Consider the following 72,089-nt stretch of genomic DNA (forward strand, 5'->3'; position numbering starts at 1 on the left):
ATGGAAGACTTGTACCAGGACACTTGTCAGCGACGCCTAAAGTTAGAACAGCAAGGATACCAAGTGGTGGAAATGTGGGAACACGAGTACGATCACCGTATGAAAACCGATCCCGAGTTTAAACGCCTCGTGGAAAGTTACCAGTTCATGGACCCGCTGAACCCGAGGGATAGCTTGTACGGAGGAAGGACCAATGCCACCTGTTTGCTGTACCAAGCCGACGAAGAGAAAGGAGAAGAAATCAAATACTTGGACGTGTGTTCGCTGTATCCCTACGTGTGCAAATATTGTCGCTTTCCCGTAGGGCACCCGCAATTGTTCACGGAACACATCGACCTGAAAAACATTCGACAATACGAAGGCTTGATCAAGTGTAAAGTTTTGCCTCCCACGAACCTATACCATCCCGTTTTACCTCACCATTGTCAAGGCAAACTGATGTTTCCCTTGTGCCGTACTTGTGCCGAAACGTGCAACCAAGACCAACCTTGTCAGCACACCCAGGAAGAATGTGCCTTGACGGGAACCTGGGTCAGCGTAGAATTGTTCAAAGCTCTGGACATGGGATACCAACTGTTAGAAGTGTACGAAATTTGCCACTTTCCCAAGACACAACAATACCACAAGGGTGATCCCAGTCAGAAAGGCATTTTCGCAGACTACGTGGATGCCTTTTTGAAACTGAAGCAAGAAGCCAGCGGCTATCCTTCCTGGTGTCACACTCCCGAAGACCAAATACAATTCAAAGAGAAATACTACGAACAAGAAGGCATCACTTTAGACCACATCGAGAAAAACGAAGGCAGGCGATCGTTTGCCAAAGTGATGTTAAATTGCTTGTGGGGTAAAATGGCACAACGCCCGTGTTTACCCAAGACGGAATATTTGACAGAACCTTCCCGCTACTTTCAGATGATTCACGACAAAACCAAATTCATGAAACACGTGGACGTCGTTCGCGAGGATTTGATCTTAGTCAATTACGAAGAAGATCTGGACTTTGTACAAGACGACCCCTTTGGAAATGTCATCATTGCGGCTTACGTGACAGCCCATGCTCGCTTAAAATTGTACGAAGCTTTAGAACTGTTAGAAGAACGCGTCCTGTACTTTGACACGGACAGTTGCATTTACATCCATCACCCGATTCAACATCACCCTGACATCGAAGGAGACCGTTTAGGAGCCTGGACAGACGAGCATCCCGACGACAAGATTCTAAGTTTCGTCAGTGGCGGTCCCAAAAATTACGGCTACGAATACCGGGACAAACAAGGAGAAGTGCACACGACGTGCAAAGTGAAAGGACTGACTCTGAATCATCGTACCAGTCGAGTGGTCAACTTTGGGGTATTGAAAGAAGCCTTGCAATCGGAAGAGGATGGAAACTTTCAAGTGACCACTTACCAACCGAACAAGATTGTACGTTTACCCACTCACCACATCGTCAGTCGACCTTTGGAAAAAGTTTATCAAATCGTGTACCAGAAGCGAGTGCGACTTCCCAATCATTTCACCTTACCGTATGGACACGTTGGTATAAAACATTGGTTGTAAGAGAATAGCCACCCACCAGAAAGATGACTGCCATTTTCCAGTCTTCTTACCTGACTATTGTGATTGTGCCCGTCGATTGGACACGTTTCAGAAATGGCCTACGGATAGGGAAGGATTACCTTCTTCGCATGTTTTAGCTAGAACAGGATTTGTCTACTTGGGACCTGAGTCAGGATTGGGATACGAGGTACAGTGTTTCGCTTGCGGACTGAAGTTACGAATGGATCTATGTATCTATAAAGATTCAGCTATTCTGGAACATACTCGATGGTCTCCGCACTGCCCTTACCTTTCTATGGCCTTTCCACCCATCACACTACGGTACAATGTTGACGGTACCTTAGAGACGGTACCTTCCGAAACAAGACATAAAAAACGTAAAAAAGGAAAGATGTACAAGCTGGAGACTGCATTGCGACTAGTATAAAAAGGGGCCTATGGTCAAAATCAATAGTTCATTGTGACTACCAAGACCGAGCGAACAAGATGAATACTTTGAAAGAGACATCGTTCCAGTTTGGGGATTGTAAAAAAGTTGTATCTTCCTCTAGTGTGACTAATATTGGATGGATAAGACCCAGGCATTGCGACGGAAAATGTCCGGAAGGAAACTGCGATTGTCCATGTGGTTACCATTGTAATTGCGTAACGGAGTTTGCAGACGAGTGCGATTGTGAGCTTTGCGATGGATACGATGCTGTACCTTGTGACCTGAGCGATGCCGTAAAGCATCATGGGAACTTTGTTCTCACTGCCCCTATCATGGAAAGTGATGCTGTGCGTGTCAAACCTGAGGGATTCGAAAGCGATGCCGCTCGTCCTCTTAGACATTTTACCGGGTTTCGTTTTAAAGGGGAATGTCGACCTTCACGTTTACCTCCCTACGGATGTCATCCAGCCCTGAGCAAACTCCTGCCCATTTCACTCAACCCTCATCGAAACGAACCTGTGAAAGACGAATATTCGTTTCCTGTGCGTTTGTCGGAATACTGCGACTTTGAAAATCGTCTTCAATCGTTCAAAGGAAAATGGCCAAAGTATCTGGGAGGACCGACCCCCGAAGAATTAGCCAGAGCCGGATTTTTCTACTTGGGCGAAGGAGATAAAGTCAAGTGCTTCAGTTGCGGTGTGTCACTTCACCACTGGGAACCGCAAGATTCGGCCTACGTAGAACATGCTCGATGGTCACCGAATTGTCATTACTTACACTTAGTGGGACCGAGACATTGAAGTAACTTCTTACCATAATAATCTGTTCATGGATACTTTACAAGAGAACATTCGTGCTTTGCCTGTGGAGTTGAGAGAACGTATTTATCGAGAACTGGTCAAAATACAAGTGAAACGTAAAGAACAATTGCATCCGTTACGTCACCGGTGTTTGAACCACTGGTACCTGAAGGCTATACAAGGATTGATTCAATTGAAAGTGTTCCATCGGACAGACATTGATGAACGATCCTCTAGTTTTAAAAAGGATTGGTTTGGTATGGACGATTGTAGTTACATCATTGTAAACGTACTGCATCGAATTCCAGAGGAAGAGTTAACGAATTACCAACATCTTGAACACAATGTCAACTTAGTGAAAGAGGAAACTTCTGAACGAATTGTAATGTGTAGATTAGTGACTCAACGATTTAAATTCGACACTGAAGTGAAACCATGTTTGTGCAAAGAGTACATTTCTTGTGTCAGACCAAAGAGGATTTAGTATGACCTATTCATGGATACTTTGCTAGAGAACATTCGTGCTTTGCCTGTGGAGTTGAGAGAACGCATTTACCGAGAGCTGGTGAAAATACAAGTGAAACGTAAAGAACAACTGCATCCGTTACGTCACCAGATCTTTAACCACTGGTACCTGAATGGTATAAGAGAACTGATTCGTCAGAAATTGTTTCAGTGGTCAGACCTTGTTCAATACTTCCAGGCCCCCGATGATTCACGTGTTGATCATTTTGGTTACTTCGAGATTTACCTAGAGCAACCCATTGAGGAAGACGAGGTAAAGGATTACCAACATTTGTTACGTGGAATCTACTTAGCGGAAGAGGAAACTTCTAATCGAACTCTGACGTTTCGGTTACAGTATGCAAGATTTACATTCCCAACTGGAGAACGAAGATCACTGGCTAGAAAGTACGTGTATTCTTTTCGAAACAAAGAGACTATAAAAACAGGGTGCTATGCCACGACTTATGTCGTATGTCATCCAACAGATTCCGTGGAAGGAACTCAATGACCATATTCAAACTGTAGATCATTACCATCGATTATTACAAGAATTGTATCCATTCAATTTGGGACGACAAGTGGTGTGTGTCTTAGTGACTTGTTTTCTGGGATTTCGTTTACCAGCCGATTCTTTGTGGACTCTTTACGATCAGTACTTACCACCTCCATGGCCTTAAATGGTCACGAAAAACTCCTTTTGCTCAAAGCCTTGCGTTTTCATCTGGATACTTCTCGACCTCAACAGGAAAAAAAGATTCGTCAACTTTTAGCTCCCCAAGACGTGTATGACGATGTGTGTGTAGCCTGTGACTTACATCCCCATTGGACAGATGTCCGTGCCTGGAAAGAATGGGGTTTTGAGGCTTGGACCCAACAAGTGGCCCAGTATGCACGAGAGTTGTTCAAGGAAAAAAGTTACTTTTCAACCCGTGTTAGTGACGGTCCCAGAAGAACCCGTCACCCAGGACAGGACTGTCGTGGACAGACCTGAAAGACCCTTTCGGGAGGACACTTGTGTGACCTTACCCCCTACTATAGAACTGGTTAGAACATTACCCAAAACATGTTGTACAGACACTTGTGTTTATTCCACGTTCATCGTTATCATGTGCCTTTTATTCTTGTACTTAAGCCTTTGGCTTTTATGCATTTTTGTCTTTCGTATTCATGTTTGAAACATTCAATAAACGTGTTCTGAAAAAAGTATATAAACTCTTGTCTTGTTTGTTTTTCGTGTCACAAGTGACATTTCTCACACCATGGCTACCTCTGCTGTCTCTGCTTCCTCTTCCTCTACTGTCAAAGTCATCGACGAACACTTAGATCGTGCCAGTTTGGAGGCTTTGTATCTTCGCCATCCCTTTAACATGCTCATTGCTGGACCTAGCGGTTCAGGCAAAACCGAATTCGTCAAACGTTTGATCGAACATAAACATCATTTGATCGATCGACCCCCTCAACGAATCGTGTGGTGTTACAAAGAGTGGCAATCGGCATACAGCCTCTTGCGAGAAAGTCAAGGCGATTCCATCGTGTTTGTGGAAGGCATTCCTAAAGAAGACGACGGCATCGTCTCTGACTCCCGTCTAACCCATTTGGTCATTTTCGACGACATGTTAGGAGAAGACGAAGAAGAAATTAAACTGTGGTTCACGCGCAAAGGGCATCACCGTAATGCCAGTGTCATTTACATCACCCAAAATTTGTTTCAACAAAGTAAAGCCCATCGCACCATCAGTCTCAATGCGCATTACGTGGTCTTGTTTAAAAGCCCTCGAGATAAATCGCAAGTGCAAGTCTTAGCCAAACAGTTAGGAACGCCTTGGCTGACTCAGGCGTACGACGATGCCACTCAAACTCCACACGCCTATTTACTCGTCGATTTGAAACCTACGACTCCCGAGGATTTGCGATTTCGTACCCACTTGTTTCACCACTGGTGCCAAGACGGAGGGCCTGTCCTGTACACGTCTCCGTCCTCGACTTCATTTCACTCCCCATCAAAAAATCTATAAAAACCTCAGACCCTTTTTCGTCTGTCTCACACAGTGTGAACATGACGTCCCTTCAGTCGCATCTTCCCGTCAAATTGATTCGTGCCTTGTATGGCATCAGTCGAGATAAAGATCCACAAACACGAGCCCGTGTCTTAGAAGCTAGTCTCAAAGAAGTCTTACGATGGTTCACGGTGACGGCACGTCAATTACTCCAAGGAATCATTCAGATTCCTCATCAAACCCAACGCTTTTTTGATCGAAACAAAGTCGCTTTGGTCCAACTGGCCGATCCCCGCATTGACACTCAAACCAAAAAACAAATCATTTTGAAACCTGGAGGGAGCGGTACTCTAGGAGGGGTCATCATTCGCTCACTCTTAAGATGGGATCCTAATGCCCCCAAAGTTATCCCCAAGACAAAAGTCCAACGAAACCCCAAGAAGAAAAAGAAAAAGACCAGGTCCCCAAGAAGAATAACTTCTCCAGTGGCAGGACCCTCCTCTTACCAGACACCACCACCCCGGAAAAAGAAAAGAAGCCCCCAGAAAAAGAAACAGAGAAAAAGTCCCCAGAAAAAGAAAAGTCCACAGAAGAAAACTAGTCGCAAGAGAGGCACTTCGGCCAGGACGCAACCTTACACTCGCAAACCACGACCTGCCACGGCAGTGACTGCGTCTCCGGCATCCTCACGTTCATCCACTTCTCCGTTGATGACACCCAGAACTGAAGAGTACTTGGAGACGTTGATCACACCAAGAACATCTCCGTTGATGACCCCCAAAAGAACTTCCCCAGTGGCAGGACCCTCCAATTTAGTGGCAGTGGCTGCTGCTCACAAAGTACCTTCTCCCAAAATCAAAGTCCAAGAAAGATCGGGCATGTTACAAAGTTTACTGGATTTGTCCAAGCAAGAACTGGCTCGATTTAGTCCGTTGCGTACCCCTGCACGACGTGTCATGCCTGTCCTCAAACTGATAAAACGTAAAGACAATCAGTGGCGACGCGTTCCAGTATAAAAAGAGCCTGTGACCTAGTCGGGGTATCAGTGAACTTGTAAAAAAGATGTCACCTCCAAGAAGCCACAAAAGAAAGAGACAAAGGCAGACGCGTCATCCGACAAAGCGCTTAGCCAAGCATCGACATTACCCTAAGAAAAGACACAGTCGTTCCAAGAAAAAGAGGCGTCAACAAAGGGGAGGATTCCTTGGTGATTTTGGGAAAAACATTGTCACCTTTATGACAAAGCGATAGTCCCAAAAAAAGATAAAAGGGTGTGCGTTAAGTCATCGACGTTAGTGTCTGTTCGGTGAATGTCCCGGAACCCACAAGCAAAAAATGTCACCCTCCAGAAAACCCCAAGGAAAGAAAAGGAAAGGACTGCCACCACGTTTAGCTAAACATGGGGACATGTTATCTGTCCTGTCCAAAGCTTCTTCACCCCTACGAAAAAAACTCATTCAAACGGCCTCCAAAGAGGTCATCGATACCGTGTGCGAATGTTGTTTGAACGTTTTGAAAGGCACGATCCCTTTGTCCAAACACCAGAAACAATGCTTAGGCAAACATCGTCACGTTCTTCGCCAAATGGTTCGAAAGAAAATTCCCATTCGTCAAAAAAAGAAGATGTTGGTCCAACGTGGAGGTATTTTACCTCTCTTGTTAGGCCCCATACTGAAAGGAGTCTTGGGAACCATGTTGGGAGGACTGGTGGGAGCAAGATAAAAAGGCCCTCGGAAGTTCCAAGATCTCAGAATCGACCCCTGACAACCCCATGGAAGGACGAAAACTAGCTTTAGTGCCTTACAAACGATGGATGGAATACCATCGGTGGCAAGAACAACGCACCCCGCATTTACCTCCCAATCCCAATTTGAGCGAGATGTCCCAGTTACAACACGAATTGCAATCCTTGATGGATCGCCAAGATTTGTCCGAAACAGAAAAATCGCAAAAGTACGGTCAACTCTTGCAACGACTGCAACTCTTTCACCAGAAAGCTTTAGACGAAACAGCTCTACCCACTTTGAAAGATTTTAAGACCTTGATGAAAAGTCCAGCACCATCACCAGTACCAGTACCAGTACCGGTACCAGTGGTCAAGACAGAAAAAGGAAAAGAAGAAGAAGAAGAAGGGTTTCAAACTCCACCAGAAAAAGTACGCAAGTTAACAACACCACCTACCTCCAGAATTGGATGGATTAAAAAGATGATGGCCACCCCTTCTTCATCACAAGAGAAAAAGAAAGTGAAGACAGAAGTGAAACAAGAACCGATATCCCCTGCTCAGACATCCTCCTCCTCTTCAACACCTATTGCCGGTCGCACACGCAAAGCCTTGCAATCCAAGAAAATACCCCAAGAGAAAAAGAGTAGCCTCTTCCAAGAGTGGGTGCCTTATTAAGACACCAATCAACACAAAAAAATGGAAAAAGTCTTAGCCAGCATTTACTACGATCCCTCGCATCCTGCAGGTTACGCAGGAGTTCAAAAATTGTATCGTGCTGCCAAAACGCGACTGAAAAGTCTCCGTTTACCTCAAGTGCAACGATGGTTACAAGAACAAGCTACCTACACTTTGCACAAACCCATTCGACGCAAGTTTGCCAGAAGTCGCACCCGAGTGGAAGGCATCGATCATCAATGGCAAGCCGATTTAGCCGATGTCTCTCATTTGGCCAGCTACAATCGTGGCTACAAATATTTGTTCTGTGTCATCGACGTCTTTTCCAAATTTGCTTGGGTCGTGCCCTTGACTTCCAAATCGAGCAGCGAGTTAGTGCGAGCCCTGCAACGGGTGTTGAAACAGAGCGGTCGTCACCCTCTTCGATGGCAAACGGACAAAGGCACCGAATTTCTGAACCAAGCTTTCCAAAAAGAATTAAAGAAACGTGACATTCATTTTTTTACCACCGAGAATCCCGAAACCAAAGCCAGCATCGTGGAACGTTTTCAACGCACTTTGAAAGAACGCATGTGGAAATATTTTACGCATCACCACACTCTGAAGTACATCGACATCTTACCGCACCTGGTTCAAGCGTACAACCAATCTCACCATCGAAGCATCGGACGTGCCCCGCAAGACGTGACTCCCGAGAACGAAGTGTTGGTGTTTGAGCGCCTGTTCGGTACGTCCCCGACGAGGGCTGTCCCCAAGAAAAGTGAAGAGTTGGCCGTAGGAGATTGGGTGCGCATTGGCAAAACCAAACGCACTTTCGACAAAGGTTACTTACCTAACTGGACGACCGAATTGTTTCGCGTCACTGGACGAGTGCATGGCCGTCATCCTACCGTCTATAAATTGGAAGACATGAACGGAGAAGTGCTCAAAGGAACGTTTTATTTGCCCGAGTTACAACGTGTCACCAAAAAAGAAGACAACGTGTACGACATCGAAAGCATTCTCGAACGCAGAACCCGTAAAGTGGGCAAACGACGTGTCAAAGAAGTCAAAGTACGTTGGAAAGGATATCCACCCAGTTTCGATTCTTGGATCGACGCTTCGCAAGTCATCGACTATAAAAAGAAGAAGTGACCATCATGCCCTTTCACACAGCAGACGCAGCTACGTCGACCACTCCTTCTTCCCCTAGTTCTTCTGTGCAAGATTTACAAAAACAACCCTTGTGGGTGTGGTATGGAGAACGTGTGCCTAAAACGCAAATCGTCTTTTTCTGCCAAATCTTCGTGGTGTATTGTGTCATCGGGGCAGCCATTGCCAATTAGAGTTTGCAACAAGGAGACAAACAATTGTGGACCATTTTATTGAGCAGTTGCATCGGTTACCTGCTTCCCAATCCCTCCCTGAAATTCTCCTCGAACGGGAACGTTGTGTCCAGTGCCAGTGCCAGTCACCACTCCAATCACAACCAGAACCCCATTTTGGACGGAGACACGCCTCTGACATCCACTAACCCCTCGGAGAGCCACAGAACTCTGGAATTATGAGTCACCAAAACCAATTTTACTTAACCTTACCCAGTGACAGTTCCATGGAGGTGTTTCCCCACAACACGTTGTGCTGTTACACGGCCAAATTACCTCAAGCCATCCCCTTAGATCACGAAGCCCATTGGGAAGTGGCTTTAGTAGAAATGATTCACCCTACACAAATCAAAAACATCACTGAAACTCAAAACTTTTTTGAGGTCGAAATCCTGAACCAACAATTACAAGAAGCCATGACTGACATCGGGTTTTCAGGGATCACAACAACATCCACCAGCAATCCAGCCTTCAAAATCTACACCTTGAAAATTCCAGCAGGGTTTTATTTTAGTGGCCAACATTTGGTGGACACTATTGTGGACAGGTTCGAGTTCGCCTTTGGCAAAGCCCTGAACAGAATCAAAAAAAGTGTCACCCTGGAGTACCATAAAGTGGCTCGTCGCTTACTGATGAAATTTCAGGATACCCAAACGTTGTCCATCAGTTTTAATCGTGACTTGTTTGATATTTTAGGTGGAGACACAAACATGGCTCCAAATTTTAATCCGAAGATCAACAGCAATACGGAATTTTACAAGTATTTTCGATTCCCTGTAGAACTGAATCAAGGACTGAATTTGATGTTCGTGTACTCCGATGTGGTGGAGTATAACGTGGTGGGACACACCTCTGTACCGTTACTGCGTGTCATTCCTTTCAAAGTGGATAATACCACGGCCAGTGACCAGGAAGGTGGAAACACTTACCACGTCCACCGGGAATTTGTACATCCTCACTATTTGCCTGTCAGCAAGTCGTATTTGGACACGGTCAACATTGCTATAAAAGGAGATTTGGGACAAAATATTCCATTCACCAAAGGAAAAGTCACGGTGAAACTCCATTTTCGAAAACGGTTCTCTCACGACTCGTAAGTAAGTCATGTATCCAGTGTACCAAGGGGTTGCTCGACAACGAGGACACGGTTTAGGAGATATGCTGAAATCGGCCTTTCGTTCTGTTGCCCCAGTGTTGAAACCGATGGTGACACGCGGATTGCACGCCTTGAAAGATGCGGCACTGACGCAAGGCAAAGAATTTCTCCAAAATGTCATCATCGACAAACAAAACCCTAAAGAAGCCTTCATGAGGGCAGGCAAAAATGTCTTGCTGCAAACGGGCAAAGACATTTTGGGCCGACGAGACACACCTATAAATGCCCTGCACGCTACCGAATCAGGCATTCAGCAAGGACAAGGCAGAAAGAGACGACGAAGAAAACACCCTTTCACCAGACTTCAAGCTAGAAAGGCCAAGAAAAGAAGAACCGTTCGAGACTTAGACGTTTTCGATTATTGAGACACAGCAACAAAAAACAAAATGATGCACCGAGAGTCTTGCGCCTGTTCCAAGACGGAACTGGATCTGTTTGCCATGCCCCCTACCATGATGACCATGCAAGAATCCCAGTGGGTGGAATTTCACCCCGTCTCCTCATTGACCGATTCCGCTCCCATCGAGTTTGAAATCAAAGGACAGCCCGAAGATTACATCGATCTGAATAGCAGTTACTTGTACTTGAAAGTCAAAGTTCAAGATAAAGGTGGAAATGATATAGACGGTACCGAGAAAGTAGCTCCCGTCAACAATTTCATGCATTCCTTGTTCAGTGGAGTGGACTTGTACTTGAACAACAAACTGGTCAGTAGCAGCATGGATACTTACCCTTACCGTGCCTACCTGGAAAATCTCTTGACGTATGGAATAGACGCCAAGAACACTCATCTCAATGCCTGCGTGCTATGGGAACCTGACGAAGCGGGCGAATTTAATGAAAAAGAGCTTGAACCTGACCCCAAATCAAAAACAACCACCAATGAGGGATTTGTAGAACGAAGAAAGAGAATCCTTGGACCCAACCAAAGTTTAGAACTGATGGATCGTTTACATCTGGACATGTGGTTGCAAGAAAAGTATTTGCTGAACGGGGTGAATGTCCGCCTGAGACTGAATCGTAGCAGTGCCGCTTTCCATTTGTTGGCTGATAGTGATGCTACTACTGGTGGCAATCCCAAAACCAAAATCGAGGAGGCCAGACTCTACGTACGCCGCGTGGAAGTGTTACCTAAAGTGGGAAACGACATCAGTCAAACGTTGAGCAGAACGACCGCCAAATATCCCATACGACGCGTGAAAGTGAAAACTTTCACCATTCCCAAGGGACAGCGATCCATGATCGAAGATCATCTGTTCCAAGGACAGTTACCCAAACGTTTAATCCTTGGTATGGTCCTGAATTCAGCCTTCAACGGAGACTTCAATGAAAATCCTTTCTACTTTCGACACTTTGGCGTGTCCAAGATCGAAGTCAGTCGCGATGGCAAGACCTTGTGTACCCGACCTTTTGAACCTAACTTTGAGAAGAAGAATTACTTGAGATCGTACTTGTCCCTGTACGAAGCCACCGGACAGTTAGGAACCAACACCAGTCATGGTATTACGTACGACGATTATGACGGAGGCTATGCTTTGTGGGCTTTTGATTTCACTCCAGACCAAGGCAGCGACGAGGGACATTTCCACCCTATAAAATCTGGCCAGATTCGTGTGGAAATTCAGTTTGCAAACCGAGTCCCTGATGAAACAGTGAACGTCATCCTGTATGCAGAATTCGACAATACCATAGAAATCAACAGTTAAGAGAAGTCATTCTAGACTATTAGAAACCATGGAAGACTGTTATCCCTCTTTACCTAGTGGAGAAACTTTAGACATGAAATGTGAGGAAACTGTAGAAGAAGAAGTGATCATGATGAAGTCAAGATGGCCAGAACAAGAAGCCCATTTAGTCTCCTGTTTTGCCAAACACTTGGTCGACAAAATGACGGAATTGATCAAGAAAAATTGCTATGGATGTCAAAACGATCATCCCAGTCAAATTCAACACGATAAATGCCTGATGTTGAGTCAAGAAGAAAAATTGGACGAGTATCTGGACGAAGCTTGGAGTCTCATCTCGAGCAAAGACGTGTTGCACCAGTGGTATAAAGACTTGCGTGAACATTCTTGTCCACCATTAACCACTCAAGAGATCCATCGTATCGAAGCTCTCCTGAATCAGAGTGAGGAAACAGAACGAATAACCGTTTATTCGTCAGACATTTTCAAGCAAAAAGTCAGGATCGAATTGACGACTTATTATTACCTGTGAAGAAGAAAACAAATCAATGGATACCTGGGAACTTTATTACCTTTTGAACCACAGTTCGTATACGGCTTCTTGGAATCCTGTCGTCTGTGCTAAAGATGAACTCCCTCATCGCAAACCTAAAGACCATCATGCTTACGTGATCAACACGGACGACAGTCATCTCCCAGGAACCCACTGGGTAGCCGTCTACTTTCCTCAAGAAGGATGTGTGGAATATTTCGATTCGTACGGATTGCCCCCTTTGGAAGACGATATCATCGACTTCATGAGAAGAAATGCTCAAACCACCCGATTCAATAACGTGAAATTACAAGGCACAGATTCCTTGGTGTGTGGACAGTACTGTGTGTATTTTCTGCATCATCGCAGCCTGGGTTATTCCTTAGAACATTTAGTGACTCATTTTGATCCTCGTTCTTCTGCTAGAAACGATGTGAAAGTAGATCGATGGTTTTGTGACCATTATGCTTATCTTTTGTCTCAAGCTAGGAAACGTAGTGTCCATCAATGGCCTAATGATTTCCAACAGTGGAAATCACAATTTCATTCACAACGTTGTCAGCCCTGTTCAAAGTAGATTGTATTTGAAGAAAAAAATGTTTGTGATTTGAAAAAAATTGTTTGATGTTATAGTGTTGGATTATTGTTAAAAAATGTTAGAGTTGTTGTTTAGTGTTAAATGATTTTTGAATAAAAAATGTTGTGTTTTGAAAAAAATGCCTTTGTGGTTTGTTTAGCTATAAGAATGTTGGATTGATGCTCTTTTTTTCTTACTATCCCTCTCATGACACTCACTAAACGTTGCGGCTCGAAAACCGTGTGGGGGATGTTTTCCTTCACGTCCGCGCTTTGACTTTAAGAACCGGGTTATTTCCAGTCTAACCATCCATTGTCGACTCATCCTCCTAAGAAGATGTGCTCCAAACTAGCTAAGCTCAACGAAGCCTACGTGAATTTGCATAGGGTCAGACACAGTCTGATACCAAAGCCAGAAGAAATAGAGAACGTGAGAATGCTAAAAATCACTGAAGACTTAATAGAAGAGCTCTTCAGAGAAGAAGTGAACAGGGAAAAAGAAGAATGGACAGAGAAGTACAGACTTCAGAGACAGCAGCAACAGCAGCAACAACAGCAACAACAGCAGCAACCTGAACCTGACAGAGGCTTTGTCGATTGCCGTATCGACACCAAAGAGTTCTTCTTCTCTTTCCGAAGAAGCAGACCTATTGCCAGAAAGTCTATCCTCAGAGGACATCGCATTCTTAGAAACTAAAAAAGAATGCCATAGCAAACAAAAAAACAGCCCTTTTCAGGGCTACCCAATACTCTAGAAAAGAAATAACTATTAATTTGCCAATGTGTGTAGGTAGAGTAGTGTGAAAATAAACACTAACTCTTTTAAAAAATGTGAGGGTATGTGTTTGTAAGAGCTGAAGTAAGTTGGTGTGGATAGTAGATTAAAATGATGTTTTTTGGTGTTTGAGGTGTATATTTGGAGTTAGATTGAATTGCTTTGCGTATGTGGATAGTCTATTGAAGTGATTTATAAAAAATTTTAAAATAGTGATGGGTAGAATAAAAAGTGAGTGAGTGTTTCTTTTAGGTCCGCGCGTTGTTGTTTTTTTTGGTCATGTTCTAGGTAAGATGAATTTTATGTTATTAGGGGGATGTTTTCCTTCACGTCCGCGCTTTCAGTATAAATTGAAACTCGTTCGGCAGTCCAGCTACCCTTGTTGATTGATCAACACCAAAAAATGAACACGAGACTTGAGAAACTGTTGGAGCTTCATGTGCATCTGGAATATGCCAGGCGCATATTAAATGAACTGGCCGCGGAAGCCATTGTCGAGGAGGGAAGGATAAGAGAGGAGGAAAGAAGAAACAAAGAAGAGGAGGAGAGAAGATATAAAGAAGAAGAAGAAAGAAGATATAAAGAGGAAAGAAGAAACAAAGAAGAGGAGGAGGAAAAGGAGAGAAGAAAAAATTTCAAAATCCCAGAGAGCGAAAATTGGGATTCTGAAGCGACATATCCTGCCTCTGCTCTCTCCCCCCAAAAGGTAAAAAGTAACTGGGGGATAAGATGCGTATGTGGCGCCAGGCCTGGAAGGTGCCACCATTAACCAGGTGTCCATGAAGTTCCAAACAAAACAGCCCTTTTCAGGGCTACCCCAATACTCTAGAAAAGAAATAACGATCGATTTGCCAATGTGTGTAGGTAGAGTAGTGTGAATATAAACACTAACTCTTTATTAATAGTGGGAGTGTATGTGATTGTGTGTTTGTGTTTGTAAATGATGAAGTAAGTTTGTGTGAATAGTAGATTATGGGTTTATTTATTGATTCTTAGCGTATGTGGAGAGTATAGTTGAGGTTTATATTATATGAAATGAGAAAGTAAGGGGATGTTTTCCTTCACGTACGCGCGTTGTTGGGTCATGATCTAGGTAAGATGAATTTTATGTTATTAGGGGGATGTTTTCCTTCACGTCCGCGCTTTCACTATAAGAACTCACAGTGTTCGTTGTTCAAACCATTCTGCAAAGAATAAAAAGAAGATGGCGTCAAACCAAATCGACAAAATTCAAACCTTGCAAGACGTTTTAGACAACTTAGGAATAATGGAACAGATGCTATTAAGACTGGTTGAAGACCATTATTTCTATAGTCCCCATCGTGTGAAGATGGAAATTAATAACTTAAGGAAAGCAAAGGACAAGATTAGTGGTGTCATGAAAGAGATCAAGGAGGAGAAGGAGGATGAAGAGGAAAGAATAAGAATACGCAAATGGAACGAAAAGATTGAAAAAGAAGAAGAAAATGAAAAGAGGAAGAAAGAAGAGGAGGAAGAGAAGAAGAAAGAAGAGGAGGAGAAGAAAAAAAAGAAAGAGAAGAAGAGTGTAGGAGATAAAATAAGAACTTGGTGGAGGAAAAGAAGAAATTAGAAGAAGAAGAAGAAAACCCAAAGGCCCTTTTCAGGGCCAGCCATATTTCTCGAAAAGAGATAGTCTTTCCATTGCCTACCCTTTTTTTATTTTATTTTTTTTCATTTTTTTAAAAAAAAAATAGAGACCCTCCCTGTTTCAATTTTACATAGACCCTATACAGTCCCAAGGGTTTTTGGTCATGTTAAATTTACATAGACCCTATAATGTCCCAGGGTTTTTGGCCATGTTAATTCCCATAGACCCTATATGTTCCCACGATTTTTCTCCATGTTAAATTTACATAGACCCTATATTGTCCCAAGGGTATTTGTAATGATAAGTCCCATTGACCCTATAAGATCCCCCTTAACTACTATCGATGAAGTTATCGCTATACATCTGAAGAAAAAACTGCTTTTGTAACTCATTAGCATCTCTTGTCTTTGCCTGTAATTAAATTCTCGATGTTGTCGGGTATTTCAGCGCATATTGGAGTTGCAAAGCATTGACTAGTATTGACTTTTGGAAGGCTTTTCTGAGTCATGGGCCTGGGTTTTTTCTTTTTTCTTCTCTTTCATTTTTTTAAAACATTTCTGGCGCTCACATTGCTGCAAAAGATATGGTGCTCTGATGTAAAGCAAATTTACGTCATATTCTGTCCATTACAGTACCTTTAAAACTTTAATTATCTTGTGGTAAAAGAAAAAAGAAAATATTTCGAGTCATGCAAACTCGCACCCCACCACCCCAGTATTTAAATGGTCAGTACCTTATTGTATAGGAATATGTTACGTGTATGTTAATTGTTCAATAAGATATGTAAAACAGGACCTTACGTCGAATAATCAAGCTCACGTTACCGCCGACACCCTGTAAAGACAAACTCCTGGCATCACAAAACATGTTGATTACAAGAAGTATTTACACTGAAGAATACAATATACTGGCTACACTGTTAATATCATAGGCAGGAAATCTGAGTGGGATGCTAACACCCCGCGGCATGACGATTATCAGAGAGAGAGAGAGAGAGATTACGTAAATGCCATACAGAAAACAACCGCTCTCCTAAAAACCTTCGTATGACGCTTACGCTTACAAAGGAACGCATGTACTTAACGCTTTAGCTTACGTTAATACAGCACGAAACTAAATCACATTTATTTCATTTTTTTTAAAAATCTAAAATATTTCCAAAACTTCAATTTGGTTCGAGTATCTTTCACAAGAAGATTATTCTGGAATTTCCGGAGTTCGTTACTAACGGAAACTCTGAAGTACCGTTCCAGCACAATACCGCAGTAAACAAGGAAATCACCGGTAATACCACATACCTCTAATCAACATTCACTGCAAGCAAAGCCCTAATTCATTTTAGTCATGTGACTATATTAAAGATACTCCCTGCCTGCAGTTGTAATGGCATAACAAATATAGATAAGAATAATGGATACATAAACGATTTTAGTTGCGCTCCATAAATTTATATTGGCTAAGGTTCCATCGTGGAGGTCTAGAGTGTTTCTAAGTGTAGTACACTTTCACGTAATGTTTATATATATATATATATATATATATATATATATATATATATATATATATATATATATATATATATATATATATATATATATATATATATATATATATATGCATTATTGTCAATAGATGAGTGGATTTGGCTAGAATACACTTGACATCACAGGAAAGCTTCATGCTTTCAATTAACAAAACTGGTGGTATTCCATCATTGTTGATCCAGTTCTCAACTTAAAGATAAAGTACCAAATTTATATATGTTAGGCTATTTTGTTTTTTTTACACGGTCTATCAAATCACTACACAGATATCACTACAGATCAAACTTGTTTTGCCCTGCCCATGAATGATGGCGTGAAAGGGGCTTATGGCATTACTATGGTCACTCCGTTTGTCCGTTCGTGTCGCGCTGGTAAAATTGTCCGCCTAGGTCCGTTTCTCACGAACGTATGCTACCTTGGTCATATAACTTTCCATGGGGATGTCTATTTGTTGACCATCTACCACATTTAGGCCACTGCAACATCTAATTAAGGTTCTGGTGACTTTGGTTTTGGTTTCTGTTTATGTCAGTTGCATTTTGATGTTTTTCGAAGAGATAATAACTTTTCGTGGAATATTTTGTCAGAACTGTATTTTCTGTTTTATTGACTTTTCTGTATTTCTGATGAACACATTTTTTTCATTATCATGCAGCAAGAGTTAGGTGTCCCATCCTTCGGTTGACGGATGCTTGGTCATTTTTGAACGTATCTGGTATTTTTTTGCCGTCGATGGTATTGTACTCGCATCTTCGTATGCATTGTATTTGCAATTTTATATACACTGCGTTGGCATATTTGTCTACATTGTATTCGCATTTTTTTCCACATTACATTTTGAAATGGGAGTGGAAAAGACCTTCCTTCTAAATTTGATAGCAACATAGAAAAATATAACCAAGTCATTTTAGTGATTAAATGTTGCCCCAATGCTCCCTACCCCCCCCCCCCATAATCATAAATCTGCCCTGAATGAAGCGGTATGACTTAGATCTATGTACTTTTGACAGATCGAAAGTGTACTCATTTAAAATCACGAAAAGATGTGTGGAAGAAAAGAAACATCGGTGAAGCGATGCCTGTGCTCTGTCATCTCTGAAATTACTTGTCAGATGAAGTATTAAGTTAGTTTTGAAGCATTGTCGACAAAGGCAAAAAGCCGAAAATTGGACGTTTCAAAAGATGAAGTGTAGGGCGGTGTAGCATGAAGCGAAACGAGAGATATTGACTGAAAATGATGAGATTTACTATGGGAACAAAAGAATGTATATTATGGAAATCTCTCTCTCTCTCTCTCTCTCTCTCTCTCTCTCTGTGTTTGTGTGTGTGTATATATGTGTATATATATATATATATATATATATATATATATATATATATATATATATATATATAAGCCACGTGTGACAATACAAATTGTTTCTACTTCACGAGTGATTTCTTTTAGTATATCATCTACTACAATGTAGATTTTCTCTTTATTATATATTTTTGAACGCAAAAACAGTCGATTTCAATGTTTTTCTCCATTCTGCGCAAAGAGGATCAACAGCTGAACTACTACATCGAAAATAGTTCATACATTTTACAGTAATTTTGAGATAGCGATGTCTTACAAACTTACCTTGTACATATCACGCTTCAAATTGTGCATTCTCACGACTGTTTTATAAGCACATTTTATGTGCGGATTGAAATTATTGGGGTTGGGGTAACTTGAAAAATAACAGCGAGTGCATCTGACCGACTTCAGAGCGTAATATCGTTATATTTTAATGACTATGTGTTTACTTGTAAAGATTTTCGCTCTTCATTTTGTCATTTCTACATTCAAACACACATTTGTGTAAGGCCTTTGCAAGCTTGTGGTCTATCTCCGTAGCAGACGCAGTATCCATTTTACGATTGTCACATAATTTCGGTTTGCAATCCACGTTAATCAACGTCTGATTTATCCATCGTTTTCAAACACGATTATGATGCGAGCTGACATTGCTACTTAAACATTGTATTACTATATTTAATCTCGAACTATGTTTCTAAAACAAACGCTTACAATGTATCGTAGAGTATTTCACATATACAATATTACTAGATGGTTTATTGTTGACACGTTTTAAAATCTGTATATCCTGATGCAGAGAGAGAGAGAGAGAGAGAGAGAGAGAGAGAGAGAGAGAGATGAATGAATGAATTAATGAATTAATGAATTAGGTCTTAATATGGAAATATGGATCTGAATAAAATACATAAGAACAGTGATACTTTCTAAATGGAAAAAGGAAAGTAGTTCTAAAAGTAATATCGCCACTGTGGCGATAAAACTGGTAACGACACTGGCGATATAATTTTTCTCACACTGACATATTCACGTGCTTTTACTCATTGCACAGATTCCTCATTTTATAATCGTGCATCATGGGATAGATTGAAGGAAGTTTCCATGGCTAGTACGTGTTTGTAAATTAGATCCCCCACCCAAAAACGCGCGAGACAAACCGAGATATAAGAAATCAGATGTAAACATACTGGTTAAGTTCTTTCAACTGAATGCCCTTGTCTCGCTTGTATGTTACGCAAAATGGTTTAAGTTTTATTATGTGGGATTTATAGACTGGGTTTGTATTGAAGAAAGCTTTGCTTAGGAGTAACATTTACTGAAACGGAACCAGAAAATCCATAATACAAATATGCCATCTACATGACCAAAATGCAGACGAATTTCATTGAATACATGATAGATACTATCTATATATCTATTTCAGACATCTTGCAAGTAGACATGTGTCGATGGTCTGATGAAAGATTGAATACAATCAGGAAACAGCCTATCGTGTAACAATCATTACTTAGTTCAACACAGGATCGAAATTCTTGCCGATTGTTGATCTGTTAGATATTAAGTTTATCACGTTTGTAATCCAAAATCATACCATCTTCGTATCCGTGGTCTCTAATAGGGTGCGATCCATCGCAAGGCCTTATCAAAGGATACAATGATACATATCGTATTCATCAACATACCAAACATTTCTGCTCTGTTGCATGCTAATACTCAGTTTATTAACGCCATGTGAAAGAAGAAACTTAGATACAATATACAAATGCTCGAGAAACATAATATACAAAGATAGATTACCGTAAATATGGTTACAAGTCAGATTTGTACAATATTGCTGCAAAATGTGCTCATTAAAGGTTTTTGACACATCTTGAGTTCAAAGATGGTATCATTTCTTAATTGTGTCGAAAGAATACAGTCTTCTTGACATGTTGGGTCAATTTATTATTGAAATATCTGTTTGTGAAATTCTGTAATTCATTCTTATTTGATACTAATAATTGTGTAGACAAATCAGAAAAGCAGTGAAATTGATGGGTGGTTGAATAATAGGTATGCATATTAGTACTTTATCTTTGCACGCAGAAAGATAAATCCGACTGAGTTCTTAGAATCTGTAGGGTAACTGTTTATTGCAAATCGTAAAACTTGATATCCACTCCTCGAAGATCTGACAAAGGGGTTCATATAGCTGAAACGTATCGGTCGCTGTGTTAAACTAGCGTTATCTTCTTTTGTGACTGATCTTCAGATTATTATTGATATGGACCGTTATCTGCTTTTCAATATTGTAAACCAGTTCTTCCACCGGGGCTTTAAACGGACGCTGTTTCTATATAACACTGACACCGGATCAGATTTTAAATCAGGAACCTTTTGATAGGAAATGAAACCCAAATATTCGGCAAAAAATATAATGTTTCTTATGAGAAAAATTTAATGTTTTTTAGGCCTCGTTAAACAAAGCTTAAATGCACAGACATTTTTTGAATTATTTGCAAATGATATTAAGTTAACCAATCTTAAATGCACACATATTCAGTTTCAGAGATTATTTGTACATTCTATTGCACCATAAATATGGGGTTAGGAATTATTTTGATTTTTAACCACGCAAACTTTCTGATAATAAAGCGATGATGGTGAGTACCTCTGACAATATGAATCACTAAAAGTAATGTTGAACATCATTTTTATGTTAGAAAATAAGAACTTTATGCATTTTTGTCATTTCATAAATTTAATATTAAATAATTGCCCATTTGATATTCTTTTTATCACATAGTTTTTATTTCAGCGGATATTGTTTAGATAGAAAGAAGGACGAATAATTTCTTTAATTCTGACAAACGTTGCACCTTTCATTTGTTGTGCATACAATATAGTCCCAAACCAAGTTCAGCTAGTAAAAGTAGATTGTACATTTTTGCAAACTATAAATCAAAGAAAAAGCTTCCATCCGAATAACCAGAACATTTATAACGACAAAATCATTTTTCAAAACAGAATGATTAATGCGATGTGATGCCACATTGATACGGTAAACAGTAGGCCTAGAGTACATGTTTACCTTAAAATGTAACTTGCAGAACTAAACGTTACACTGTTGCTATTTTTATGTGAAATAGGATTACTGGATGCAGAAATTCCCACATTTACTGCAATGTATGTGTGACCGGATATTTACAGTATTTGACTGGAACAATAGACTGTACAGAAGACGTAAGCAAATTTCTTTTTGAGTAGGATTTGCGTCCCAAAAGATGCTGTGGTTGGATAAAGTTCTGTCAGTTAGGAGACCCATTTATGTCCAAATTCTTCTGTGAGCAGAGGTGAGTTTATTTACTTCTGTAAGTTAACATTTAAACCACGCTTGTATATACGATGGATTTTATATCTATGTTACGGATATACCGCTCATATATCCCACTCCGCCATCAAATAATAATAATAATAATAATAATAATGAGGACTTTGTATAGCGCCTAATCTTTAGAAGCTCTAAGCGCTTTACAACATTAGACAACACCCATAAGATATTAAAAAAAAACAAACATATAATGATATGATTACAAAAACAAACACCATGAAATTAGAAAACATTAAAAAACATGCTGAGAATATTTAAGGTAGGAAACATTATTAGGTATTTAAGTTTGTTCTTGCAGTCGAAATAAGTGAGTTTTGAAAGCCCTCTTGAATGGGATCACTGCGTCTTTGTGTCTAAGTTCAGTGGACAATTCATTCCATGTTGCTGAGCCCTGGTATGCAAAAGAACGCTGTCCATATGACTTTGTTTTCATAGTGGGAATAATGAGTATACGATTGTCAGAAGAGGAGCGTAAGTATCTTACTGATGTATACACATGGGTGAGGCCGGATAGGTATGTTGGACTAGAGTCCGACACTGAAACGTAGCACAGAGAAAAAAAATTGTGCTTGATTCTGGATAGAATGGATAGCCAGTATAGGGTACAGAGCAGCGGGGAGGTGTGCTCTGATCGTGGTACTCTAAGTATGATCCGAGCAGCTGTGTTTTGAACGTTTTGAAGTTTCTGGAGCAGATATTGAGATGAACCAGACAGAATTGAGTGACAATAGTCCAGTCTTGAAAGTACTTATGAACACACAAGTGTTTTAGTGGCATCAACTGAAATATATTTGCGAATTGAGCTGATGCGTCTCAGCTCAAGATATGCAGCCTTGCATATGTTCATGACATGTTGGTGCAATGTGAGAATACTGTCCAGAGTAACACCTAGGTTTCGTACTGATTGTGTGAATTTAATGTTGGTGCTGATAATATTTTTTGTTTGAGGTAAAGGATGTGAATGAGAAAGTCTTTGTGTTGTGATCAGAAAGGCCTCAATTTTATCATCATTCATCTGCAGCTTGTTACGTGTCATCCATGATTTCACATCAAAAATGCACCTTTCTACACCTTGGATGGCAGTATCAACTTCAGTTGGGTGGCTAGATTTGTATATTTGGGTGTCATCAGCGTCCAGTTGGTGAGACAGTGGATGATGATCTATGACACTTGAGAGCGACTAAGTGTACAGAATGAAGAGAACAGGTCCAAGAACAGACCCCTGTGGAACACCACAACATAGATCAACTGGGCTGGAATGTATTCCATTTGCAGATAAAATTTGTGTCCTGTTGACCAAGTAGGACTTGAACCACAGTAAGGCTGTATCATGAATGCCAAATAAATGCTGGAGACGGTGAAGTAATATATCATGGTATATTGTGTCAAATGCTGCAGATAAATCAATGAGGGTGAGGACTGTAGTTAGAAGTGGTGTAGATCTGTTCCTTGACATTAGCTTGTTAGTAATCTCGAAGAGCTCTTTGCAGCTGAAACTTTCCATGATCGTAGTAGTGTAGTGTACTGATTTCGCTGCATGGACTATATTTGTGACATTCTTCTTAGCGGCTTCATAGATTTGCTTATGAATATTGAGTCTGGTGGAAAGCCAAAGCCTCTCAGCTTTACGGCGGTCTCTTTTAGCAGTGCGAAGCTGATCCCTAACACTGCAGTGCTATACCATGGAGAACACTTTTGAACTGATACTCTGCACTTGGTAGCTGGTGCATGTTTGTCAAGCAATGAACGCAGGCAGTTATCGAGTCGTTCTGCGGTAGGAGGTGAGCAAGTTAGGTTAGCTTGGATGTCGTGCATTAGTTTGGTTCTATTTATCATACGGAGGTATCTCTTAGTAGCAGATAAAAAAGTGAAAAGTTAGGGACTGATACGTCAAGATGGCATATAATGTAGAGGTGATCTGATGCAAGGTCATGGGATACCAGGGAGGACCGTAGAATGCTATCATCAGCTCTATGAAGAATCCAGTCTAAAATGTGACCATGTTTATGGGTGGGTTGGTTAAATGACTGATTGAGGTTGAAAACATTAATGGAATCTGTGAGTTTTGATGTATTTGGGTTTCCGGGACAGACAAAGTAAAAGTTGAAATCTCCAAGAATAATCAGGTTGCCACCAGTCGAATTTCCATAGTCCAGGAGATTCGGAAACTGCTCCAAAGAGAGAGAGCCAGTCAGCTTTTTTTTTCCTACTAGGATGAGGGCGGTATAGGCAGAAAAAAATGGATTGACCTTTGCTCCAGTGTGAGTGTGGTTTGGACTAGTTCAAACGATGTGTGGTCGAAACTGAATGCTGTGGTATGGTTAAGACGTTATATCATAAAGTTCTTTGTGGTGACAGCAATTCCACCTCCGCGAGAATTACGGGGGAACGACTTGATGGAGTAACCAGTGGGTGTTAGATCCGCACACTTGGACTCATCGCCTGCTGTTTTAGTCATGTTTCTGTCAGGAACAAGACGTCAATATTCTGGTCATTGATAAAATTAACTATTTATGTGCGCTTTTCCGGTGGTCCTACTGACTGGGCATTGAATAATGCAATACGCACAGGTATCTCCTGGATAGCTGACACAAAGGTTGACGAATTAATAGGGGTTTGAAATAGGTTATTTAAATTAACGGTCGATTTTATTTTTTAAATTGTTGAGCCGAAATAAGGGAGATGACTGGAATTCTTCCTGTTCTACGCCGGCAAGCTTTGAAACAACGTTTCTTTTTTTTTTTCGCTTCTGTTTACATTTAGATAATGATGAATGAAGCTCCAGTTCGTTAAGTCTAGAGTACAATGTAGTGTGGAGAGCCAAGGAGTGATCATTTAAAGCATAAACGGGTTGACTGCTGAGTATCATGTGATGGCGGTTTGTTCAAAAACAGTGGATCAAGACAGCTGAGAAAAAGTCTAATTGTTCTCATTTCCAAAACAAGGAGATGAAGTGAAGAAACACATACGAATTTAACAGCCAATACATAATGAACACAATAGCGTAGATGAAAACAAGCAACAAGCACAACTATCACGAAAACGGCAATAAAAAACGGAACAGCTGCATAGCGATAGCGGCCATCTTGTTTTTTTTTTAAAGCAATACCCTTAGTTTTACTTCTTATTGTTGTTCTTGTCTTGTAGCTTTACGCCATTTTTCTCGTTATGATATTGTTATGCATGACATAACAAACCCCTGTAGAGGGTAACATATCTATATTCAGACAGCCGTGATAATTTTTCCTCAGTTTCCTTTCGCAAGTCGAGTTCAAAAATGGCCCATAAAATGTTCATTCAAAACCGAACATTCCTGAAGGCGAGGTTAAAAACGCTTTTCCTCGATCCCATCCAATAATTTCATGGGCTTATTTGGACCAATCAGAATAACATAAAGTGATATTTTAACGTGTGGTAATATAAAAAATATGAAACTGCACATACTATAGGAAAACTATACCTACTATATGATCAATATTATTCTGCAATGTTCTTAAAAAGGTACCTTGCAAATCTTAGGTTACGTGCGTCAGAGTTGACAATTTAGTGAACAATCACTTTTTTCACCATGTCTATATATAATTTAGATACATCAGTCTAGTCATGGTCTGTCTATACATTATGCTTGAGTTCTAGCAAGTAAAGCAAGATTATAAGTAAACCAAATGTAAATTTAATACTTATGAAGAAATAAGGTCTTGCAATTTTCATTTATTTATTTATTTAGTAGTAGTAGTAGTAACAGTGGCGGTGTTGGTAATAACAGTAGCAGTTGTAGTAGCAGCAACAACAGCAATAGTAGTAGTAGCGCGGTGTGTGCTCAGTTAGGGAGGAGGGGGCGTTCAGAATAAAGTGTATAGTGCGTACATTTATGTTACGCATCTTCGCAGTGGACAAGTGGACACTAATGACTTTCTCAAAATTTAATTTCAAATCGAGGCTGCAAGACGTTTACTAATCCAGAAATATGTAGTGATAATACACTGAAATACCTATCTGGTGAAATTCACGATTAAATCATCAACTCATTTCATTATCAGAATTTTACACGAGAAACTTGAATTTCATGTTGTGAATTAAATGTACGTTTGTTTCATTTTTCATATTACACAGATTGTTATTGTTGTACTTCTTTCCCAGTGCCGGATTACCAAATAGGCAGAGTAGGCACCCGCCTATGGACGCACGCCTTTTAGGTGCCCTACGACAATAATTATTTAATAATTTTGGTTTAATAACATAAAATGTTAATTTGTTTAATAACATTAATAACTGTTAATATTTGTTTTGTGTAATAAAATTGCTTTATTAAAATTGTCGGTTGGTAAAATTAAAAACGTTTTAGGAGGTAGTTTGCGGGGGGGGGGGGGGTGGCCAAGATTTTGATTGCCTCAGGGCCTCCACAGGGTTTAATCCGCCACTATTCTTTCCTTTCATAACATTTTATTGGTATTATTCTTTTATTTCAGGTAGTACACACATTTTTCTATTGTTATACTTCGACTTTTTCAGCAAGTACACACTTACGCTTTCTATTATTATACTTAATCCCTTCAGCAACTACACACATATTTATGTCGTTATACTTGCATCCCTTTCAGCACGTACAAACGATTTTGTACTTGAAAAGTTGATTTTAAAGAATTTAGATGGATACAATTCTTGTTTTGTACATTGCTGCAAATAATACTTTATCTGTTTCTATTCCTAACATGTTAACACGCTAACGTTGGGCATTAAACTAACATTAAATATCTCTCTGCGTGCATATTGCTACTGATGTGTAGAATTCACCAAGAAATCAATATCTTTATTTAAAAAATCTCCATGTGTGGGAACATTTTGGAAAATTATGTATCAAACGCTGCAGTATGTGCGATTTTATTATTTTTGTATATGATGTACATATCAAGGACGTCAGGCACAAATCCATAGTCAATTCCGCTGAATGTTCGGAAGGACTTCAAATGCACGTACTTTCTGTGTTAACTTCACATAACATACTAGCTTCATGCAGTGATACGTAGTAATCTCATCAGTTTGGTTTGGCTGTGGTACACCATGTATATTACTTGTACATAGAACACAGTTAAGGTTCTGTCTCCAACCATGATGATGGTGTTTGGTTAAAAAGATACAGTAAAGTCACGTGACCACAAGGGGTTTTTATGTCACGGCCTATTTTTTATTAACCTCACACCACATTATAGCTAATTGTTGTAGAACAAGGTCCAAGGAATACATACATACATACATACATACATACATACATACATACATACGAGGGAGATAAAATGTTCTTTGGTTGTACTGTAAATTAGACAAAATATTATATCTACGTTTTTATATTACACAACCTCAATGTTTTATAGTACACAACCTCAAAGTTTTTATAGTAAACAACCTCAATGTTTTATATTACAAACCTCAATGTTTTTGTCTTACACAACCTCGGTGTTTTTATATTATACAACCTAAATATTTGTATCTACACGACCTCAATGTGCAATTGTGTCGAAGATCTGAAGCAAAACAAAACAAGTTCACAAATCAACAAATTCCTGTATCTATCGCATTTTTATGATTATAATCACCCTGAGTTCACCTTTATGTTCCGATGTATATTAATATCCTTCCAAATGCAACGTGTACGAACTTTTAGCAAACCAACCATATGCAGAAAGGTCACGTGATCAGGATTGTAAAAAGCTATTATTTCTTTCCATTTTTTTGTATATGGAAGCTTGAGTCAGGATTAACATTTTTATTAAAACGGATTGACAGGCTATACTGGTAGTTGTCATAACCAAGTAGACGGACACACACACAGTGTAGATGAAAAGTTAATTCCATGTAACTAAAGGAGCCTGGTTTTAATTTTGCAATTTTTTTAAGCTTGTAATCTTGACATACTAAATTCATTTAATCTGTTGCTTCCTCCATTGCAACAAATATTTCCGTCAGAAACATTGACTGGTTTGCAACACGTGACATTATACATAGTCACATAGGAAAAAACAAGTTCATTTTTCTTGGCAGCAGTACTTAGACAAGAATCCATTGTTTGTACTGGACGGTATGCTTGCACAAGTCCTAATTCAGCACGTGAGACTGACTGGTGGTTGCTCCAGGAAGTATTAATAAATTGCAAGTCTAAAGAAAATCGTGAAGTTACAGGTGCATTTGCATTTAGTAAAAGGTCAAAGATAGTGAAACTAGATGACGTTCTTTTGTCCCACGTAAACTCTCTTCCTTTCACTGTTTGTTAGAATTTAAATCAGTGGAGATCTTTCATACGGTCACCTGCTTGACACCCCGTGCTTATCTATAATTCGACGTAGCTAATCGCGCTGAAAGGTATACAGCTCCATGTGAAACATTTTCTATCTTATTTGACATTTATTATTCGATTATCTCAGTTCTACACTGTTATCTGCCATCACATAGCATTAGCGAGTTCATTTGACTTTTTATACATTAACATCGATTCCATTTTCTTAAAAGATTGACATCCAGCCGCTCTTGCTTTTTTTTCTTCAAGCAAAACTTTAATGACGTGAAATAAGAAAAAAGAAACAATGAAGGAAAATGGAGGCAAACACGTTGATTTTACGGATGAGGAAACATAAATAGACGTGTCATTTTAAAAACGTATCTACAGCAGCACAAAGAAACAAATCATTGAGCTTAAATGTTTCTTTCTAAACCGTTATCTGCATCAGACAGTGTCAAAACTGGTCTTTCAATGTTCCTTTGTACTGAGTCGATATCTCTTTCCGATGCAAACCGCATTAATATCTCCACCAAGATCTGTATATGGAGAAAAGGTGCTTATGCTTTAGTCTACGACTACTACTCTATCTGTAAAAAAAAATCCCAGAACTCTGTTTTGATTCAAGAAAAAAAAATGCGTCTATGTACGGTAACAACCCAATATATATATATATATATATATATATATATATATATATATATATATATATATATATATATATATATATATATATATATATAACGCCTTTTCCCATAATGGCCTCTTCAACGTGAGGTTATGCCAAAAGAAATAAATGAAAAGAAATAAAACTAATCACATTTGCAATAGACATCTTCGTTAGGTAAAATATTGATTTCAAATACAAACTACAGGTCTAAGAACATTGATTTCTCTACATTCATCAGCACTGTATATACTGGTTTATATGAATATGTATAAAATGACAAAGTAAACATGATTTACCAGTCAGTTATTTCATAGCGAACTCGGCTCTTCTTGGTGGTAGTTACGAAAATGTGGTTGTATGTAGATTCACAAGTATGGCGACGTTACCGACAATATTATCTTTAAAATAAAACGATAGATTGACTGGCCTTGTGTTATCCCATCGGTGTGAATGGGGGAGTAAATTAGAACGATTGAAGTAATTTCAAATCATTCGCATAGCTTCGCGTTTTATGCATACAGTTAATCAGCTTGAATATATCATGATTAATACGTTGCAGAAAAGCGGAGATAAGATCATACTGACCCCATATATATTGTGCGTTTTATATATTTGAACAGACCGTTCCGGTGGCTTAGTGGTTAGAGCGTCCACCTCGGATACGGGATGTTGTGGGTTCGATCCCTGGCTGAGTCATACCAGAGACTTACAAAAATGGTACTAACAGCTGCCTCGCTTGGCGTTCGGCATTAAGAGGTTAGTGTTTGGACTGGTCGGCCTGGTGTCCGGATAATGTGATCGGGTGGGACATCATGCTACATGTCTGCGGCATGATGCTCCAATGCTAGACATCACCATAAGCTGCTATAATGCAGACATCGTAGCGATATGACTAAAAAAAAGGGTGTTAAAGCTACGCTGAAATTCCAAACACACACACACGCGCGCGCACACACACACACACACACACACACATTTCATCGTTCAACATACGACACTTACAATAGCATATCCTACTTGCTATCAGAATCTTCGGTCATAGTTCAAGTGGCAAACTAAGCCCGTAAAATTGAAATAGCCAAGGCAATCTTTTTTGCCTTTGGCGGCCATTTTGCCCTTGCTCCTTGTACATTTTGAATCGCACACGGTAGCATTCTCATTATGACTAAAACTACGCAATGCTGAATGATTGGATTGGACTCGCAAACAGATGTCTCCTTGGGCATGGCATTTAACTGACCTCGCACGATATAACTTTCAACGTCCTTCTGTGCCGTAAAACAAAAAATGCCGGACCAATGAATATGATTTGAGGTTTATACTATCTTTTCAGTGATAAACCACTTGAGTATCTCCGACCGTTAAATTACTGAGAACCTTACAATGGTCTTTGTGTCCTAAAATATTTGAATAACCTTCAATTAAAGATACGAAACGTTTATATTTGAAATGATTCTTTGTTGCATTTTATATTTTAGGAAATGTGTTCATTTGTCCAAGGAAGCCGAGCGCTTTTACCTGACAAAATGTAAGTGAAATAAGCCATTAATAACTAAAATGCTTTCTCCTATTTTATTATAGTTTGACATGTATTCCATTAAAATTCTACATATCTCAAAGGCAATACAAGCCTACTTCCCTGTCGTATCTTCCCGAGTTTAGTGGAGTGTTAACGATAACTCTATGAAAATTTCAGATTGCATTACACTTTTCATACAGAAATGTCCTTAAAGGTTTAGAATACGGTTCTCTGCCATGACTCTCCCAAAATCACATATTTGGGGAAATAAGTTTCTTGTATGTGTTTATTTTACATTTTCAAAGCTGTATTGTCACATACTAAGGTGTTTGTTGCTCTTTTTGTTGTTGTGGATTATGAACGGCCATCAGACATTCAGTTGTATTCAATGTAAAATATATTAATGGAACTGTTGTCTATGCCCTTCATTATAATAATTGATTTCGTTTGTGGCCCCACAATGATAACATATTCAACAGCGGCACATTTAAAATATAAGTTGGAAATTTTAATAATGTTAAGGTTTTACACGACCTATATCCAGGTGAAATTCAAACAAGAGCTACGGTATAACGGTATACTTTGTTCCTGCTACGGACTGTGCCAATGACCTAACAAAACTTTTAATATAGCGAAACACTTACCAACCAAAACAACCGATACGTGTGAAGTAGAGAAACACTAACCGGCCAAAAAGTGCAACATTAAAGAAACACTTACCAACCAAAACGTTTAACATGGTATAAGACCTAAACAACTGATACGTCGATACATATCAAATCAAAAAACACTTACCTGCCAAAAGTGCAATCTTAGAGAAACACTTACCAACCAAAACGTGTAATACAGACAAATACTCGAGGTATCGTACGAGTACTCACGTGTCTACACAATTTACACTCAAACTTAATTCTCCTTTTTAATAATTTCATCTCAGAAAGACCTGTAAAAATGGTGATAACGGGTATTCAAATAACAATAGTTCAAATGACATGACATAGTACTATACGTGATTCTTTTGTAAGAAAAGAAATTTTGTCTATCGAATTTTCCCATTAAATATCTCGAAGCACATTTTCACTGGGTTTTTTATAAATAGGTCTTTCAAGTTAGTTCTTGTTAATGTCGGCCCTGCCCTTCATCTACAGTTTTTTTTTTTTATCTAAGGGTTCGAGTCGTATTAATTACCTTCAATGTCTTCTACAAACACAACGTCGTTCATTTAAATCCTCTTTAAGTATTTAAACCATGACAATATTTACATAATGCCCAGTTTCTACATAGGCAGCAAATCGACTAAATAGCAACAAAAGAGAGGTTTACGTTTCAACAACCGAAACTTATTGTCACGATTTTGTAAAATCGTTCATGACCACGCCGGTATTTATAGGGAAGAGTGTGTATTCTGTAGGTGGTACAGTCCAACTCGTTTCCGTGCTCGGTTTCGTGTTGAACGTGTGTGTGTGTGTGTGTGTGTGAGAGAGAGAGATTTGGATTTTTTGACGTAGCTTTAACAATTTTTCAGTAGCTACGATGTCTGCAGCTTACAGTGATGTCTAGCACTGGGGCATCATGCCGCAGACACGTAGTTTCATGTCCCACCCAGTCACATTATCCTGACACCAGGCCGACCAGTCCTCATACTAACCTCTTAGTGCTGAGCGCCAAGCGAGGCAACTGTTACTATCAGTTGTATAAGTCTTTGGTATGACTCGACCGGGGATCTAACCCATGACCTCCCGTATCAGAGGCGGACGCTTTAACCACTAGGCCAACGGAGCGGTCTGCTGAAAGCCATGTGAACTACACTTCTTGAAAACAGACATAGTATTATTCTTTATACGACATTTTCACCGAAGAACAGTGACACTGCTCATTGGCCTATATTATGAAAATTCAAAAGATTTTTTTTTCCGTGCTAAAAGTACAACAGGTCTTGTTGTTGTTGTAGGGTTTTAAAGCCATTTTTCAGCACACGATAAGAACCCGGGGAAAACCCCCGGGAAGAACCACCGACCCACGAGAAGCTATTGGCAAACTTTCTCACATACCCACATTGGCCGAATCCGAGACTCGAACCCACGCAGACAGAGGTGATATGGCAGTGATGTGTAACGGAAAGCGCTTTAGACCAATCGGCCACTCGGGGCCCCAAAAACAGGTCTAGGAATGTGAGACGGCATACGGCGTGAGTGCTATGATCTTAGAAGGTGTCAATCCTTAAAATATTTGATGTATGTTAGGAACACGCATGTAGAACAATACTATTAAACTAACCCGACTGGAAAATTATCGAACGTTTTTAATGGGTACATTTGCACGTTCAGGCAAGAACATGACACAACATTAAAACAACGCTCACATCTCATGATCTTCAAATGGTCCCCGACAGCGTAGTGGTATATCCCCTGCCCAAAATTATCAATTCTTTTCAAAGCTATAATTACCCTTTTCTGACTATAGCATCTTTTCATGTACACCTTTCATACCATATTCATAGGTACAGCTTTCATACGATCGGCATATAAACTACTTGCAGGTATCATCTGTTTTTGTTTGCAATATTCGGAAAATCGTTATCTTTGCACTATTAGAAACCAGTAGACTCAAGGATGTTCGTATACCACTTCCAAAAGTAAGCAATTCGACAAAAGGACAACCGTCTAGGTGTGTAATGAATAAATTCTTTATAAGAAAGATAAACGATGAATATATACATTATAAAACAAGAGATAAGATGAAAAGAATATCTGACGACATTCAGCCAACTATGAAAACCCAGCGGTTTCAGTAATCGTCTCGTTTTGTTCTTACCTGTGCTTAAAATCATAAACATTTGACACCTTCTGAAGGAAAAGTGATTTTTCGAAATGTCCAAAAAGAAGAACCGTATGTACTCAATTATAATACGAGTCAACTGAACAACAAAAGGTTCTGATCGTCCGTAGCACAATGCACATGCAGATCAGGGTCTGTGTCGTTTGTTTCACTGAGTGCTCCTAACACGCTGCACAGATCCAGATCTACCTGCGCATTATGTGACGGCAGATCTGGGTCATTGCAGTGTGGAGTTGAACTCGACTTACAAGCGAGTATATACGGTAGGTCAAAGTTCATTATGCTCAGTCAAGTTGCCACAAACACAGATATAGCTAAGCTTTATGAATATATTCAGACAAATTCAAGGCAAGGAATTATTAGACAGATGTGTGTATTTCAAGCGGGATTCGTGCTTACGTTAAAAATAATTATTTTTTTTTTACAAATAATTACTCTTAATTGGCGTAAATAATTACCCATTTTCAACTTGAAACCTTAATCTTACAAACAATCGATATTTATATTCAATTTCCAAAATAATCAAGCGACCTACATTAGAAAGTCTGTTTTTTTTTTTTTTTGTTTTTTTTTTTGTAGGCGGCCACACTATCTTGTAAAGTTAGAAAGGTACTATAAGGTCTAACACTGGAGTAATATTATCATCATATCCCACTCAGTCACATTATCCTGACAACAGGCCGACCAGTCCTATCACTAAACTCTGAATACTGACCTGTTAGTACCATTTTGTATAAGTCTTTGGTATGGCTAGGCCGGGGAATCGAACCCACGATCTCCTGCATCCGAAGCAAAAGCTATAACCACTAAGCTAGTGGAGAGGTATTAGACATAATTTCATAATCCTTGATCTCATTGTAAAACAAATGTTGCAGAATTGAACAATTGTAATGGCCTGAAATTCTAATTTGACGATTTATATAAGTACGTAACATTTCGTGATCATAACATCCATGAACTTTGTGCTGTCGCGTTGTTGAATTTAATAACGTTTTTTATTCTTCTATTTCTGGGCTCACAATCTTGGCCCTAAAAAGAAAAACCCGAAGTAAACAAATTTCACGTTATTACATAGTGTTAGACATCAGTATAAACTGCCACGCTGCAAACATCGTACCTAGCTGTCCAGTTAGTATTAAAATGTATCTACTAAGGACACTACAGGTCTAAGATATTTCTGCATTCCAAAAAGAAAACATATACATACAGAGAGAGAGAGAGAGAGAGAGAGAGAGAGAGAGAGAGAGAGAGAGAGATTTTGCAACCATCTGTTACAAATCACAATTGCTGGACATGACTAAAATGGCTAATAAAGCAAAGCCTTGCAGTGATATAAATTAAAGGGATTGTCCGGTGAAATTGGCCATAAAATGACGGGGTTAATCTTTTCAGCAATCAGTACCAGTCTTCGATCCTTTCTATTTTGATTTGCTCACAGGAGGTTGTTCATAATTAGCATCATTAACGGCTTACATCGTTCATTCTTCAGCGACTAAACACGTGAGGTCTCCACTTCACAAACTATTTTTGTAAAAGGATATCATGTGCTACAAGTAAGCCATTAATTATGGATTACGAAAAATTTACACATTAACTCTTTCTTCTCTCATGGTGTTTTCAACATGTCTGTAAAGGAAACGCAAAGTTAAATTAGGCACGAATGACTAGCATGTTTTGATGTACTTAATCACTTTAATGCCCCACTCAGGGGAGAGCTGATCCAGATTCCCCTTCCCCAACAAAAGCAATATTAGCACGCAACATTGTGGAGTAAGTTTTCTTAAAAATTAAGCCTTGTAAGTGCTTAAAATGCAAGAGCTTCCAATGATTTGGCTCCAGGACATTTACTAGGGCTCCATACCACAAACCCCTTGTTTACTTGTTGAGCCTGCAGCCCCACCAAGCCATTTCCTCCCTTCTCTCTTTCTCTCTTTCTCTCTCTCTCTCTCTCTCACACACACACACACACACACACACACACACTTTGAGAACTTTCCAATAGCATAAATTCTGTAGAAATATTTGTGGAGTACATGTTTAATAATTTCAGATGTTAATTTTAAAATGGATTGAAATAAAGAAGTCTGGTAAATGTAATGTATAAGGGAATAGAACAAAAATAATGTTCTGCAATTTCCTCTGTAGTTGCGCACGCGCAAAGAAGAGCTGGATATATATTAACCCTATACATATCAGAGTTCCTTCATTTGGCATAATAGTTCCATGTATCAGTGTAATATTTTGTGAATTTTTTAACTGATATTTTATTTGGTGATAATCTTCTTGGTGGTAGATGGTCAGTGTAATAGACTTGTTCTAATTCATTACAAACAGAATACATCATTGTTAACTCTCTTAATTGTCTTCACCTTTCGACCGGTTTCCAACCAGTTAGATCTCAAGTGAACAGTAAATGTCAATCTATTTAATTAATTAATTAATTAATTAATTGAATGAGAATCGATTCAAGTTTGATTCTACTGCCGATCAATTATCCCCTACTTCTGACACCTGTTCTAGGGTAAGACCTATACAGACATTGTAAGAATATTTCTGTTTGAAGTCATTTTGACCGCTCTAAGAACAGATATATGTTTTAACGCTATTTTAATTATGTGACCATTTGGCACTCGCAGAAAATGGAATCTTAAATATCTATGGTTGGCAACGAGTTTCGATTCGACATGATTTATTGCTGGTTATGGGATTCAGTTCGACAGGATTTTATGGAATACCTGTTTTCTGCGGGTTGAAAATTGGACTGACATGACCTATGAAAAATCATTGTGCGGTCTGAAATATAATTACTAGTGATTTGAATTTATCAGCTATGTCGTTGGCAAAAATTAGATTTAAAAGATGGAGGTTTTCAATTGGGTAATGATTTAATATTGAAGTTCCTGCTTTTGAGAGCCTTGGTTTGCAAAATCTGGAAATTATTCAGCGAGTTTCAGAAATTCAGTATTAAATCATTGCACACAATGTTTCTATTTTGGAAAGAAAAGTGTCTACATAAAAACAGATATAAGTGATTTGCGACATTTCATTTAGTTTTGGTTTTCAATTATTGCACTTGAAAAAAAAAGTTCAAGATGCGAGTTGAAGTAATATTATACAATTCAATAAACAACAGCATGCAGAAGTAGATAGGTTTACAAATTAAAATTCAAAGAGCTACTGTCCTTCCAATCAGTAATACGTTTTACACGGGCCACATCATCTTTTAGCACCGGAAATTGCATGGATTTCGATGAGACAGTTGACAACGTTTCCGGAGTAAAGAGAGCATTTCGCAAAGATGTCATGGACTTATTTAGAGAATCTGATGAACAGAAAGTAATTGACAAATCCAAAATAATAAATTGCAAAGACTTAAATTGGTCCAGCTATGTGACGTGGATCAGATAAAACAGTAATTTCATATTAATGACATATTTTTCTTCCTTCTAATTCATGCAAAGCCTTTCTTGCAGGCACTGTCAAATATTTTCGTCACGTCAAAGAATGGCATGCACATAGTTCGACTGGAGTCTAAGAATGGTATGCACTTAGTTTGATTGGAGTCTAAGAATGGTATGCAAATTGTTTGACTGGAATCTAAGAATGGTATGCATATAGTTCGACTGGAGTCTAAAACTGGTATGCACTTAGTTTGATTGGAGTCTAAGAATGGTATACAAATTGTTTGACTGGAATCTAAGAATGGTATGCATATAGTTCGACTGGAGTCTAAAAATGGCATGCACTTAGTTTGATTGGAGTCTAAGAATGGTATGCACATAGTTTGACTGGAGTAAGAATGGTATGCACATAGTAAGAATTGATTGGTATTAATATATAATCTTATTATTATGTAGAAAGTTATTCAACTATTTATATAAATACACAATTAAAGCTCTGTCTTACTGTTCTCAAGATTATGTCACCCAGACAAACGCATTTATACTCGACATTTTAAAACTACATGAAACAATGGTGGCCCACGATATCAAAATATATTGCCATTTATCTATAATTTGCTTTGTTTGTTAGTTAGTTTATTTTAATTTTTTTTTAAATTTCATTACACGCTATTGTAATGAAACATTATATGTTAGACTTGACCTTGCCCAGAATTGAGTTAATTTCTGCTGCACCTGAATTGACTTCATTCTCTAAACAACTAATCCACAGCAAAATTATTCTAAGTGTGTATGGGGTTAAAATCAGTATTATGTAATAGAAGTAAACATGTTTATGTGGATCTAGGTCTAAGTTTTGGAATTTTCTTAGTGTATTGTACATAATCCAGATCTTGGTTGAAATTTTGTAAACATCATGACCATTCTGTCAGGTTATTTTCCATTCAGTAATTTGTTTTTAGAAAATGCTAATTGTGACCTGAGTTCAAGCATAATCTTGTGTAACTGAGGATATTTTTCACTTGTGCTTTCAAGATCTAGCACTTTCAAGATGAATTATATGTTGTGTCCAGTACTTCAGTTTTGGATTGGAATATTTTATTTCTTCAAGTTATTGAATTCAAGTGATTATTATCTCTAGAAATACGAAATTGCTCTGATAAAACTCATGGACAGAGAAATTCACTTCAAGTTATAGTGTATTCAAAAGTGGAATTATATTACTGCGATTCAACAAAAGACTGTTGACACATCACCACTATACAAGCAACCATGGAAACGTCATCTTCTTTAGTTTTTGTATTTATTCTGGACTTCTACTGAATTTTATTCAGGACTTTATATTATTAGGACTTGTGTCTGTAATTCTTGGAATGTTTTGGGATTTAGCTCGTAATACCGTAAGTTCATTTTCACTTTGTATTCAAGGGAAATAAATTATTTGTTGAATTTTACAGAGCATGCTACCTTTCAATCTTTTCTGTTACTTATTTTAAAAGCATAGGCTCGTAACAATAGTATATTTCATTAAAAAAAGGACTTAATAAGACATTTTATTGCAGACAATTGTTCTTCAAAAACATATTTTAAAGAAACATATATATTCAAACCCCAGTAAAATAATAGTATGTTATAGTAACGATGCGGTTTTTTTTCTGTAGTCATTGATACTATGTCATAATTATGAAAAGAGGGTTTATATTACCAATCTAGTGATAGTCATGCCATTAACCTTACGGCATATACTCGCTAATAAGTTGAATCCAACTGCAAACTGCATAGATCCAGATCTACCGTCGCGTAATGCTCCAGCAGATCTGGGTCTGTGCAGTTGGTTAGAAGAAAACAGTAGAACAACAACAAAGACCATGATCTGCATTATTAAAATACAACGGCAGATCAGGATCTATGTTGATGCAATTTGACTCGACTTATAACTGAGTATATGCGGTATCTATGCGTCTATATAATGTATGAATGATTGACGCAATTTTTAGTTTCAAAAGATTTGATGGCGCGATATCGATTATTCATGTTGAAGAAAAAAGATTTTGTGCTGATGTTGTCATTGCTATTTTTTCCAATTAATTTGGATATTCATCATAATTAAGTTGCCTCCGTCATATTTATTGATGGGATACATTCTTTTTTTAATGTAAACACATTGACAGAGCGGGTTAAACAGGATGTAACTTTGTTAAAAGCAAAACAAACATTGTACTGAAACGAGCGTTCATTAAGTTAAATTACCTTTACTTTTTTCCCCAGGGATTGCACGTTACAGTATTCTGCGAAACAGCTGTTAAAAAAGCACAAATACTGCAGTGACTGTTTTCTTTTCAGTTGATAAAAGGAAACACTGCCCTTTTTTCTGCTTATCAGCAGTTACATTTCTTTTTGAGCGCATTGTGGGTAAAACGGGTATAGTGTTATGCCATTACTAGTTCCCTTCTATTACTTGCCAATGCTATTTCCTACAAAGAAAAATTTAATACTAGGCATACGCAAATTACCTTGCAGAAAATTAACCACAATGACTTGCAAAAATGGCCTATTTTACAGGAATTTCCTCTACTCCCGTCGTCTGCTAATATATTTTTTTTATACTTATAACTGAAATTTACTTTCATTTTTTTCTGCTAAAAATAACTCAATTCCCATTTTGTCAAGGTTTGTAGTTATAATATGTAATTTAGTGAAGCATGTTTTCACAGAACTGAGAGGTAATATATATTAGACGGTGCTGATATGGACTTTAGCGTCTTTCACTAATTTTACACTTTCTTTTGAAGTCAAATGAGTTTTAATGTAGGCGTCATTTCTCAAAGATTTCTTCACGAATAGTATTCCTCTTAATTAACTTGTAATACCGTCTACAAATACAACGTTGTTCGTTTAAGTCTCCATTAAGTTTTAAAACCATCGCGGTGTTTACACAGTGTTCTATTTCTCTGTTGACAAGGGAGAAGAAGAGATAAAACAGCGACAAAACAGAACGCAGGATTTCATGTCTAAGCTACTAAGCGGCTGTAGATCGTATTTTATAACTACACTGGTAATTTGGGCCGTCAACTGACGGCTTCAGTTTAACACAGTGTAGTGCCGGATGCAAAACCAACCGCACTTCTTTTGGAGCTGCCATTGTCAGTGTAACTGCTATATTTGCAAAGTTTAAATATTAACACGACACATATGGAAGCGTTAAAACTCAGCTATTTGTATGAAATGGAGGACCTTTTCCTCAAAAGGTAGATCTGTTATAAATGTATTAGAAGTAATCACACAGACTTCATTCGAGACATTCGTTTTATGGCTACACAATGGTTCATGCACCGCTGTCTCGCCGGTATAGACGATTGTACTTTATCAAAATGATGTGTATCACACACACACTTACAACACTTATGATTGTAACGTTGCAGCAATGCACGCTTTTCCCCATAGCTCAGTGCAGTTTGATGGACTCTGTACATGATTCCTGGGTGGCTAATATCAAGGCCATCCACCTAAGCCACAGTAGGGATAGGCCACATACAAATCTGCACCTCCTTCGACGCAAGTTTGAACGAGATTAAGTTTAAACTTTCCAGAAAGTACCAGGGAATATGTGCGTATTTTAAACGTTGTTATAGACGTTACTGTTTCAACAATTGTCAGCTGAGATCTAAGCAACAACAATACAGGTAGAAAAATGTTTGTGAAAAACAAGGATCTATTCAAGTTCGCTTTAAATACTCGCATATTCCCTGCTAAAAGCTGGGTACACTTTATATACCCACATATTCAATGCTACGTGCTGGGTACGCTCCAAATACCCAGATTCACTGCTGCGTGCTGGGTACGCTCTAAATACCCACATATTCACTGCTACATAATAGGTATGCTTTAAATACCCACAGATTCACTGCTATGTGCTGGGTACGCTCTAAATACCCACATATTCACTGCTACATGCTGGGTACGTTCTAAATACCCACATATTCACTGCTACGTGCTAGGTACGCTCCAAATACCCAGATTCACTGCTGCGTGCTGGGTACGCTCTAAATGCCCACATATTCACTGCTATATAATAGGTATGCTTTAAATACCCACAGATTCACTGCTATGTGCTGGGTACGCTCTAATACCCACATATTCACTGCTACGTACTGGGTATGCTCTAAATACCCACATATTCACTGCTACATGATGGGTATGCTTTAAATACCCACAAATGCACTGCTATGCGCTGGGTACGTTTTAAATATACACATAGTCACTGCTACATACTGGTTACGCTTTAAATGTACACAAATTCCCTGTTGCGTGCTGGGTACTTTTTAAATGCACACAGGTTCCCTGCTACGTGATGGGTACGCTTTAAATATAGACAGATTCACTGTTACGTGCTGGGTACGCTTTAAATATAGACAGATTCACTGCTGCGTGCTGGGTACGCTTTAAATATAGACAGATTCACTGCTGTGTGCTGGGTACGCATTAAATATACACATATTCACTGCTGCGTACTGGATACGCTTTAAATGCCAGGCGATTTCGCTGATACGTGCTGGGTGCACTTTAAATATACACATATTTACTGCTACGTGTTGGGTCCGGTTTAAAAAATACACAGATTCAATGCGTGCTGGGTACTCTTTAAATGCTGACAGATTCCACGATACGTGCTGGGTACACTTTAAATATATACAGATTCACTGCTACGTGCTAAGTTCGATTTTAAATGCAAACATATTCCCTGCTACGTGCTGGGTACGCTTTAAATATGCACTGATTCACTGCTGCGTGTTGGGTACGCTTTAAATACACACAGTCACTGTTACGTGCTGGGTACACTTTAAATACCCACAGGTTCACTGCTACGTACTGGGTACGGTTTCAATGCCCACAGATTCACTGCTACGTGCTGGATACACTTTAATTATTCACAAATTCACTGCTACCTGCTGGGTATGCTTTAAATGTCCACAGATTCACTGCTACCTGCTGTCTATTTTGTGTATAGTCTTAACTAAAGCTGGCCAATTAGTACGTTTCAATTTGTTTAGTTTTCAAAGAAGCACCACCGCATTTATGTTCAAAATGTGAACTTTGCGTTGTTTTTTGTTGTTGTTGTTTTGTTTTGTTGTTGTTAGTTTCGAAATGTCGAAAATGTTTAAATTAAGCTTGTGTTCGATCTATAAAGGCTGAAAATCGCGTTTAAAGAAGGAAACATTTATATGTACGTAGAGGTTTTCTCGTCTAAGAATAGAGGTCGTAGAGGCGTATTTTGGTTACGTGTCTAATCAAAATGGTCATCTAAGGCGTAAACGGCATGAGTGAATGTTAATGCTTTCACATTATTTCATACTATATACTGCTAGCATATCTAGTCACTGAAGATCTCATGTGATATATAGTTGGTCTAAGGAGCGTTGATCTCATATGATATGTAATAGGTATAGGTACTGATGATTCGGTGTGATATATGGTAGGTGTTACGAATATATGGTCTTAAACTAAGTTACAGAAAGAGCTAGAACCAACAACGTCAGCAAAATTCAACAAATAATTTATTTCCCTTTAATACAAAGAGATAATTATACAAAATACGGTATTGTTAACTAAATCTCAAAGTCTTAACAGTTCTATCACAGTCCAAAAGTAATGAGTTTTTCAAATGATATCAGGTGGTGTTCCAAATGAATTCCAATCTTGATTGTACTGATGTACCAATAGCATGGAATGTGCCCATGTGCTAACATTCTTGATGTGTCACTATGATATCATGTCATAAAAATGTCCTCGAATAAAAGCAGTATAATCACAAAATAGCAGCGCAGTCCGAAGATACTACTGCGTAGCTTGTAATTCCAGTGAATAATTTAAATAAACAAATCCTCTCTAAAATTAACTGTAACACAAATGAAATTGGTTCCACTACGACTGATGTTATGATATGGAATTAGCAATTCTGAAGTAAACAAGATTCATATAAAGAGCTAAGACACAATAATAAAACACGATTGCTCTCATTTTCCCATCAGATATGTAGACAACTTGCTTCTAAAATATTCTTAATTTCTAAAACAAATACTGGACCTTGAACTCAACATCTATAAACATGTTTACATCCCTGTAATATTGATCTTAAAATATAATCTAAAATCATAGTAAAAATTATCTCTGTAAAATGTTGTTTCTAAATTAACAATACATTAGTCAGGTAGGCCAAACTCGTACCGTCATTAGTGGACAATGGTCAATCACAAAATAGAAATTAAATATATATAATATATAATCACGGACAAAAGACAACACACGATACAAAAATATACATAGGCACCGGTGATCTCATGTGATATATGGTAGGTCTAGGACTCTAGGCACTGGTAATCCCATTTGACATGTTGCAGGTCTAGGCACTGGTGACCTCGTGTAATATTTGGATGGCTAGGTATTGATGAATAAAATATCCGACTTTCTCATTGATAAAGTACTGAGCACTTTTTAAAATAAAAAAATGTAAGATAAATATCTCTTGTGGAAAAAATGAATATTTGCAGGAATGATTTATACTATTTCATTCTATAATTGTCTTCTACTCAGTTTTCCTAATTACAACCTACAGTGTGAAATTAAAGACAACTGAACGTTTCCAGATTTGCTAGAGTTACGCAGGTGTGCACATAACTTTAACAGAGCATTGCCCTCCTAAAACAGTCGAAAGATTGTTGTGAGCAACTTAGAATCATTTATCAGAAGTTGTCGATAGGGCGTGGTACAGTCTTCAGAGTGCCCCTTCTTTATTGAAAGATTTTACTGTCATCGATTTCCGCAGTCGCTGTGGAACTTTATGTATTTAACGTTGGGAAAATTACCCGATATGCAACGCTCCACGCGTTAATATGTCCTTCGTAAATAATACAAGCTTTATGTACTTTTCTCGTGCTGCATGGTGCGTTGTGTGAAGTGTAAGTTTAATGTTAGTGATAATAAGACATTATATGGCAGTTTCCTGTTTCATAAATGCAAGACCGTCTGGGGCTGCGCTTTCTCTATTGGTAGAGCCTTCAATTTGTAGTCCAAAGGTCGCGAGTTAGATACCATTCCATGCGAAATGACTTCGACTGCCTCGTTGTGTCCTTGGGAAAGGCACTAAGCTCACGTGTCCTAGGCATGATATATTCAATACAGTCTTCAAAGTGTCGTTACCCGTTTTAGCGATACGTACTATTTTATCGACTGCATCATATTGGAAACTTCCAGATCTGATCGATTTGTGAATTCTATAATATTTTATAACCTAACGGATCTTCTCGGTAATGCAACTTTATGCCAGTGTGACACCATGATTCTCCGTGTGACGTGCAATATATATAAAGATGTTCTTTTTTATATATAAAAATTATATAACGTAATTCGCTTTAGTAAAATCAGCTTGAACTAATTATTAAAAAAATTTTTGTCTTGGTCTATTGTAGCGCTTTTAACTCGTAGTAAATTGTATAATTTTCAGATATGTAGATAAGAATCGTTTTGTTAACACGTAACAGAATAATCGGACGTGCAGTACTTGGTTTTCATTTCCAAGTGGTTTGGAGGTAGAAACATTTATTGCACTGGAGCCAAAGGCAACGCATTCATGAAACTTCCCAACGTCCATTGCCATGGAGATCAAGGTACTGCATTCACGAAACTCGTCAAAGTCTATTGCCATGTTGCTCAATGCACCGCATTCATAAAACTCTCTCAAAATCTATCGCTCTGAAACCAAAAGCAATGCATTCATTAAACGTCTCGACGTCTATTGCCATGAAGTTCAGGGTACTGCATTCATGAAACTTCCCAACGTCTCTTGCACTGGAACCCAAGGAAATGTCCACACAACCCGCCATGACTCTGCATAAATCCGTTGTAGTCGATACACCTAAAACAACATAAATCAATATTTTAAATGACAATACGCACAAAAATGCAAACTTTCGAATCTAATGAATTTCATTTTGTATTTCTTTATTTTCTGAAAACAAACCAAATATGTATATAATATCTCGCTAGCCATCGAGACAGAGGTAGGCTTACCCTGGTCCCACTGTATCGAGACAAAGGTATTCTTTCCCTAGTCCCACTGTATCGAGACAAAGGTAGGCATACCATAGACCCACTGTATCGAGACAAAGGTAGGTATACCCTGGTCCCACTGTATCGAGACAAAGGTAGGCATACCATAGACCCACTGTATCGATACAAAGGTAGGCATATCCTAGACCCACTGTATCGAGACAAAGGTAGGCATACCCTAGACCCACTGTATCGAGACAAAGGTAGGCATATCCTAGACCCACTGTATCGAGACAAAGGTAGGCATACCCTAGACCCACTGTATCGAGACAAAGGTAGGTATACCCTGGTCCCACTGTATCGAGACAAAGGTAGGTATACCCTGGTCCCACTGTATCGAGACAAAGGTAGGCATACCATAGACCCACTGTATCGATACAAAGGTAGGCATATCCTAGACCCACTGTATCGAGACAAAGGTAGGCATACCCTAGACCCACTGTATCGAGACAAAGGTAGGTATACCCTGGTCCCACTGTATCGAGACAAAGGTAGGCATATCCTAGACCCACTGTATCGAGACAAAGGTAGGCATACCCTAGACCCACTGTATCGAGACAAAGGTAGGTATACCCTGGTCCCACTGTATCGAGACAAAGGTAGGTATACCCTAGTCACATTGCATCGAGACAAAGGTAGGTTTACACTAGTCCCACTGTATCAAGACAAATGTAGGCATACCCTGGTCCCACTGTATCGAGACAAAGGTAGGCATACCCTAGACCCACTGTATCGAGACAAAGGTAGGCATACCATAGACCCACTGTATCGAGACAAAGGTAGGTATACCCTGGTCCCACTGTATCGAGACAAAGGTAGGTATACCCTAGTCACATTGCATCGAGACAAAGGTAGGTTTACACTAGTCCCACTGTATCAAGACAAATGTAGGCATACCCTGGTCCCACTGTATCGAGACAAAGGTAGGCATACCCTAGTCCCACTGTATCGAGACAAAGGTATTCTTTCCCCAGTCCCACTGTATCGAGACAAAGGTAAGCTTACCCTAGTCCCACTCCATCGAATCAAAGGTAGGTATACCTTAGTCACATTGCAGCGATACAAAGGTAGGCTTACACTAGTCCCACTGTATCGAGACAAAGGTAGGCTTACACTAGTCCCACTGTATCGAGACAAAGGTAGGCATAACCTAGTCCAACTGTATTGAGGCAAAGGTAGGCTTACCCTAGTCCCAATGTATCGAGACAAAGGTAGGCATAACCTAGTCCCACTGTATCGAGACAAAGGTAGGCTTACACTAGTCCCACTGTATCGAGACAAAGGTAGGCATAACCTAGTCCAACTGTATCGAGACAAAGGTAGGCTTACCCTAGTCCCAATGTATCGAGACAAAGGTAGACATACCCAAGTCCCACTCATGGAGACAAAGGTAGGCATACCCTAGTCCCAATGTATCAAGACAAAGGTAGGTTTACCCTAGTCCCAATGTATCGAGACAAAGGTAGGCATACCCTAGTCCCACTGTATCGAGACAAAGGTAGGCTTACCCTATTCCCAATGTATCGAGACAAAGGTAGGCATACCCTAGTCCCACTGTATCAAGACAAAGGTAGGCGTAATCTAGTCCCACTGTCTCAAGACAAAGGTAGTCTTACCCTTGACCCACGGTATCGAGAAAACTATACCTATTCTCAACAATGCGACAGAGAAATCTGCCCATGTTGCTAACCATACTTTTCGTACCTCAGTCTGGTTATCTCAGACCGGTCATCTCAGTCATGGTGTGCACGCGCTAAGAACTGATTTAGAAAGAAACCCTTGATGTCTTCTGCTATGCCTGACGGATTTGTTATAAAATCAAACAACAACAGATATATAACAAAAAGAAATTCACTCTAAAGCAACTTAAGGACTCTCTAATTTTGAGAACACGATACAAAATTTGTCACACACACACACACACACACACACTGAAGTCGAACTATTTGATATAATTCTACCAGACACAGGCAATTCACATCACTGGCCAAACAAAAGCAAACTCTCTCAAGTGCTGGTGCAAAGCCGACAAAAATGTCAAACTGGTTTCTTCTATCTTTTTCTAACATCCAGAATCCGCCCCAGTTGAATGCAATATAATAATGCGATTGCAAATTAAAACTCGTGCGCTTACCAACCATAGTGGTTCATTCATCCTAACATGCTATTCCACAAAATGATTTCCATGTAGCGTATCACTGTACTTGTAATAGCCACACTTGCCATATTTCCATGAGAGAAAATATAAATTTCCAAGAAAGTCATGAATTAGAAATGTCATGATGTCACCACACACATCGTTAAAACTGTACCACGTTGGCATATTGTACTGCACATTAGTATATCGTTGCCTACCATAGAACGTTTTCCAAATTAAAACAGATGAAAGTTAAAACTTAACTGTAAGAAAGATACTAGTTATTTATGGTTAATTTTCATATGACATCCTTCGATTAAATATGATAAAAAAGTAATAATATCAAATGATTTTATGTTTCTATTTTCTCATGCGTAGAGATTGTGTGCTATGGGTCGACAGGTCACCTTGTTGCCCTCATTAACATATTCGTCTTAATATGCAGTTTATACAAAGACACGTGGCTCGAGACACGCATCGCGCAATACTTCCAACACACTACAATTACAACTTTTTTCTTGACTTGTTTCTTTACAAAGAGGGGCATATATATATATATATATATATATATATATATATATATATATATATATATATATATATATATATTCCACTTAGATAATTATTCAGATTGTCATAACAGAGTACAAAACCTGACGACCTTTATATAGAATGAGTAGCAATAATAGTACCTGATGAATACTGTTTTGAATCTGCTTAGTAAATAGCAAGGGTGCAGGATTATTTTTAACTGAGTTTGAAAAGACAAGGAAGTCTTAGCCATGGCCTCGTTGGGAGATTAATACAACCGTTGACTGGGATTTCCTTGTCTCGGTACAAAGCACAACCTATATTCTTATATTCCTAATATATTGAGACAGTGCAAGACATACCTAGATCATTGTGCTTAGCCTAGGGTATTCATTCGAGACAATGTAAGACATACCTAATCCACTGTGCTTAGTCTAGGATATTGATTCGAGACAATGCAAGGCATACCTAGTCCACTGTGCTTAGTTTAGAGTATTCATTCGAGACAATGCAAGGCATACCTAGTCCACTGTGCTTAGTCTAGGATATTGATTCGAGACAATGCAAGGCATACCTAGTCCACTGTGCTTAGTTTAGAGTATTCATTCGAGACAATGCAAGGCATACCTAGTCCACTGTGCTTAGTTTAGAGTATTCATTCGAGACAATGCAAGGCATACCTAGTCCACTGTGCTTAGTCTAGGGTATTCATTCTCACCTTGAAATAGATTGCTACATTTTTATATCTAAAATGTTAACTTTCTATCCCTTCCTATTTACACTCGATTCATGCATGAATCATTCTACATCCGTTATTTGGTGGAAAACAAAAGATATTATTTCCATGTCTTGGTGATGTAAGAATATTTTTAAACAATATAATAAAACTAATGGATTGATTGGTCTTTTAAGCCAGATTAACTAATCGTCTTAGTCGATACAAAGCCACGTTGTTTTCCGATTTATTGTACCCATTTCGGATGACAATTCTCACAAGGGATAAAAGCATGCATAAGATATCCATGTAAGTATGGGAAATCGGAAGACCGTGGAAGACCTGAGATACCAAACCAAGTTAGGTATCACAGGTTTTTTTTGGTAAAACTATGACATAATCTAAAGAATAAAGCGAGCTCTTAAAATATGAGAGTGTTGGTACTGGTGTTACTTTAATGTCATTGAGAATCATATTCCAGAAACTGTTGCGGATTATGTGAAAGATGATTCGTACTCACTTGTTTTAGTCAAATGAAGATTAGAGGTCGAAACAGACTACAGACTATATGAATGGATAATGGAAGCTGGAATTAGAAAAACATTGATATTTTGTGGGGTAACTCAATGGAAAGATTTATGTGTCAAAATAGCTTTAAAATACGTCACTCAATAATTAAAAGGTAACCGGTGTAGGATGTATAGGCTTTTCTTCAAAAGACTATATTGGCTCGGATTTGGAGTGTAATTAGCTGATTTGTAGCATTGTAATTCCCACCAATTCCCATTTCTGACTTCTACAAAGACAGTCTTCAATTAGGCTGGTAACATTGTAATCCCACCGATTCCTAATTTTGACTTCTACAAAGACAGTCTTCAGTTAGGCTGGTAACATTGTAATCCCACCAATTCCTAATTCTGACTTCTACAAAGACAGTTTGTTTAATAAGGCTGTTCTGGAGTACTCTACAGAACACACGCACTTTATTTGATTTTCCGACGACAAACGCTTTCCAGCAATCACGCCAAAAACGTGCTTGATTTTCTGTTATTTAATTTATTTCCCTGAACAAATATATATTGTTATCTTCTGATTTCTGTTTTTAGCCTTGTACCACTTGTCATACAGTTTGGGGTTTCTTCTGCGTTTAAATGCATTTTCTTCGTTTCACATTGCAGTATAACAGCATCGTTTTGTTAAAGAAAAGGGATTTTATCAATCTTGGCGTGCAATGTTATGTCGTCTGCAAAATTTCAGTTCAGTGGCATTCACGTAAAGTGGTAAATAATAACTTAATGAAAAAGGAGAAATTCCAAAGGGTAATGAAAAGAGACTATTGACGTAGCATTGGCTGCATGTTACTGTTGAACTTCCTGTTAGGTAGATATCAAACAAAGCAAGTCAGTTATCAATGATTCTTCCATGCCTTGAGTTTTTATCAATATTCAAGATCTACAGAACCAAACATTTTTTTATTTTAAAAAACTTTGAAATGAATTAATCTGGTTTTCTTTCTTCATCTATAGCTGAAAAGCTCAGAAATCTGAATGTGAGTTACGTACAAAATTACTTTTCTTTAGGAATCGGCAAAGATAAAGAACGATGTGTGTATTTTGAAAAATGTTAGATACTTTTCTAAAAAATATGGATAAAGTTTATAATTCTGTGCTGACATCTGTTGCATTTTCTCACCCATGCGACAGAGAAATCTACTTGTTTTGCTAGCCTTACTTTTCTTGTCTCGGTCTAGCCATCTTAGACCAATCGTCTCAGTCAAGGTGTCCACGCGCTCAGAACTACTTTCAAAAAAAGAAACCCTTGTTGTCTTCTCCTCTGCCTGACATAGTTGTACTAAAATCAAACAAAAACAACAACAACAACAACAAATATATAACAAAAATATAGTAACTTAAGTTAAATCCATCTTTGAGAACACACCATACAAAAACAATTCGAGAGAGACAAAGACAAACGCATATGGTGTCGAGCTTTTTGGTGTTATGCTTGTTCGTTCCACATAGCATGGTCAATTTTATCCTATATGCAGGCCTAGCTCAATAAATTTTTTAATCAGCGTCATTAAATGTAGCTACCTAAAATAAATAAAGCTACCTAACTAGTTTTAAATACTTTGTGTGAAACAAATTATATACTGTTAGCTACATTTAATGACGCTGACCTGCATCATGTAAAGACTGGGGCATACTTGAGCTAATTACAGAATAGTTGGAGAGGTTCCCTTATTAACCCCTGTGTTTTTTTAGCTAGCAATTGAAGGGACGGCAAGCTGAGCTGATAGCTTGAGTATTTTTGGTGAGATTTCATCTAGTCCTGTTACTTTGGGGTCATCACGTTTCTCTATAATATCACAAAAAATTTGAACACATTTATAAGTAATCTGGAATGATACATGAGATGGGACTTTTCGACTCTATTAAATCGACAGCGAGTGAAAATTCTTGTAAGGCGAAAGAATGTCCTACAAGCATTGAAACTCTTGATCTGGAAAAGGTATATAGGTCCTGTATCATTTTTGTTGTTGAGATTTATGTAATTGAAGAATATCATTTTATTTACTTCGCAGGTCATTCATCTAATCAATATTGAGATCGCTTACTACCAAACGTGTTGAGCTAGAGTCAGAAGCAGTAGATAATTCAACTCTCTCAAACACCAAGAAGATAACGAGTTTGAAAGACGAAAGAGACAGCACAGAAAGATGACTCTCAAACACCAAGAAGATAACGAGTTTGAAAGACGAATAGAGACAGCACAGAAAGATGACTCTCAAACACCAAGAAGATAACGAGTTTGGAAGACGATAGAGACATCACGGAAAGATGACTCTCTCAAATACCAGGAAGATAACAAGTTTGAAAGACGATATAGACAGCACAGAAAGATGACTCTCAAACACCACGAAGATAGCGAGTTTGGAAGACGATATAGACAGCACAGAAAGATGACTCTCAAACACCACGAAAATAGCGAGTTTGAAAGACGATATAGACAGCACAGAAAGATGACTGTCTCAAACACCACGAAGATAGCGAGTTTGGAAGACGATATAGACAGCACAGAAAGATGACTCTCAAACACCACGAAGATAGCGAGTTTGGAAGACGATAGAGACAGCAAAGAAAGATCAGCTTAGATTATGAATGTTTTAGTTTAATTAGAATCGGATCCCACTCAGATGACTCTATACTCATTTCTCTTTACCTCTTTCATACTTAATGTCCTACACACGCACGCACGCACGCACGCACGCACGCGCACACACACACACACACACACACACACACACACACACACACATATATATATATATATATATATATATATATATATATATATATATATATATATATATATATATATATATATATATATATATATATATATATATATATATATATATATATATATATATATATATATATATATATATATACACAAACAGCGAATGACCACTGATACTATCATTAAGAAATATTTGACAGTGTCCTACAATGTTAACCTGAGGGTTATTGAATACGTTATGCATGAGTTCATATCGTGTGATGTTTACGTGCCGAATAATGAGATTTACCAGATGTAAGCCTTTTCTTTAAAACGCCTGCAGATGTGCCCAACTTGTTTGTGTGCAGGTATGGTGAAAGCTTTAGCAGGTTTTAATTTTATTTTAAATTCTACCTATTCCACGTGTAGGGTAATAAAAAGTGAATAATTTCACTCGATTCAAACATGTTCTTTGTTGGCAAAATGAGTTTTCTTTGACCCAATCGATTTTTAAATAAATTATCTGAACTTCAATTTATAGCCATTATATTTTGCATAAACTTTTAATTAAAGTCCACATACTAGTTAAACAATTAAGTTACTGATTGAAAATTAATTAAATGATCCTTCTTTTGCTAACTGCTTTAGCAAACTTTAATGTATCATAATGCTGTATCTCAATCGCTATAGCAAGCTTTAGTGTATCGTACTGCCTATATTGCTAATTGATTTAGCATATTGCAGTGTGTCGTAATACCGAAAATGCTAAATGCATTAGCAAATTTTTAATATATTGTAATACTATATCTATTTTGCTAATTGTTTTACCACAGTTTAGTGTGTCATAATGTCCACATTGCTAATTGTTTTAGCAACGTTTAGTGTCATACTGTCCATATTGCTAATTGTTTTAGTAAAGTTTAGTGTGTCATAATGACCATATTGCGAATTGTTTTAGCAAAGTTTAGTGTGTCAGAATGTCCATAATGCTAATTACATTAGCAGACTTTATTGTGTCATAATACTGTATCCATATTGCTAATTGGTTCAGAAAAATTCAGTGTATCACAATGTTCATATATCTAAGTGTCTTAGAAAACTTTAGTGTGTTATAATACCTATACTATGTTGTGTGGACCTGATTGAAGACCATCCGGAGTCCTCCTGCATGCATGCGTTATTTAAATAATCAACATTATATGAGGTATAAAAACATTTATCTAGGATCTGTGTGAAATTAAACTTACATAGTCAAAAATGGTGAGTTCTAGTTCCAGCAATCATCTTTTTAAGAATCCTTCTTTATACCTATTAGTTGTAGAGTATTTGCATGACTTCTTTATCTCTGTCTCAGTATCTCTTTGCATATATTGTGTGGTCTCTTTATGTCTGTCTGTCAGACTGTTTACTGTTTATCCCTGACATTGGAAAGGAAAACGAAAACAGTGTACACGAAAATGTGATCAAGAAGTGTTCCTTTAGTTGCACGGTGTTAAATATCACATTAACAAAATCTGAGCGAAAGTATTAATAGTTGCTTTTTCTCAGATCGTGAGTATCCATTTCCCTACTATATTGTCGTGTATGCTGATCTGTTTGTGTGCTTTGTACATGTGTATGATTTAATTGTTATCGTTTGCAGCGCGAAACTTGTCAGATCTTTTCATTTTTACCACAACTATTGAATGAAAGATGAGGATGTACAGTCTTTAATGGAAGATATACAGAGATGTAGCGGAAGAAAGAGCAGAGATGTCGCGAAGAAAGAGCAGAGATGATGAGTCTGGAAAGCGATAGAGGTGACGGCGGGATGAACAAGGGAAATATGATGAAAAATAACTACTTTAAAGACGATGCTGATGAGAGTAGATGAGAGTAGCACACTCTAGCACTGCTATAACGGTAACAATGACATCAGTGATAACAATAAGAAAACGAAGAGGAAATGATGGTCATTAGGATGACAGCTAAATGGATATTGTTATCATTGAACGAAGAGCTCTCCAATGACCAAATCAATAAAAGGCGTGTTAATTGCTCTCCATGTACCAATTTAATCAAAGGCGTATTAAGATCTCTCCACGGACCAATGCAATCAAAGGCGTATTAAGATCTCTCCAAGGACCAATGCAATCAAGGTGCACTGAGAGCTATCCAAATAACAATGTAGTAAAGGGCTTAGGTAGGCTAAATACCAATGCCGTCTCCAAAGAGATCTACAAACACTAATTCAATAAATGACTGGATTCTTCGTTGTAATTCTGCTGTCAGGATCATGTGAGGCATGGACCCTGACAGCAGAATTACAACGAAGAATCCAGTCACTTGAAATGAGATGCTACAGAACCATCCTTGGCATCTCTTACATGGACCACATCACAAATGAAGAAGTGCGTAACACCATCAGGCACGAAGTAGGCCAATATGAGGACCTCATCACCACCGTCAAAAAGAGAAAGCTGAAATGGTATGGCCATGTCACTAGAGCCAACAGTCTATCCACAACAGTCCTGCAGGGCAGCGTCCAGGGTGGCAGAAGGAGAGGTAGACAGAGAAAAAAGTGGACTGACAACATCATAGAATGGACCAGGAAAAGTTTTGCGGAGACACAGGCATTGGTACATGATCGAGACAAGTGGAGGTAACTGGTCAGATGTTCAGCAGCACAGTGACTCGACGACCACACTAGGTCATGAAACTGATGATGATGATGAATTCAATCAAAAGCGCACAATGAGCTGTCCAAATATTAATGCAATTAAAAGAGTATTAAGATCCCTCCAAACACGAGTACAATCAAGGGCGCACGATGAACTAACTATCCAAATAAAAATACAAAGGTGCACTAAGAGTTCCTCAAACCCCAATACAATCATGGGACCACTAGGAGCTCTCCAAAACCAATGGATTCTCAAGGGCATATTAAGCGGTCTCCATGCACCAACCAGGAGCGTACTGAGAGCTCTTCAAACACAGATGCAATCAAGTGCGTACTGAGAGATCTCAAAACACCAGTACAGTCAAGGGCGTGATAAGAACTCTCCAAACACCAATGCAATCAAGGGCATACTCCAAGTAACAACAAGTAACAATGCAATTAAGGGCGTACTGAGAGATATCAAAACACCAGTACAGTAATGTGCGTGATAAGAGCTCTCCAAACACCAATGCAATCAAGGGCATACTCCAAGTACCAAAGCAATTAAGAGCGCACTAAGAGGTCTCGAAAAATCAATGCAATCAGGGACATGCTTTGAGTGCTCCAAGTCCCAATGCAATCAAGTCCACAGTAAGAGCTATACAAACACCAATGCAGGCAAGACGCTGATGATATCAAAAATTATATTCGACTTGTAAACAGGACGTAAATTTAATGATGTAGACACTGGCTGCGTCAAACACTAAAGACTCGAGCTCCTATTTATAACCAGCATAATGGTCTTGTCTTGGGTTTAGCGTCATTTTTCAGCGCTAAGCTAAACACAGCGACTAGTATAACCGGTGGAGGAAGGACCTGGGAAATCACCGATATAAGCCAAAGTCCTACGGAAAACTATTGAACATCTTTCTCACATACCCACATTGGTCAATGTATATAATTACACGACACCTGAATGGTTCCAACGATGCTAAAGATATACCACTGTATGCGATATTATGCATGTATGTGAGTCCGAAAGTAGGAATATATAACCATGAACATTCAATGAAATAATATACGTCAAGAATGCGGTACTGTTGTCATCTCAAATTACCAATTAGTACAAGACTTTGCATCCAGAAACTGAGATAACATTGTATACATAAAGGACTATTTCGAGTTGTTTATGTACAGTGAATGATGTCTTATCTACACCTTATCTTGAGCAGATCCTTTGTTTTTAAAAAATAGGTGCTTTATCTGATACATTGCTACCAACTATTCCAAAACAAAATTCACAATAACGTTGACAGAATCTTTTTATCTGAACTATCACAATCCGCTACCTTTGTTGGAAGGGTAATTCTGTTTTAACCGTCGGCCGTGGGAAAGTATGCTCATCCGTTCGAAGAAAATAAAATGTATTTTTGCTGATAAAATATATGTATAAAACATTTCATAAAATAATAGTTGGAATGGTTTGTATTGAAATGCATCTCCATTTTGATTAGGAAAAATACCGAAATGAAATACCGATATTTCAGTTTCTTCACCCATATTAAACTTGGTCTGCCTGGATCGGCAATATTTCATCGTAAATATTTTAAAATCGACTTTAAAATTTTTTAATCTGGAGTAACCGCAATTTGCTGAAAAAGGCAATAATTCTTTCCAACGATCCAGGAGAATCGTATAAACCAATCTCCATCAAGACCATAACATATAAACCAATCTCCATCCATACCATAACTTGACTTTTCAAAGAAATTGTCTCTTATGTCGGACCTTTTTAAACGTCAGGCAAACGTTATCATAGTTTCTTTACTTCAAAGAGAAACACATTTATTCTCTGTTTTAGTTTGTTTGTTTGTTTGCTTATCTGTTTTATTTGTTTGTTTGCTTGTTTGTTTTATTTGCTCGCTTGTTTGTTTGGGGGATGGGTGTAACATACTTGGTTACCTAACATTAACACAAACTTTACAACTATCTTATATTTCACAGGCAAGCAATACTTCTCTGTAGTAAGATATTTTTTTCTATGATGTGTGAATATTATCAAACCTTGAATTTCTAAGCACATGTATTATGCCAGTTATTTATAGCGTAGAAGCTCCCTCCGTATAGCGTTTATGGACGTGAAAATTAACACAGATCATTGTTACTTCAGTCGGCTGCCAAACAATTTTAAGTGAAGCAAAATGTAAATATCCGCACATTGAGAGATTACTTTCGACAAAGGAGAAAATAACCCCGTTTAATGCTTTATATCCAAAATAAACAGAGCTTCCCGTACACAACTCAAACGTAATTTTAAAATATCGTCTACTTTAATTAGCGCTTTTTTACTTAATTTTGAACCAGAAAGAAGCGTACGCATATCCTCTTGAACTCGAATTTGATTTCATTTTAACGGATAAAAAAAAATTGATTACAATATGGTTGTCTTCTGATCTCTTATCAAGTCAGCATTGTAGGAATACTGGTAATTGCACTCTGAGGAACAAAGGTACAACTAGTAGTCCTTTGTCCTGTATTGTTACGGGAGACAGCGATCGGCATGCGATTCGATGCCAGCATGCCAGCGGATGTTTAGATTCTTTTAATCTCCCCTTTAGTGTGTGAAGTCAGCGTATCATTAGACGTAAAGATGAAATGTCAATATTTGTCTTGTCCAGATTTAGACTGGCTTTCAAGGTAATGATTTACTTTCAGCCATCTTAAAAATGCCGCCTTGTCAAAAAAACCGCTCAGCTATCTGACACGCCAAGGAAAGCGTGTCAAAAACTTTCGGGTACATTGTTATTGCATACACAGGAATAATGTGTAAATTACTGAACTGAACCATTGATGAAGCATGTTGAACTTGAGATGTGTGTGTGTGTGATTTGGATTTTTAACGTAGCTTTAACAATTTTTCAGTCATATCGCTACGACATGTAGCATGATGTCCGACCCAGTCACATTATCCTGACACCAGGCCGACCAGTCTGGTCGACTAACCTCTTAATGCTGAGCGTCAAGCGAGGCAGCTGTTAGTACCATTTTTGTAAGTCTTTGGTATGACTCGGCCGGGGATCGAACCCACGACCTCCCGCATCCGAGGCGGACGCTCTAACCACTAGGCCACCGGAGCGGTCGTTGAACTTAATAATAATAATAATAATAATAACAACAACAATAACAAAAATATACTTATATTATTATTAGTAGAGTAGTAGTAGTAGTAGTAGTATTAAAACATATGTGCGTGTTTTGTATTTTAATTTTTAATTTTTTTAAATTTATAAAACATACAATTTATTAATAGATATAAAGAATGAGTTTTGTTTTTTAATTCTTTAATGAAACAGAAAAATTCATTCTTTTTTCATAAATTAGCGATTAGGGTCTTTGTTAAGAGCAACCATGCACGTTAAAGATCAAAAGTAATAATTGATTTAAGTTCATATGTAACCAATATTAAAAGGAGACAGTAAGTGATTAATTGTTGCCGGGTTCATCTTTCATTAGCTACTAATGGACATGGGAAAATGTTGTGCTTTAGGTTTCCACTAGTGCTTTGATTATATACACAAAACACTATCTGATAGAAACATTTAAGGGTATTTCTCAGTTTCAAATCTTTCCATGAATTATACACTAGTGTCTACAACTTAATCTCCCACATCGATCGATAACCCGTCTATCACTCTCAAGCCTGTCCTTGTCACTCTTTCCATTATAAACCCACATTTTGTCGAGTTCCCAATCTAACTCGTATCACCATAGCTGTATGCGTGCTACACCCGATCAGATTAATGCTAGGTACATATATCCTTTTTATGAAAAGGCATCGTATTTAGCCTTGTGTGATTCACAAGCTCGTGACAAGACTGGCCTGAAACCAAATCCGATATCTCTATGATAAAATCTACCAATCTCTCAACATTGATTTTAGAAATGAAATGCCCGCCTCATCAAAGATGAGAACGGTTGTTTACGAACACAATCAAGATCATTAAATACCTTTTGTTCTGCAGTATACTCCTCGACGACCCCTCGAGTCAGGCATAGGTCGACACAGAAACGAATAGATGTTATCGGTGGTGCCAAAGGTTAACTTTTTATCTCCTTTTTATAGGTCAGTATGGCTATTTTGAATATTCCGCATGAAATATTATGAACAGATGATGGGGCATATAAACATAGCATTATAAATAATTCACCCGGAGGTTAAAGACCCTTTTCATGCCTGGTTGGGATTTAGCGGCACATCAGCACAAGCCTGTATTTATAGCTCCAAGCAGAGGCTAGGTAACAAAAATGGTAAAGTTTTAAACTTTGTCAGATCCCTTGGAAGACAAACACTTCCAACCATAACTTAATATGCGCAGTAAAGCCAATAATAACATTGTAAGGATGATGCAAAACCTCCCGACCGTTCCGGTGGCCTTGTGGTTGGAGTGTCCATCTCGGATGCGGGGAGTTCGTAGATTCGAGACCCGGTTGAGTCGTGCCAACAACTTTGAAAATGGTACTAACAGCTGCCTCGCTTGGCGCTCAGCATTAAGAAGTTAGTGTTAGGACTGGTCGGCATAGTGTCAGGATAATGGGACTGGGTGAGACATCACGCTACATGTCTGCCACACTGCAGACATCGTAGCGATATGACTGAAAAATTGTTAAAGCTACGTTACAAATCCAAATCCAAATCACACACACACACACACACACACACAACCTCCCAAAACACATACAACACAGACCCATGGGCAGGAGGTGATACGAATCTCTTAAATGCATGCTCATAATTGCAGTATGTTAACCACTCTGTTTTACAGATTCCAAAACCTTCCAGTTGGAACGTTGTATCCATTGGTCGTATCTGAAGACATGGGTGTTACGTTTTGGCTCTTAATAAACGCAACAAGAAAAGAGTGAAGACAATAAGCTTTGTAAAATTTAGCAAATAATTTATTTCCCTAAAAAACAAGGTAAAAATGGAAAAAATGAATTTACGGTTTTAAGAATCAAATCCAAAAATAATCTAAGAAATATAAATTATTAGTCCTAGTAATAAAATTTTCTAATGAATTTGAGTTCGAGTCCCGACGAAAATCCTAAATGGAAAGCGACGGCGTATAATAAAGCTTGTATAAGACTGATGTGTCTAGAGTTCTTTGTTGTTTCACAGAAAATAATCCGGTGATTGAATTCCGAATAAAATTTCAAGGAACGTCTTTGTCCAAGAATTTTGTGTGAGCACTAAAATATTTCCAGGAAAAATAATTAATAATTCCATAAAATAAGATTTCGACTCGGCTGGTCACAACAAAACACCTTTCAGTGTTGAAGATAAAACGCCCAACAAACTAAAGTCTCTATAGACAAAGATTATACATTAATTTGAGACTCAAAAGGATTCCCGGATGAGGGTCGACTCTCTAGTAAAACCTACATTTCTAGAACATTGTGGAAGCTATTTACGTATAAAGTCACGTAGTCCTAGTCAGCATCGATTCCACCCTATAAATCACACATTAAGAGTAAATAAAAAAAGAAGTTGTTTACAAGAAATGTTACTAATTTTGAATCAAGGTCAGGAACTAGGTCTGCATTAGGTGTTTACGACTAAACGGTCAGGTCAAACTAATTTCTGGAAAATATCAAATTCCAGTATACAAAATTACATTACTGTAACATGCAATGAAAAAAAAAAAATTGAAAACTTACAAACAGACAATTAAATTAAATCAAATATAAATTAAATAAAATATGCATAACCATGGGGACCATTCATTGGATCGATTCCACATTCGCGAGAAGAAAAAGAGAGTCAAATGGATGATTGAATTAATGAGCAATATTGATGAAAAACAATATTGTTCATTTCTCAGTCCATGAATACATGAAGTGAGTTTTAAGACAGCCAAAAATAAGAAACATCTGGAGGAAAGTATGTACCATCTTAGAAGAAAAGAAAAATTAACAAGCCTGCGCTCATTCTTGGCTGGTATTAGAACTTCTGGAAGCATGTAGTGTTTGCTGCGCCTGTCCTCCTCTCAAACTTTCAACCATCTCTTTCTAATTTCTACGAAAACGGCATTGTGACAAATATGTCAATTGGAGCTTAGGTCTGCAGGTTGCAGTGTTATATCAACTATCTTATATAAGATAAAACAGACACCGATACACGCACACGCAAAGAGTAACATGCATAGAGCTGCCCATATGAGCTCTTACATTGATGTAATGTACAAATGTGACTACATTCCTAAGGCGAACAAACAACTGTCAGATAAAAGGTTCAGTATAAATCTGGATAAAGGTTGGATAGAAAAACCTTCATCTTCATCATGCATCATTTGAATTAATATATTGTTGTTCTGTTGAAAAGCCTTATATATATATATATATATATATATATATATATATATATATATATATATATATATATATATATATATATATATATATATATAAACATTTATCCATCTCAAATTTCAATCAATTTAAGCTTATAATGACTTTCACAATAACATTTATCGTTATACTTATTACATAAATATTTTGTATAATTGACACTGAAGTAAAATGGTGCTCATTATCTAGTTAACTGAATATGGAGCATAGTCTTCCTTTGCTTGGTTTGTACGGTCTCGCCCACCATGCAGCCCCAGTTTCTACTGGATGATATGACACTTGTAATCTCACTATAGTACTTCTGAATGTTTAATTTCGAAATCTGAACACTGTCAAGTTGCATTTTAGGTTGAAATAATACAATTCGTATGTAATAAAAGGTTATTTAAGGATACTGTATTCTCCCCGTCCAATTGTAAATAGAATAATGCATCAAACTTTATTTGACAGGTGTCCATATATATAATATGCACGAAGCAGAACGCACAAATGAAAGACCATTATTTGCTTCCCAAAACCAACCATTTTCATCCTGCTCCCTAATGTTCGCAAAACAGGTATCACTGACAGACTGTAACAACAACTCCACAGAGCAAAGATCAGGATGTAACGGCTATCTCTGCCTTTATTTTACTGCAATCCCTTCTATTATATTGGACCTTTCAAACCATTTTTAACAAAACCCGTAAAACAAACTTTCCTAGTAATGTCAACCTTTTCAACACAGACACTCCCCCCTCTTCTCTATAAACATACCACACGATGAAAACCTTTAAACTTACAAAATAAAGTTTGTGACAGTCGCTCCAACCCTTCTCCCCAAAGTTGGCACAGGTGTCCCAGCCCTTCGCACCAAAGTTGGCACAGGTGTCCCAGCCCTTCGCCCCAAAGTTGGCACAGGTGTCTCAGCCCTTCGCCCCAAAGTTGGCACAGGTGTCCCAACCCATCGCGAAGAAGAGAATAAGTTATTAAGCTTCTGAACCACGTGCTAGAGATAAATAGCTTTGTGTTTTATGACCAGCATTATATTTCCGTCAGAGAATATAACAATCATCATCAAAATGGCACCTTCTTATGTCTAAATTATACATGGTTAGACTATAGCAACATTTTCTGGATAAAACTTACCACAAACTGCTTACCCGATACTGGTTTATTGATAATAATGTATTGCATATCCCAACTGTTTTTTGATTTGCTACTCATTTTCATCCTATATCAAACTGACGCTGGGATCTTCAGACAAGCTAAACATTACTGGATTAACAATCCATATTACAAGACAGAAGCAACGAACTGACTTGTACTGCAAACCTATAGACTGCTATCGATGCCTTTTACTTCCCATCTGTCATCAAAAACCTGCAATCATAACTTTCAAACGAGGAAATGCTCAATAAAAGATATGCGGAAGTCAAGAAGTAAATACAAGAACGAAAACCATACACTCTACTATAAAAAAAGGGTCTAAAGCAATTGACAGAGGACATGTATTCAGATGTAAAGTAACGATTTAATAACTGTGCCCCGTTGTTCACAGCATACAAACCAGATGCCACACACATAGTAAAAACTGTCCTGAGACATGTTCACACTGTTGATTCCTATGCACGCCTTCCATAAGTCTTTAAACGACCATGTATGGTCGCTTGCCGTCGATTACAAGACTTGAACGATCACCATGTGCGTGCCAACAAATAACAAAACAAACCAAGGCAGGAACACTCAGATGTAAAGACAAACGTTGTCCAATCTGTAAGTAAATACATTGCACGACTTCTGTCAGGAGTTAATCAATACGAGTTAAATCAAATGGTATGATGTGCCAGTAAAAATGGCGCTTATATCTTGAGGGGCAAGATATCTACTGACTGTAGAAAACGAATAAACAATTACAAAAATCATGGCATGTGTATACAGGATGCACACATTTATGTGAACGACACGTGTATCTTGGATGTGCGCTGTTGTATACACGTCCTGTGCATGCTGGATACACATAAGTATGTGCACGATACATACATATTGGATGTGCACTGTTGTATGAACGTCCTGTGCATGCTGGATACACATAATTATGTGCACGATACATACATATTGGATGTGCACTGTTGTATGCACGTCCTGTGCATGCTGGATACACATAATTATGTGCACGATACATACATATTGGATGTGTACTGTTGTTAGCAGGTCCTGTACATGCTGTATGCACATCAGATACTTTAATCCAAAACTTGCATGCAGGATAATATTTTATATACGTTTGTGTGTGCACAGATACCTGTGCATATGTTCTAGGCTTGATACTTTGACTTTTAAAATTACTTAATTTTTCGTGTCAAGCCAGATTCGTCACATCATGTTGTGTGTGTGTGTGTGTGTGTGTGTGTGTGTGTGTGTATATATATATATATATATATATATATATATATATATATATATATATATATATATATATATATATATATATATATATATATATATATATATATATATATATATATATATATATATATATATATATATATATATATATATATATATATATATTTATATATATATATATAGTACAAAACAGAAAGCCTCGTGGTAAATTAGTTCTGTAACTAATTAGTTACCTTCTCAAAATAAAGTCTTTATAGATACTTTTTTCCAAAACTCCCAAGAACGATTCCCTGAGAGGTCGTTATTTTAAACATTTATGTACATCAGATATACGAGTAACAAATGTGTAACGATATTCAAGCGTCCACAAATCTTGTTTTGTAAAATTACGAACATAAGCATTGAAAAATGGTTTTCGTATTGAGATTAAACGCCCTTTATTTAAAAAGAAAACTGAAAACATCAGAAAGTATTGCCAGTTGCTATGGAGAAAATGAAATCTAATGTAATTATCAAAACTACTGAAAGAGTATACTGGAGACCAGTTAATTACTAAGCGTTAATTCAGGCTTGCAAAATATCGAAGCTTTAGAACTTTCGCAGGAATCATACAAAATTGTGTTGCTCATTGTTGTTATTTATGTCGTTGTTATCTATGTACCTGAGCATCACAAACCACCATAAACCATCAAACAGCTATCTTGAATATGTATTTCATTGTCTAACTGCACAATGAGCATTCTGTGCTTTCAAAGTCATTGCTAAGTGTTTCACGGGATTCATCTCTTGCATTTGTTCGGTAACAGCGATGACTGAAAGAACCATATACCATCCCTACACCCCTTTGTCAATGCCTTAAATATGATGGAGGACATTTTCAATCAACTACTGTTATATATATCTCTGTGTGTGTGTGTGTGTGTGTGTGTGTGTGTGTGTGTGTGTGTGTGTACGCTTGTGTGTGTGTGTGTACAAAATACACAGGTGTTTGTGATAAATAAATAAGCCCCAAGGTGAAGATGATATCTAACATCGTATAATGTCGATACTGAACTTATCAAGTACATAATACGTTGGAGATTGTCAATGACTAATGTTGTATTGTATGTATGCCTCTAGGATTCACTTCTTCATACAAGCTGGAGAGTGCAATGTTCTATTATAATATCATAGACGTTCTATTATTAGACTTACTTGCATTAAAATTTATAAGAAAATGTGCATCTTTTCTTAATAGTCTTCCCCTCCGGTATAATTATATTAAACTCTGTCACAGGAAAATGAAACTGGTAATTTGTTTATAAAGGGGGGAGGGTATAGGACCTCATATTTACAGAAATAGAAAGTGCCTAGGACATCGCATTCACAGGAAGGAAGCGGGTACAGTACATCATATTCACAGAACGTGAAGGTGTATATAAGCTCACATTCACAGAGGTAACATGTCAATTTTTCGCTGTAAGATTTGCTTAAGCAATTGATCGATGTATATTTTTATGTATTCATATTAACGTTCAAATGATCAACACAAACTGAGTGGCGCGATCTTATCATCTACTCAGGACTTTAGATGTGTAGATCAGATGTACACAGGAATTTGGATGTTAAGATCAGGTATACACAGGACTTTGTATGTGTAGATCAAATATACACATGAATTTGGATGTTTAGATCAGATGTACACAGGACTTTGTATGTGTAGATCGAATATACACAGGACGTTGGATGTGTAGATCAAATATACACAGGAATTTGGATGTTTAGATCAGATATGTACAGGACTTTGTATATATAGATCAAATATACACAGGGCTTTGGATGTTTAGATCAAATGTACACGGGACTTTGTATGTGTAGATCAAATATACACACAACTTTGGATGTGTAGATCAAAGAAAAAATTATTCTATTAGAAAGTGTGGTCTGGTAAAATTGCCATGCTAGAAATCCTCGTCCTTCACAAAATAAACGTGAAATATATGATGTTACGGTTTCATTCTTGTGTCTAACATTAAGGGAACATGCCTATAAAAGTGTATTGGTAATATTCGTTTTTATAACTAAATAGTTATGCAATCCAATACTCATTTGGGGTTGTGTTTAGAACCGTGGAAAGGTTAACAGACATAACTCAAAAGGGAGCAAACGTGATTAATCTTTCATTAGTTTTCACTCATTTCTTATTTTTAATTCAACGAACGATGGATGTTAACATTAACAACGTAATTACTCCAACGTAATAATATTATATTTATATAAACTTCTATTTGCAAAGATATACTTTCATTAAAATACCCAATACAATCCTAATACCACACTGGCATTAATCCGAATCCGTATGCGTTGCCAGTGGCGCAACGGCCCAAATGTCAACAGAGTCAAGTGACCGTGAAAGAAACGAAATCCTAAATGTACAGGGAAATGTGATAGTTATCTAATTATACCATGTAACTGGGACGTGTGGGTAGCATGACCCAGTTTTGATATCAGGTTCAGGATCGTTAAAAGGTAAAAGGTCTGCAAAGCAAGATAGTATGAGGTACAGTAGCAGACAAGGGCTGGTCCAATCAGAACGTTGCCGTTGAAATTTTAATCTCATATAACCAGAATTCCAGTTTCACTTGTATCAATAAATGCTTGTTCTTAATGTTGCATTTTATAGGTCGAGATTTTAGTTTGTATCTGTTGAATTAAACAGGAGTGGTTGAAAGTTATATATTCTATGACGAGGGTTTAGATTGTGACGTTTGAATTACACGGCGGTGGTTAAAATTTCAATGTCATACGTTGAGAATTCTTAACTTACGTAGTGGTTCAAAGCGTTTATGTTCAACGTTCTCTCTCATATGTTGAGCATTTAGATTTCATTTGTTGAATTACACAGCGTTGGTTGAAAATTCGATGTCCAATGTGGAGTGTTTAGACTATCTTTTGAATTATACGTGGGTGTTGAAATTTTAATGTCATATGTCGAGATTTTCAAGTTAACACGTTGAATCACGTGATTGTGCTGAAAGTTCCATTTCTTATCTTGAGTTTTTAGATTGTATCTGTTCAATTACACAGCGGTGGTTGGACATTTTATTGTGCTTGTAAGAATTGTTATTTTAATATGGTGAAACGATGTGTTGGTGTTAAAAGTAACATTACACAGTGTCCGCTTTAACAATTCAAAATAATATCAAGTATTAAGATACATCATTCGTGTATTCAATTATGGGGCGCCATTACATTTCATGCATTTACAGTTTTAAAGTTACCATTCAGAGGTAGAGAATTACTATGAATTTCTTCGCTAGAGGTCGCTCTAGTGAACGGACCGTTTTATTTTTAAACAAGGAGGCTGCTTCTCGTGGCTGTGAAATTCAGTAGATGAAATCTAAATAATCGCCATATGAGATGGAACTTTCATTACAAATAGGTACATACAACGTGTGAATTGGGGATTCTCGACATATGACATTGTACACTGTAAAACGTCGACATATGAAATAGAACTTTAAACCATCACTGTATAATTCAACATGAAAAATCTAAAATCTTGATCTAGAAAATGGAACTTTAAGGACATACAATTTGATTCAATACGTAATATTGGAATTCTCGACATACGGCATCGAAATTTCAACTGCAACTATCTCATCTGTCCAGGTTTTGTCAGCAGCTACGTCGCCTCTTAAGATCGGAGATTTTCTCCCAAAGCCACCGTCTCTCCCTTCCAAAAACACATAAAAGGTCAATAACAGGGCCGTCTAGATTACGATATACTTTTGTATAACCTGTTTTATATTGTATGCAAAGCGTAAACAAAGTGGAACATTAACCTGCGTTTAATCTTTGGAATATCAAATATTAGCCAGTCCCAATTCCATGATGTTTTCTTTTCAAATACAGTGCCAGATTCCGGGTAATTACACAGAAAACTTGTCATGCTCTCGATGTAAAGTATTTAAGGTATTAAGTATATTTAATTTAATTATTTGTATCTTTGTTTAATTTTTTTTATTCCATTATATATTGTTGTAATGTAACATTGTTCACTGGATTTGACATTGTCCGTAATTGAAACGTTGTATATGTTGCTGACATTCTTTCAAAATCAGTGACAGTTTTGGTAATAACTTTTTTTTATATTTTTTGTATTCTTTCTCAGAGTAAGAATCATTAAGTTGAGTCAGGGTCATACCTGGACTACGAGATGTGAGGCACGTGTTAATTCGTAAACAAACTTCTATTTTTTCCAGAAGGATGAACTCTTGACCCCCATCCGGGAATCTGTTTTGCGTGTTAGTTAGTCTTATAACTGATGTTATGATACGAGTTATATCAGTCGTGCCTTAAAACGTGAGACGTCAACTTATTTTATATTGCGTCCAGTTTGGGGCTGAATATCTATTTTCTTCAAATTATTGAACTGAAGTGTTTGTTTTCCCCGGAAATACAAAAGCGCTCTAAATTAATTCTCGGACAAAGGCATTTACCGGAATCTATATGGAAGTATAAAAAAAACTGGAATAATATTTTCTGTGATTCAACGGGAGACATTTGACACATCAGTACAACGCTGACCATTGCATACGTCATCGTCTTCCATCTTGGATTTTCATCGGGATTTGAACCGTGATTCACTTAGAACTTTTCATTGATAGGACTTATGTTTTTAAATTCTTGGATTATTTTTGGATTTAATTTGTAAAACCGTAAGTTCATTTATCTAATTTTTTACTTTATAGTCTAGGACAATACATTATTTTTTAAATTTTAAAGAGCTTGTCGTCTTCACTCTTTTCTGTTACTTATTTTAAGAGCATATACTCGTGACAAGGGAGCAGTAGTAATCTGCATCAAATTGATTTTCTTTAGAGTTGATCCATTCTCATTAATGTTAATCCATCTTAACTTTTAATACTTACTACTATAAACAAATATCACCAAAATGTAGCGACTAATCTCCTTGTGACTTGGCGGGAAAATGGTATAAAGGTTTATCTTTGTTATCGGCGTATCTTTGTCCAATATCAAACCCAAATGAATCTTAATCATTCAATATTTATATAAAAAATAAGACCCAATTCATAGCTCATTCAGCCATTCGTATCTATATCCACTTACAATAAAACACGGATTCAATCATTGGAGTCTTGGTAAACACTGCAGTATCTGAGTGCATTTCTTTCTAATATTCCACACTTGAAAGCTATATTCTCTTTATGCATCTGTGCCGTGGACAGACATCGAGAAGGACATTGTCAGTAAAGTTTGATTGGATCGGGTCAAAGTGACATCTAATCGGAATTGAGACAGAAGGTGTGATAATAATTTTGATCCGAATTATAACTTCTAACTAGCAAGCGAAAACTAAGTCTCGCCTAGGAAGATTGCTGAGCAATATATGGTTACTCCGGGAAAGCCACTCGTAATTTGGCGATAAAACGTAGAGACGAGATTCCAAGGAAAGACAGAGCTTCGTAAATGAAGCTTTTGGGGGACAGAACTTTCGCTTAAGTTAAGTGCCGAGTCAGTAAGAGGGGAGACGGAAGTGAGACTAGCAGAGCAGTTGGAGTCGACAAGTCTAGTCGATATAGAGAGCCGAGGCGGAGGAGAAACGGAGTCGAGGAGGAGGAGAAAGGGAGACGGATTAGGAGAAAATAGATATGTCAAAGAGGAGAAAGAATTCGGAGAAAGGCGGGAGGAAAATGAGATGAACTGGAGGAATAGGAGAGAAGAATACACAGATGAATATAATACAAGGACAGATGGAAAACTATTTCACAGTGCTAATCAAATAAGGCAATATGTTATCTCTGGGTCAGCGGGAGGAGAGTACTTGGGAAAGTTGAAGCACTTGACTATTTAATTATTATTAATTGATATTCTTAATTTCACATTTTTGTATATTCAATCATTTAACCGTCGGCATTGCTGACTGGAGGCTCGGAGCTTTACATCTAACTTTCACTAATTTAACTTCTAAACAAAATCGAGCCTGGGTGGGACTTCTTTAATAATTTAAATAAAATATTGGGAACACCCCAACTCAACAATAATAACACACCTACCACAGTGATGGCATAACAACCCGACACGTCACACATACATACATACACGCACGCACGCACGCACGCACACACACACACACACACACACACACACACACATACATACATACATACATACATACATACATACATACATACAAAGCTGGATCTATTTACTTCAACCTGAATCTCTTTATCAATTCAGTGTGTGACGGAAGCTCAGGAAGCAATACCTGATAAATACATATTTTAAACATTTAAATCAATGAAAATAATTTTTATGAAAATATAAGTGTTTGATGTAATATTGACAAATTTATGTAAAGTTTGTGTACGATGGTTTCTTTTTTCATACTACGTCACCATTCTCTCTCTCTCCCCATCCCCCTCTCTCACTCTCTCTCTCTCTCTGTCTCTCTCTCTGTCTCTGTCTCTGTCTCTGTCTCTCTCTCACTGTCTCTCTATCTCTCCCCATCCCCCTCTCTCACTCAATGTCTCTCTCTTTCTTTCTCTCCCCATCCCCCTCTCTCACTCGCTCTCTGTCTCTCTCCCCATCCCCCTCTCTCACTCACGGTCTCTCTCTCTCTCCCCATCCCCCTCTCTCACTCACCCTCTCTCTCTCTCTCTTCCCATCCCCCTCTCTCACTCACGGTCTCTCTCTCTCTCCCCATCCCCCTCTCTCACTCACCCTCTCTCTCTCTCTCTCCCCATCCCCCCCCCTCTCTCTCTCTCTCTCTCTCTCTCTCTCTCTCTCCCCGCCCCTATGAATTCATTAATCGGCGACATTCGAAAAGACAGTATATAACGGATACCTTGATTTCTCATTTGAATAATTTAAATTGATACTTTTTATCAAACAGGGATCTCAAACATGAGGCTGGCGGGCCTTGTGCAGCCCATGGGGTTATTTCCTGCGGCCTGCAACGACACTCTGAATTTGTACAATACTTAATAATGATCATTTGTCTCTTTACAGGCAGACAATTTGTATCAAATTCAATTGTTACATCGTTTATTCATTTTTTTTATATATAAACCTCATTCGCTTTACAAAAAAGTTTCAGTGATGCGGCCCTCGGGCCAATGTACTAGTCCAGATGTGGCTCTCGTGTTGATTTGAGTTCGAGACCCCTGCTTTAAGAAGACGTATTACTAATAGTGAACACTCAGGACGAAATAAATAAACAACAGTTTGTGGGGATTCAATACTCTGATATTCACGACAAAAATTTAAGATTTCTTTCTTTTTCTGTTTTTTTTTTTATTATAGCACTGGATTTGATCAACATTGTAATTTTAAGAAAATAAAAAATAAAATTAATGAAAGAAACTTAAATTTTATGGTTACAAGTATAATCTTGATGAGGTTCAAAATCATAAACAAGACATGCTAACAAATTTTACCATATCTAAGTAAAGTAACAATCATCTTTCTATCATCGACCTCATCGGCATCATTCTGATGACGCTCCGTTATGGTAACGTTAAAACAACAGACAACGCAAAAGTATATAATTTGATATGTCTCTCCTTTTTTATATCTTATTTGCAGGTTATATTTTTTGAGTGCATGCTTCTTGTTATATCATTGTACTCCAGAATTAATATCCAAGAATAATGAAACATACTTTATACGAATAGCGTACCTATGTGTGCTTTTTGGAAACTACTGATTTTTTTAACGAGGATGTTGTACAAAATGTAACTAATCCTACCCAGAGAAATTATCATTCATACTGAGATGGTGACAGTGTCATTGAGAAAATGTCAAAAGTATGTTAGAAGTGGAAGTATTTTTATTCCAGGTCATATAAATCAAAATAATTTGTAAGTTACGCTTTTAAACGCAAGATAACATACTATTTCGGTGACAAAAGCGCTTCTTGGCAATTATATGTGAAACTGTTTTCGCTTTTGCTTCCTCGAATTTATTTTCCAGCAAATTAGCGTTTTTAATAGAAATCAATACCAATCCAAGTTTGACGTACATTGATTGATTCTTAAGATAATTTTATGCTGACTCTTTTGTACGATCTAAATATGGTGGAAGTGATCTCGTGTCAAACCTACAATAGAAACAAGGGCAGCACGCGCGCAAATTCGCCCCTGGCAACCGTAGCCACTGTTGACATCCACTTGACAAAGAGATGAAGAGAAATTAACCATAGAATTCATAGACTGTCGGACAAAGACTAGGGTTGTAACGTTAAGTTAACTGTTTTTGTTTTGGGGGTATTAATTAGTATAACCATGTCAAATGTAATTTCTCCTGCAGAACTCTTATCTCAATGAAAGGAATGAGTGTGCTGTGTGGAGTAAGCTTTTCTTGTACACTGATATCTAATTCAAATGTTCCGTCAGGGCAATGTTCTGTGACACCTTTGAAGATTCAAAGAGACGACAGTTGTCCTTCAAGTATTATTATTATTATTTATCGGTAATGAGGTTCTCAAACTCTCCTCTACGGATAATGAAGTTAACGATTTCAAGGGTGGTTGCAATACTGTCGTGAAAAATATTCATTATTGTATATCTCTTTGGCCTTACATGCTTGTCTAAACATATTTTCTACAGAAATATTGGTGACCAGAGCAAAACTATTAAACAGCGTAAGCAAAGATCAAAATTTTGACCCATGTGCTAATTTAATGTGGGTATCAGTATTAATAAACAAGTGAAAATACTTAAGCATGGATTATGTTTCAAGAGTATTTTTCAACTGAATGAGCTATTTGACTATAACCCGTCTATATTTTATTATCTAAATTTTGAAGTTAGACATATTAAAACATTGTTGGATATTTTCGAGAAAATAAAAGCCCTCCAGAAGCTATTTTCAAAGTTTCGTGTTTTTTGTAAATAATACAAACCCACAATTTCGACTTCATTCCAGATTAACACAACATCATCAAATAAAGAGAGAGAGAGAGAGAGAGAGAGAGAGAGATTTTCTATGGCGTAAATAACTTGTATGCACTTTACATCCACCCAGGTCACGTTTAAGCATCATATGAAAATAACATTTATTACTATTATTGTCATAATATGCATGAGACGCATATAGCATAGATGCTTGTCCCCAGGGTGTAAAAAATAAACACGAGAGAGTGGAATAACTTTTAAGTACATTTGAAAATTGCACTTAGGTTGCAGTATTTCGTAACCTACTCCTTAATAAATGATCTTTAATGGACAATGCCATCTTTGTGAATCCTGATAAGCAGGGGTGTTCTTAATGCTTTTTTTCCCTCAAACTTTGAAGACGGTCTACTGAACTAAACAACCAAATGTTGTTTCTACCTAATGACTCAAAAGTATTTCTTAGATGAATAATCCATTTACGATTATAACATTCCCATTCTATATCAGTCAGCATATCTATGTATAGCTGAGTTGGATGTTTCGTCTGTTTACCTCTGTCCAGTAGGTAACCATTATCCTTTTGATAAAATTTGTAATGGCTTCTTCCAAATTTAGCATGGAGCATATAAAGCGGAATACATTT

Source organism: Sinohyriopsis cumingii, unplaced genomic scaffold, assembly GCF_028554795.1.
Source record: "Sinohyriopsis cumingii isolate HCF-2022 unplaced genomic scaffold, ASM2855479v2 utg001710l, whole genome shotgun sequence".
NCBI classification, from domain to species: Eukaryota; Metazoa; Mollusca; class Bivalvia; order Unionida; family Unionidae; genus Sinohyriopsis; species Sinohyriopsis cumingii.